The sequence below is a fragment of the Colossoma macropomum genome, unplaced genomic scaffold (genome assembly GCF_904425465.1).
Source record: "Colossoma macropomum unplaced genomic scaffold, Colossoma_macropomum, whole genome shotgun sequence".
Lineage (NCBI taxonomy): Eukaryota > Metazoa > Chordata > Actinopteri > Characiformes > Serrasalmidae > Colossoma > Colossoma macropomum.
The window spans coordinates 1437389-1507500 of NW_023495303.1; the positions used below are offsets into that span (position 1 = coordinate 1437389).

The following is a 70112-nucleotide window of genomic DNA, read 5'->3' on the forward strand; positions in this document are numbered from 1 at the left end:
GCTTCAGATTAATTCAGTTCAATTCCATTCAAATTGCTTCAGATTAATTCAGTTCAAGCCAATCTAATCGGTTCAGATTAATTTGGTTCAGTTCCATTCAAATCGCTTCAGTTTAATTCAGTTCAGTTCAGTTCCATTCTGTTGACTTCATTTGAAATCAGTTCAGTTCTGTTTAGAGGTGTACAAAAGGAATCAGTTTATTTTCGCTCCAAACTTATAATCGGAAATCAGTCATTTTGTTTGTTTTGTGCTGTAATTGTAGGATGTAAATAACATGGGGTAGTTATCATACTGTATTTGAACGCCTATAATCTCATAGCATAATTTGTATGACTAGTTATCCAAATTGCCTCTTATTTACGATGGAGCATTTTATTGATTTATATAATTTAAATAGGCAACTGATTCTGTTTCTTTACAAATAAAAATGACAATTTGACCCATTTTACAGCAATTAATATTATTTATACTGCAATTGTGGCTCATAGAAAGCACTGTAAATGTGCTATTGTGTTTCTAGCCCTGGAAATCTGTAAAGAAGTTGAAATAGGCTACAAAGTTTCACTTCAGTTTAAATCAGTTCAGTTCAGTTTCTTTAAATCACGTTCAGTTCATCTAAATTTACTTCAGTTTGGTTTATTTCACTTACGTTGATTAAATTCAGTTCGGCTGAGTGTGTTAATTCAGTGCGTTGTAATTAAATCCAGTTAAGATGAACTTGCCAATTTTCTGATGTTCCCGGGAACGTAATGAATTTGGGCAAAACTCATTAGCATATTTGGCTTTTGAAGCTGAATTTAAAAAGGAATTTAAGAAACAAGAAACGAAAGCGCAGCTGTTACGGCGTGTTCACACCACACAAATCAATATGGATTATATGAAAATCTCTGAGGCCTCAGTCCTGGGACTGTGTGATTAGTCTCATCGCCACGTAATCCCTGCCATGACAGACACGGTGGACGCCGTTCCCTGTAAGACGCTGATAAAGAGGAAGCTAGCAGGCCGTAGTCCATATCAGAATGCTAATCTCCTGCGCCTCCGCTGATAGGGTGAGATATCTGTGGCTGCTGTCTTCCCCTGTCAGAGCTGTCTCTATTGAACAAAGCCACATAAGCTCAGCTGCTACGTTTCTGTCCGTCAAGCATGTTTTCCTGTGACGGCCGTTTTTCTCACTGATAATTTGATTCGTCTTATCATGTTTCCGCAGCGTTTGAAATGATGAGTGTTAGAGTTAGTAGAAGCAGTGATCAAATCTCCCGAACACAGAGCAGATCAAGGTAAATGCAACATGACTTCATGAACTGTAGTTAGTGAGAGAGTCCGGTGCCACCTTAAATGGGTTTAGCCAAATATGCTAGCATTGGTAACAAGTTTCTCCTTTAGAGGTTCCTCTCAGTGGTTCTTCCTCAAGCTCTTAGGGAGTTTATCATTTTGAGTCTTGGTTCTTCTCAGTGGTTCTTCATCGTGCTTTTCGGTTGTCTTTCTTTTTGAGTTTTGGTTTTCCTCGGGCTCTTAGATATCTCCCTATTTTTGAGTCTCAGTTCCTCTCAGTGTTTTTAACTCATGCTCTTAGCAAGTTTCTCATTTTGAGCCTTGGTTCCCCTCAGTGGCTCTTCCCCACGTTCTTAGTTAACTTCTCCTTTTTCAGTCTCGGTTCTTCTCAGTGGTTCTAGCTCACGCTGTTGGCAAGTTTCTCATTTTGAGTCTCAGTTCCTCTCAGTGGTTCTTCCTCGTGCTTTTATATAGCTTCTCCTATTTGAGTCTTGGTTCTCCTTAGTGGTTCTTCCTCATGCTCTTAGATAGCTTTTTCTTTTTGAGTCTCGGTTCCTCTGAGTGGTTCTTTTTCTTTCTCTTAAGGAGTTTCTCCTTTTAAGTCTCGGTTCCTCTCAGTGGTTCTTTTTCATTCTCTTGAGGAGTTTCTCCTTCTGAGTCTCGGTTCCTCTCAGTGGTTCTTCCTCGTGCTTTTATATAGCTTCTCCTATTTGAGTCTTGGTTCCTTCCTCATGCTCTTAGATAGCTTTTTCTTTTTGAGTCTCGGTTCCTCTCAGTGGTTCTTTTTCATTCTCTTGAGGAGTTTCTCCTTTTGAGTCTTGGTTCCTCTCAGTGGTTCTTCTTCATTCTGTTAGGGAGTTTTTCCTTTTTTAAGTCTTGGTTCCTCTCGATCGCTGCTATTGCGCCCGTCCGAATAGGGCTTTAGATCTTTAATCAAGCTGAGCCGACTGTGTTTGTGACAACAGCACCATAACTGACAACTTTTTTACTATAGGCTGGACACTACAGTGCAGCAGCCCCTTAGAGCTGGAGGGTTGGGCCCGTCTCCATTTCAGCCCATCACCAGTGACGTGTACGTGTGTCTCTCTGTGCAGATCAGGGCGACAGGCACCCAAACAGAAAGGCTCGAGGGCAGCTGAGGACCAAGATTGAGTCAGGAGAGGGGACCATCCCAGTGCGCACCAGCAACACCATCCAGACCTGGGACGGAGTTCTGCAAGGAGAGAGACTACTGACCATGTCCTGCAGCGACAAGATCGCCAGGTATGACCGTTTGTTTGCACTAAAAGGGACTCCCACGCCCTGGCCACTTTATCAGAAACCCCTCTCTTGTAGCTTCACCCTGACCTTGCTGGTGTACAGTTTGTGTTAGCCAGCCTCTAGCCAATCAGATCACTGGCCACTACAACATCACTATGCTTAGAATGGTCCACTGCCCAAATAATCTCTGGTCAACATTAGAAACTGACTAATGATGATCCGTGCAGCAACAGCTGGGGTCTAGTCTGTAGCTGTAGGTGGCCAGCCGGCTAGGGCTTTCCAACAAAGTCACTAGTGAGTATAAATATCTTATCCATGCTTTTTCCAGGTTTATTCTTGGATATAAGCAGCCACTGATTGGAGCCCAGAGTGTTTTTTTCCAAGTGTTTGTCGGGATGTTTTAAAGCTGGCAGGTGGCTCTTTCCTCTAAGACGTGCTTTTGGCATCGTCTAGTCGTGGGCTTTCATCAGCAAGACTGCTGGCAGCTGTTTCTTCACGCACTCTCTCATGGTGATTGGTATTCACAAATTCACTGCTGACTACAGGTGTCCTGCTATTTCTACTCTCCCATTTGATTACACTCATGGGGTGAAGTATGAGCCCCCCCAAAAAACACACAGAGGTTTGTTTTTGTACTTTGGCAGGATAGAGTGTAATACATATGTCCCATATGTAAATATCTATATATAATGATCCCATATGTTTTATATGTAACACATATAATAATGTTTACACACACACACACACACACACACACACATATATAGATATAGATAGATTTCTTGTTCTATTGATGTCCATTACAACTAAAGTATATAATCATGTACATATATATATATATATATATATATATATATATATATATATATTATGCCCAGTATGCTTTATGTGTATATGTATGTAATAATAATATGCCACTTATGCATTGTATATATGTAAGTAATACTAATATACATGATAGGTGTATATATGTATCTATATATGATAATGTGTCCAATATATATTATATAAATGTAAGAATTTAAAAGTAATAATAATATGTCTGATATGCATTACATATATATATATATATATATATATATATATTATTAAATTAATTAAGTCATAATAATAAAATGTTATATATATAAAGATCTATACGTAACAAGAATTTTCTAACTCTAACCTCAGGAACCAACAGTTTTGCTCTTTCTTTTGTTCTGAAAATGTATGTTCTGCGTTCTGCTCCGTTCTCCTCAGAGCCTGTGCTCTAGCACATTCTGAAAACAGCTGATTGGCTCATTGGAAAGATCTAACGGTCCAATCACTGCCCAAAATGCTCGTGTCAGTGCCCGCCCCCCACAGTGCCTCGATTAGGGGCTGATTACAGCTCTGATTACAGCACTTACAGAGGCAGTCAACCTGCTGAGACACCACTCCCTCTCCCACTCACTGAAACACACACACACACACACACACACACACACACACACACACACACACTCATACACATACACACGCACATCTGCCTGCACACATGTTCACACAAACACACACACATACAGCTGTGCACACTTGTATTGTGGTGTATTCTGATGCTTGACAGGCTGATCCTGTAAGGTGACGGTGTAACAAAACCACTTTCACACGTACATTCTTAAAGGGGAATTCCACCATTTTCTTCAAAATTCCTGCACAGTTAAATTGTTGAGATGTAATCAGAGAGATTCAGAGTGGTTTGGTGTGAAATGGTTCAGACGTCTTTACAGTGGTGGTGATAGGAACCAGGGGTCGTCATGACTACAACACAAATATAGACATTTTATTTACTATCCAGAACAACCAGTGGACCTACACGAGTCTTCTGAGTTTATATGGGAATGTTGATGATGGAAAATAGTGAAAATGTCATTGGGGACTATTATGCCATAAAAAATGTACTCCTGGCATAAATGGGTTAAAAAATGGTTTTGAATGACTTTGTGTACATCTTAAGCATTTAACTGTGGGGAAATTTGGAAATATCAGTGGAATTCCCCTTCACGTAGAAGTAAAGGTATCGGTGAAAACAGCTTTCTCTTACAGGAGCTTTTGCTGTTTGTGTTTGTGCTGTATTTTGTAATCAGTCCCTCCACATGACTCTTTAGAGACTAATGAAGCTGAAATAAAGGATAATAATAATTATAGCCTGAATTAATATGATTCTTAAGCATGTGGTGTGATTAGATTTTCTTTTTACCTTTTTCTCTCCTTTTCACTCTCTCTCTCTGTCTGTCTCTCTCTGTCTCTCTCTCTGTCTCTGTCTCTCTGTCTCTCTCTCTCTCTCTGTCTCTCTGTCTCTCTCTCTCTGTCTCTCTCTCTCTCAGGTGGAATGTAGTGGGGGTGCAGGGCTCCCTCATGAGTTATTTTTCAGGACCCATCTATTTCTCCAGTATAATTCTGGGGAGTCTGTATCATGCGGACCACCTGTCTCGCGCCATGTACCAGCGCATTGCAGACATAGAGGAGTTACCCCAGTCTTTTACCCTCAACAGACCACTGCTCAGCGGTGAGACCACCCACAGCCCAGCACATCCATATGGAGTTCTAATAAAATTAACATCCACAATGAAGTTCTAATAAAATAAATATCTAGAATGGAGTTCTGATAAAATTAATATCCAGAATGAAGTTCTAATGAAATTGATATCCAAAAAGAAATTATACCAAAATTCATATCCAGAATGAGGACTAGACTTTATAAGTTATTATTAAATAAAACACATTTATCAATATGATAACTCTGAGTGGTAAAGTCTCTCACTCCCCCTCTCTCTCCCTCTCTCTCTCCCTCTCTCTCTCCCTCTCTCTCTCCCTCTCTCTGTAGGTATCAGTAATGCGGAGGCGAGGCAGCCCGGTAAAGCTCCTAACTTCAGCGTGAACTGGACGGTTGGAGATCAGGGGTTAGAGGTCATTAATGCCACCACGGGGAAAGATGACCTGGGACGACCCTCTCACCTCTGTAAACACGCACTGTACAGCCGCTGGGTCCGCCTACACGCGAAGGTGGGCTTTAATGGCTTTAATGTCTTAATCAGGTGTTAAAATCACTCTTATGAATGACACTGTTTTTATTTATTTATTATTATTATAGTATAGCAAACTAAATCAAATATGAAACAAATTTGTTTTCCTCTAAAAATAACACAAGAAAACAAATGAACCATTTCAACAACTTTAACTGAGGTTCACAGACTCAGTTTTTATCACAATACCTACATTTAGCGTCAGTTATTCATTCAGCCTAATGAGAAACTGTAGAACAAACTCAGTTTATATCACAATACCTACATTTAGAGTCAGTTATTCATTCAGCCTAATGAGAAACTGTAGAACAGACTCAGTTTATATCACAATACCTACATTTAGAGTCGGTTATTCATTCAGCCTAAAGAGAAACTGTAGAACAGACTCAGTTTATATCACAATACCTACATTTAGAGTCGGTTATTCATTCAACCTAATGAGAAACTGTAGAACAGACTCAGTTTATATCACAATACCTACATTTAGAGTCGGTTATTCATTCAACCTAATGAGAAACTGTAGAACAGACTCAGTTTATATCACAATACCTACATTTAGAGTCAGTTATTCATTCAACCTAATGAGAAACTGTAGAACAGAGTCAGTTTATGTCACAATACCTACATTTAGAGTCAGTTATTCATTCAGTCTAATGAGAAACTGTAGAACAGACTCGGTTTATATCACAATACCTACATTTAGAGTCAGTTATTCATTCAGCCTAATGAGAAACTGTAGAACAGACTCAGTTTATATCACAATACCTACATTCTGTGGAATAACTATCTCTCTCTTTCTCTCTCAGCTCTCCCAGACTCTGAGGATCAGAGTGGACCGGCCAGCTACGTACCACGAGGCCAAACAGGGGGCGGCAGAGTACCACACCGCCAAACAGACTCTGATTAAAGCCTTCCAGAAAGCAGGCCTGGGGGCCTGGGTCAAAAAACCCATAGAACAGGACCAGTTCTCCCTCAACCAGTGAGAGAAAAACAAAAAAAAACAAAGAGAAAAGAAAAGGGAAAGAGCATGACGGGACTGTTTTAATTATTTAAAGTACTTTTATGACTCTTTTATGTTGTGTATGCTACTGTTTTTTTAATATGTCGCCTCCATTTTGTGGTTTTCTACTGTAAGTTCCTCCTAACCCTTCTCATATCACAGCTATGTTACTGGAATATTATCAGTGTTATATTTTATGCTGATATGTTATTGAGAAGTTTTATTTTTCCAGTTGTGCTAAGTTTTCAGTTTGCGCTAATGTCCAAAAACAAGGAATTAGCATGTTGCTAACTGGATTTTTTATTCTTGTTGCAAGATTTTTTTGAATTGCTTGACCAGCTTAACAAGATGCTGATTATTATAGTGGCAGCTTTTTGCATAGCATCTTCCTTTTATTGTTATTATTATTATTGTTATTATTATTATTATTATTATTATTATTGCTGCCATTTGTAATGTTATTTTACAATTTACCTCATTATTCGTTGTTATTTGAACACCAAGCTGATTTTTTTTACTGTGGTCCACTTTTCCTGTTTGCAGAAATGAATGTCAAATTCAAACAAAGATTCCCTTTAATATTTAAGATTTTAAAGAAAATCCTTTTTTTTCTTTTCGCATGTGAATGAATGGTAGGTGTGAAAAGCACAATCCAGCCTAATACATGCTCAAAATTTGCTTTTTTTATTTTTAACTGAGTTGAATGTTAGAAATAATACCCAAAATTGTCTACGCTTGTTATTTTTTGTCATTCCAACCAGTTGATGTTCACATAGTTGTAGCTAGATTTTGTTATTAAAGTTGAATTCTGCAAATATGAACAGTTTTGCAGTTAATTTGTGCTAAAATCTTGCTAACATTATGCGTGGCTTCAAATACTGTGTCCCAATTTCACGTTTTTGTTCGTGTTTTCATACTACAATACCCAGCATGCATAGTCCCTGACTGCTAGCCTAGCCACTGGTCTATAAAAGCTGATAAATACAACCAAGCTAGCATTAGTTAAGCTTTTACCTTAATCCTAGAACATTAAATTAGAAATCAGTTATTCTATCCTTATTTAGCACAAAAGGAAAATCAGAGACAAGTTTTTACAGACAGAAAAATGAGCCAAACTGAGGTAACTTATCTAGATGTCCTGACTGCTAGCCTAGCCACTGGTCTCTAAGCTAATAAATACAACCAAGCTAGCATTAGTTTAGCTTTTACCTTATTTCTAGAACTTGTTAAGCTAGAAATCAGTGATTCTATCCTTATTTAGCACAAATTGAAAACCAGAGACAAGTTTAAACAGACAGAAAAATTAGCAAAACTGAGGTAACTAGATGTCCTGACTGCTAGTATTAGCCCCTGGTCTCTAAGCTAATAAATACAACCAAGCCAGCATTAGTTTGGCTTTTACCTTAATCGTAGAACACTCTAAGTTAGAAATCAGTGATTCTGTCTTTATTTAGCGCAAACTGAAAACCAGAGATGAGTTTGTACAGACAGAAAAATTAGCCAAACTGAGGTAACTTATCTAGATAGCCAGCTAGCTTGCTAACTTTAGCCTTTAGCTTGTTGTCCTAATCTTCTTATGTCATTTCTTTCATTCGAGAAGTTCATTCTATCCACTGTTATGATGATTTTAAGAGTCACTACAGTTATAGAAAGATATGACGTTAGCTAATCTCTCTTCATTCCCCCAGTCACCAGCAAACGGCAATAAAAAGACATTTTAAAACAGCCCGGCCTGAAGATTCAGCCCAAAGCAGTTGTTTTTCAAGGGTCCTTTCTACATTCAAGATGCACTATGTGGCCAAAAGTTTGTGGACACCTGCTCATCCAAAGCTAATTCCAAAATGAAAAGAATTAAAAAGGAGTTTGCCCACTTTGCTGCAGTAATAGCCTCTACTCTTCTTGGAAGGCTTTACAGTAGATGTTGGAACATTGCTGTGAGGATTTGATTGCATTCAGCCACAAAAGCATTAGTGAGGTGTTGGATGGTCAGTTCTAGATCACTCCAACTCATCCCGAAGGCACTAGATGGAGTTCCATCATTCCAGATAAAGCAGGTCCACTGCTTCACAGCACAGTGCTGGGGGGCTTTATGTTCCACTAGCCGATGCTTGGCACTGGACATGACCTTAAGCGCATGTGTGGCTGTTCCAGAGCTTCCCATTGTTCCCATTGCAGCTGAATTTCGCTAATAAGAAGGGGTGTCCACAAATTTTTGGACATACAGTGTACCTCATCTGAAGGGGTTTTTCCCAGTGTTTAAACCTGAAAGTCTCACAACAGTGGCACTTCCAGTGTTCTGTCTCCAATAAATTCAAACCTTGAAGAGGATAAAAGATGTAAATGTGATGTTTTAAAATTGTTATATAACTGGTCATCAGCAAAAAACAGCATATGTTGCGTTCATCTCACTATATACATCTCAGCTACAGTGGCATGTTGGTAAAGTTAGTCATGGTTAGTGTAAAAAATCTAATTTACAGTTCCCACTCTTAGCCCAAATTGTCAGTCAGCCAAGACCTGTTCGGTGTCTGAAGTTTACGATGTAAAAAAAAAAGTCAAAACAAAACTAAAGTGCGATAAACTGTGAGTTGTGAATACTTTGAGAGTGCCCTCTGCTGTTTATCAGAGCATTAACGCTCCCCAGTTTCAGTCTCCATTTCCCAAACGTTTTAGCTGAGCGCGCTAACGTTACTCCTCCTAATAAACAGACACACGTTCAGCTCCGTCTCCTCATTATTCAACACCATCACTGTAATATTTCATCATCAACATTAACACACGAAGGTAATCAGAGGGGCGGTGGAGATCGAGTCTGCAGCGTCTGAGATCTTTAAAACGCAGAGTTAGAAAAGAAAATCATCTCACAGTGAAAGCAGCGTTTTTACAGTAGAAATAAATGGAGCTCATTATGCTGGTAGTGAACTATGCTGCTGACACAGCTGCCTAAAAACCATAGAAACGGACCTTAAACAGAAGTGAGGACCCTGTTGGGGTTCATCCTAAAGTTAGGACAGGATTTAGGAGGTTTAGTCTAGTTAGGATGTTTGTGTGATGCTGTTTTCTTATCTGGAGTTCATGATGAGATTATGAAGTTAGGAACTGTTATTCTGTAATAGCTACTGTCTGGAATTCAGCCCGAAGTCGTCATGGAGACTAAACAGATCAGATTTCAGAGTTGGGATGTTGCTGTAATACGGCCCCTGGTTTTGTACAGCTGGAAATAATGATGCAAAGATGGACGCGAGTGAACAGACTTACCTATGAGGACTCAAATCACAGATATCCACACCTAGATGCCACGTTGTCTGTTGTTCTCTATCTGAGGCCTATACGTCTGCACGTCCGCCATGTTGGAGAGGTCAAGATCCGCTTGTGAACAGATTCACTTGTATTGAGAGACGATTAAATCAGCCACAACTTCCTTATTACTCAACCGATTTTCACCAAATCTGCTTAGTTATAATCCTCAAACACAGATTAATCTGGGCTGCACGGATCTGCTCTCGGTAGCTTTTACTACTTTAATAACTGATCGTGCTAATTATCCATCCAGACCAGCAGGAAAGTATTCAGTCTGAACCTGACGATAAAAACCGAGTTTAGCGCGAAACACAATCACACACACATCAGCAGATCCATCAATGAGTGAATCACTTCTAATCTTAATACACATAGAAATAAAATTAACCCCTGAAAATACAGTAAGAAGGATGAAGCTGAAGTTGTCTTCCTATTCGCCAGCTTCTTGTTCGAGTTTTCCCATTCCACCTTAAATGGTGTAGCAGTCACTTTCTGGTGCCTGAAGCTGCACCATTTAAGGTGGAACGGGAAAATTCAAACAAGAAGCTGGCGAATAAGAAGCTGACTTCAGCTTCGTGTAAGAAGGTGCTAAAGTTAATCTGTTATGAACATCTACATGGATTAAGGAATGCTGTAACTTACCCAGCTACAAAGCTTTAAGCATCACTGTAAACAAATAACTACATAAAGTTAAGATCCTGAATAGACTATTAAATGAAACAAGCTTAATATAAAACCAGAGGAAAAACAATCACATCAACAGGTTCTCTGTGCTTCACCAACCACACGGCCACATCTACACAAACATCACACAAACAACACACATCACACAGACATGAGTGTGGATCACTGCGTTCCCTCCGTTACATAATCCTGTCCCACTTTCTGAGTGTAATATTCTTGAAATAGTGTAATTTTGGACAGTATCTTTCTTAAACTGCCGCTCTGTAATGGTACTGAATGCAGTCCAGCAGCGATGTTGACCGCCCCAAAATGGCGGCGCCGTTGACGTGCCTGGCTGGACCCAACGCGGCATCTAGGTATATCTATGAATAAAATCTTTAATAGTCTTACTTATGTGGTTTCTGACACTGTATGATGAACTGTTATCTACAGAAATGGACAAAGTACACACAGAATTCATGCTTCAAGTTAGCCGCTGCTACTGTCTCTTCTCTACTACTGTCTGCTGTTTCAGACAACAAGTTCTGTCTGGATTGAAGCACCACCTCGGTCTGCTAAATGTTAATCTGCGCACAAGAAGGCAACTCAAAAGGCTAAAAGGAAATAAAGTGTTTAAAAAGAAATATGTGAATTTAAACACACTTCAGCTTATCTTATCTGGCCAGCAAAGTTCTGGCTCATCCTTTTTTCCGCATAATCCCTCGGCGTTGTCCTGCTTACTTGTGTAAACTGCAGGAATTTCTGAAATGCCGAAACTTTAAAATAGCAAAACATGTTTAAACTGAGCACATAGATTCAACCACTTTAATTTAGATCGACAACACCAAGAGCGGCCCTTTTTTAAAAGAGTAATTCTGCTGCGTGTGACCTTTTCGTTTACCCACCAAGTGGTGTGGTAGCAGCTAGGCTATTAGCATGGCCTTAATCACCACGACTAGCCTGAAGTGTTGTGTTTATCAGCACCTGCAGGCCTGCTGAGAGCTGTCTGGTCTTACGGCGCTTTCATTTTTCATTTTAAAGTCCCTATGAGGTCTGGAAATCACATTTTCACTGCACTCGCATATGTAGCACATGCAAAGATATATATGTGAGTTGAATAGTCAAAGAAAAACTCCAGTAAAAGAATTGTTACGTCAATGACATTACATAAGTCTACGTCTACTCACCGAAACATGCTTGATTAGGAGTGTCAGTCCTTCAGGAAAGGTCTCAGGTATAATAATAAAGCGCTAAAGCTCAAAGGCTAATGCTAAAGAGGTGTGAGTAGCTGTAAAGCATTTCAGGTGCTAAGCAAACTGAAATTAAACTGAAACTTAGGGACTAAATGTGAATGATTACAGTGGAAATGAGGAAAAAGTAGACACTTTACTCACAAATACTTAGTATAAGCATTTGATACTTATACTCAGAATACTCAGAAAAGTACATATTTCTCAAAATTGTACTTAAAATCAATGTGAATCGGAAAAAAACATCACATTTTCTGTCTGTACCTTGATGTGAAACACGGTATCAGCGAGGGGCTCTTAAAGAGTTAGCTATAATGGCTTTTACGCTGCATGGTACTGGCTCGACTCGACTAGACTCGACTCTAACCGCCTTTTTTGGTTTTCCACTAGGCAAATCTGGTACCTGGTACTGGGTACTATTTTTGGTACCATGTCCGTCGAGGTTCCAGGCGAGCTGAGCTGATACCAAAAGGTGCCGTAAAAACGCTACAGAATGATTAGTCGGAGAAAACTGCTAAACACAACGTGCTAACGTTAGCTACCAGGTTAGCATAGCCTCTTGCGTCGCCTTTGAGCAGCCACAATCGTTTTGTCATCTGAGCTCTGATGGTATTTTTTCCCAAACTCTCCTGGTTTTTTCAGCAGTCTTTTGTCTTGCTTATATCAGCCTCTCCTGAACAAAATTCGTCACGGCAGTTTTATTGGCGTTGCTATGACGACCAGCTGCATTAAGGGGTTGTTCTGTCCCCGCCTGCTCGTGCACGATGATTTAAGGTTGACTTTAAGCAAATGTAAATAGTTACCATCTCTGAGGATGTCTGAGCCCTTTAAAGGCCTCACAATACATTCAAAATGATCAGTATACTTACAGTATACAGGAAGTTTGTTTATCAGTTTTATTTTCTGGCCTACTGAAGTGCAGATGGGCTCTAATGGACACTAAGAGGTCCTTTAGCCACTAAGTAGGTGTCAATTATTACATGAGTCTACTTTGCCTCTAAAGCTGTGCCTGGTATATTCGACATCAGACTCGTCTTAGACTCGTCTTAGACTAGTTGAGATGTGAACAGAGTGGTTTAGAGTGGTTTGGTGTGAAATGGTTCAGATGTCTTTACAGTGGTGGTGACAGGAACCAGGGGTCGCCATGACTACAACACAAATATAGACATTTTATTTACTATCCAGAACCACCAGTGAACCTACACGTGTCTTGATCTTTATATGTAATGTTGATGATGGTGAAATAGTGATAGAATAGTGAAAAAAAGTTTCGTTTGGGTATTATTTTGCTTTGGAACACTCTGCATGTATCCCTCCACCGTGAATGGATTTTAAAAATATGTTTTAGGCCGAAACCTCCTCAAAACATCGTAAAATAATGTGTCAGACGTGAAGCAGTGAATTCATAACCATTTCATGTAGTAACTTTCTGTGAGGGAGCATTTAGAGGTGGACGTCTGGTTCCTATCACCACCACTGTGGACATCAAACCACTCTAAATGACATCTTAACCATTTATGCAAATATTTTGCAAAACCCACGTTGTTCCTCTTGATATCTGAAAATCATTTATAGTTTCAAAAACAGAAAGTGAGCATGTTGACTATTTTGTCAAATCTTACTTAATTTGGCATTTTTGTTTTCAATTGTTTATGCACTAAAATTTGACGGACAGCGCGATTGACAGAGTAAAAGAAAATGTATAGTTATTTATTCTATGTAAATTGGCATTAAGTATTTCCAACTGTTGACTATTCAGTTTGAAATAAAGGTAATTTAGATAACCCCCTCATTTCATATGAAAGAGGCAGTGCTGATGATATTTGAGTGTCTCTCTATCTCTCTCTCTCTCTCTCTCTCCCCAGCCTCCATATCAGTGCCTCACACCTGTGCGACACACGAGAGTGGCCGATAATCTCCGGCCGGATTTTACCTGTCCTTTCTGCTTCAGTTAAACGCAAACAAACCTTATCGGCCATCGCAACTCCAATCCTTCTTCTCCCTCTGCCTCTACCGGATCCAGTCTGCTCGGGTTCAGGAGAATTGCTGTGCCACAGGAAAGAAGTTAAAAAACCCAAAGTTTATATCTTTCCTTCAACCCTCTGAAGAGAAGCCATGAAGGAGATATTTTCTGTTGGGGGAAAAAAGGGCAGATTTGTGACGAAGACTGCTGAGAAGTCGATCCGACTCAAGGTGAGGCAGGATTAAGGCCTTTATCTGCAAATTGCCTTTCAGGAGGTGAAGGAAAAAGAAACATGCTCTCTTTCCCTCACGTTTCGCTCTCACGACTACGTCTCCTTCCTTAAAGCCACTTTTGTGGAGTGCAATTACAAGGCGCCGAGAGCGCCGAGGCTCCAGCTTCCCGTTCCTGGGCTGAAAAGATAAGATCAGGGCCTCGGCAGTAGATGAGGAACAGTGGTTCTCAAACAGAGAGCGCTGATTGTGATTGAAATGACACAACACTCAACATCCTCCCTTCTCAAATTCTCAGTGTCTCAGTGTTGGCGCAGGACTTCACTAATCTCTTTCTGCAGGCCCCCTAGTGGCCCACCTGCAGAATGGAAATCAACCCAGGTATCTTCAACTGATGTAATCAAATAGAATGTTTCTCCCAGTAACCCTGTAATGTTGTGACTCTGTGTTGAGCTGCTAGCGAGCAATGAGAAGCGAAAGGGGAGGAGCGAGAACCCCCTGCTGTGAAAACGTTTGATATTTCTTCACAAAGACGGCGCGCTGAGGTTATTAAATGACAAAATAAACAAACAGCATTTAAAAACAGTTTTGGAAATGCTGATTTGCTTGATCACCTGTGAAGACGAAAAGCCAGTTTGCGCCCAGTTTTGTAAAGCATACATGTTTACCATCCAAATACTGTACAATGCAACAACAAAGGAACCTCCAAAACTAGCAGAAATTGCATATGTTTGTATATATATAATTATATACATATATATATATATGTATATATATATATATATGTATGTATGTATGTATGTATGTATGTATTATAGCTATTAGACACTTCTTCCTCGTCAGTCCACCTTGTAGATGTAAAGTCAGAGACGATAGCTCATCTGCTGCTGCACAGTTTGTGTTGGTCATCCTCTAGTCCTTCATCAGTGGTCACAGGACGCTGCCCACAGGACGCTGTTGGCTGGAAATTTTTGGTTGGTGGACTATTCTCAGTCCAGCCCTCCCATCTCCCCCATCTGTAAGCTGACGTAACAGAATTATCAGTTAACGTTCTCCTCCAAGCGCATTCAGCTGTCCAATGACGTTGCGTGAGCAGCAGTTTGAAAAGACGTGGTGGCTCTTCACAGGTCTTGGAGGAAGCCTGTGTTAGCCTTCGCTCTTCTATAACTGCTGCTATTGTGTGATTGGGGGAGCCTAACTACTGGGTGGAACTGGACATAACCAAGTTGCGGAGAGAATTGGAAAAAATAACAATCAATAACTAAAAAATGATTATAAAATAATCACCATGTCCTGGATTTGATTCCCAGCTGGGGTGGCCAGGGTCCTTTCAGTGTGGAGTTTGTATGTTCTCCCCGTGTCTGTGTGGGTTTCCTTCCACAGTCCAAAGATATGCAGTCAGGCTAATTGGACATGCTAAAATGCCCCTAGGTGTGAGTGTGTATGTCTGTCTGTCTGCCCTGTGATGGACTGGCGACCTGTCCAGGGTGTATCCTGCCTTCCGCCCAATGACAGCTGGGATAGGCTCCAGCTCCAGCACACCCCCGCGACCCAGAAGGATATGCGGTTTAGAGAATGTGTGTGTGTGTGTGTGTGTGTGTGTGTGTGTGTGTATATATATATATGTATACAAGTAATATGTCAATATGAATAATGTTTTCTACATATATATGTGTGTGTGTGTTACACATATATGTTCACATATGTTGATATATGTCTAAAATATATGTCCCATATTTGAAAACGGCCAATTTCCGTTGGCATATATGTCACATATATGTCCATATGTGACAAATATACATTTATCCACATATGCTAGTATATATATATATATATATATATATATATATATATATATATATATATGTCATTCATATGCCATATATCAGATTTCCGTAAAGGAGAGATTACTGACCAACTCCACATGGTTTGAGGCGAGTCAGTGATGATTTAGACATGCTGTTAGCACATTGCTAATCTGTAAGCTTATGGGGCTTCCATTACTTGTTAGCTATTAGCCTTGTGGCTCCAGAGCAAAACTAAAGAAATAATGAACTATATTTGAGGTAAGAAGGAGTGAAAACTGTGTAGATTAGGTTTTAAGAGGATGATTCCTGTCAGTAAACCATCTCGTCCCTTTTCTTTACCTGCTAATTTCTCAGTTTGCTCGTTCGCGTTGCTGCGTCAGTGAGTGTTAGCGGCTTTTCCTTTTCCCTGCTCACAGTGTTGCTCTTTAGTTTTCAATTTCTGTTCACTAAAGAGCAATTTCAGTTGTAAAATGTCAGCCACAGCGCCCCCCCCACCCCGGCTCATATTCAACAGACAAATGGCATTTTGTGAGCAGACAGCTTCACTTGCAGGCCTTCAGTGGCATTTAGCTCCTACATGTTTGCAGCGTCTGGTTAATTGGACTTCTGAAAACTACATTATTGCACCTGCCGAGACTCAATGAATAGTATGACAGGAAAAATACGCAATAAAGCTGCTGGAGGTTTAGCAAGACGTAGCCATTAGTTAAAGGGCCCATATCACGGACAAACAAATTTCCCTTCGTTTTTTTTCATATTAATTGCTAAAGGTTTGAAACATACTTTTCACTCTCAATCTGATTTATTCTATAATTATACTAAGGTTTAAAAATGAGTTGCGAATTCGTCATGGTTGTGATGTCACAGAGAACAGGGTTTGTTAGTTGTAACAGTCTTAAAGGCACAGCTAAATAATGTTTATCAAACAGTTTACACAAATCAGCCGTGGAGCTCCACTTTGCTGCTGTGCGTCTAGAGACGGTCGCCCATCTGTTGATGTACAGTTTGTGTTACATTTCCTCTAGCTCTTTATTAATGGTCAGTTTCTGACCACAAAGCCACTCTTGGCTGGGGGGCGCATCTATATAGGAAGCTATAAGGTGTTTCTAGTAAAGTGACCAGTGAGTTGGCGTACAAGGTAGGTGTCTCCAATGTAATGGCTGCTTAGTGGAAGCACAAGGTAGAGGTTTCCAATAAAGTGGCCGCTTAGTGAAAGTACAAGGTAGGTGTTTCTAATAAAGTGGCCAGTTAGTGGAAGTACAGGGTAGGTGTTTCCAATAAAGTGGCCAGTGAGTGGAAGCACAAGGTAGGTGTTTCTAATAAAGTGGCCAGTGAGTGGAAGCACAAGGTAGGTGTTTCCAATAAAGTGGCCAGTGAGTAGAAGCACAAGGTGGGTGTTTCCAATAAAGTGGTCAGTGAGTAGAAGCACAAGATAGGTGTTTCCAATAAAGTGGTCAGAGAGTAGAAGCACAAGGTGGGTGTTTGTAATAAAGTGGCTGCTTAGTGGAAGTACAAGGTAGGTGTTTCCAATAAAGTGGCCCCTTAGTGGAAGCACAAGGTACTAGTACTGAGTACTTTAGAGGAAGTACCTTCAACAACAACACGTTCTCCATCAATCTGATGAACCATTGCCTTTATAAAAGGTAGGTGTTTCTAATAAAGTGGCCAGTAAGTGGAAGCTCAAGGTAGCTACCAAACACATGTTGGATCGATCACATTGCAGGTTAGAGGGAAATTGTGCAAAGTTTTTTGGGGGCCAAGTTGTTCCTTTAACAGAAAAAGAGGCCAATCAGATTTTAAATAGCAGGTCAACATCTATCTATAGTATCTATATACGAGCAGCGTTTTGGCTGCCCTTGACCTTGATTTATTGTACAGGCTTGTGGTCACTTTTCTCAGAAGGGAACGTCTTTCTCTCTGAGAGTTTCCTAAAACTTTGTTTCTATGCAAAGGAAATATAATTCACCCAAAGAATCACTGCTTGCTTTGCTTTGGGCATTACTTATTCTGGCGGTTCTTTTCTGCCACCTTGTGGATGTTTAACACCACTGCATGCAACTGTATCTCCTGCTTATGATTCTGAGTTACACAGTCATATTCTTTAATAAAGGGAATGGTTTTGAACCAGTTCCTGCTTAAAAGGTTCTTTGCATAGTGAGATGGTTCAGACAGATGAAAAATGTATATGGTTCTATAAAGAATCTTTTTGAAAATGATTTTATATAACACCAAAAAGATTTCTGATATTATTCCTATATTATATGTCAATTTTGTGCACAATAGAAAATTCCCTGTTGGTGCTATATAGAAGCATAACCAGAAATTAGTACGTTTAAAGATAATAAATTGGTCTCCTAATATTTTTTGTTCCTTTAAACCGTTATTTTGTAATTTAAGACAAGCTAGAAATAAGTACAAACCAGGGAATTTGTAAATTAATTTAATGTGCAAATTCTCTGCTTTGTACTTCTTCCTAGCACGTCTTAAATTAAAAAAAAAGTTTAAAGCAAAAAACATTATTAAAACAAAATAATTCATCATGAAATTGATTAAATTAAATTAAAATGTACATCTAAACCGGCTCCTGTACAAACCGCTGTTCAAAATAAAAGCTCCGTGTGACGCGTTGCGTGTAGGGGCGGGATCTCATCGACATACCGATCTGCTATTGGTCAGCTTTGCGGAAGGAAACCTCTGCGTCACTTTTAGCAGTTATTTTGAAAAGCCGAAACAGAAGCTGCGGCTGTTTTATACTCAAAAACAACGATAAGCTTTAGAAATGAGTCGCCTTTGAGGCCGAAAGGTAGGAATAATGTCCGCAGGACAGCGAATGTTGCTAAATGAGCCTTTCGTTCCTCTGACTGTGAGCTGTAAGAGCTGTTAGCCGAGCTGAGCTAACGCGGCTAACCGAGCTGAGTGGAGTCTCGTTGTGTGTCTGTTTACCTGCTGTTCCTGTCAATCATATCAGGCTTTAGGTTTATATATAATCAGCAGCGGACGAAGAACACAAACCCTGTACTTGAGTTAAAGTAGAGACACCAAGGTAAAATATTACTGCAGTAAAAGTAGAAGTTCCTCCCTTTAGACCTCCACTTGAGTAAAAGTACAAAAGTATTTGCCTTCAAATGTACTTAAGTATCAAAAGTAAATGTACTGAAAGATTAATTACGGCTCTGATGTCCTATTATCATTTTTGTAACAAGACTCGCTTCATTAACTCATTTTAGGTGAAAATACTCCAATGTCTCTCTTGGTAAACCAGTCTTTTAATAGAGTCATTAATTAGTGACGCTGATCTATTAAAATTATCATAAACACAAAACACTGAAGGCAAACAGTTTCCATCAGGTAGAACTGAGTGGCTCTGAAATCACTTTTTACAAACAAGCAAAGTTTCAGTTTAAGATTTATTTGCAAGTTTAAGTTTAATAAAAACTTTAAACTCACAAATGAGTTTCCTTTACTAAACTGCGTCTGTAAGTCTCTGTTCATAAACATAAACCAGCCTAAACAAATTTACTATAAAATGAAATGTGTTTGTATAAATTCAGAATAAAGACACGTCAGTCACAACTGCATATGAGTACATATTTCTATATTGTGGTCTGTTTACACAAAGTTAGGTTAGTTCATCATTTATGTTGAACAGACTCTCCCACAATTTTACGCTGCACTGATGTTGAACCGTGTGCTGCACTGGGTCGGTATGACCAACAGGCCAAAACAAGCTCAAAACTAAGTGACCGCTGTGCCCTGATCGGTGTTCTTACTTTGCGTTTCTTTAGTTTTGACATGTTACGTTTTTATACACACATAAACCAAAAGGAACGACAGATTTCTCATAATGTAGTGGAGTAAAAAGTCAGATATTTGACTTTGAAATGTAGTGGGAAAAAATGGAAATATTTCAGTAAAGTACAGATACACAAAAAAAGTACTTAAGTACAGTAACGAATTACATTTAGTCCAACTGGGCTGTTTGGCACCTACTACCGAGGAGCTAACTCCAATAACGTCTTCATTAACTTTCCCAACTCATTACATTTATGTTAATTTAAGTATTAATTACTCTAACTTTATAAACTTATTTAAATTCTCTAATTTTGCTAACATCTCTGACTACGGAGCCTTTTTTATTAAAGTGTGGCCACTATATTACAAATTACTATATTGAGGCCACAAATTACTGAAGTGAAGCCACAATTTACTATATTTTGGCCACGAATTACCATATTATACCACAAATTACTACATTAAAGCCATGAATTACCATGTTGCAGCCTCAAATTAATACATTGAGGCCACAGTTTAGCATACTGAGGCTGCAGTTTACTGCATTTTGGCCACAAATTATGTTTTGAAGCCATGAATTACTATATTGAGGCCACAAAATACTATATTGTGGCCTCAAATCTTTATATGATTAAAAACTCCAGCAGCACTGCTGTGTCTGATCCACTCGTATCAGCGCAACACCACCCAAATAGTACCTGCTCTGTGAGGGTCCATAGGGGTCCTGACCACTGAAGAACAGGGTAAAAGGGGGCTAACAAAGTATCAGAGAAACAGATGGACTACAGTCTGTAACTGTAGAACTACAAAGTGCACCTATACAGTAAGTGGAGCTGATAAAATGGACAATGAGCGTAGAAACAAGGAGGTGGTCATAATGTTATGCCTGATTGGTGTAAGTGAGGTAAAAAAATAAAATACAAGACAAACATATCTCTTTTTAATGAACATGGTGTTAATCAGCCCTGATGCTGAGCTTTTTGTGACGTGATTTATCACGATAACCATAAATATCGTCATATTGTCCACCCCTAATTGTGTGACACTAATACTGACATAGACAGTGTGTTACTCACTATGTTAAAGCATTTTTATGCCTCAGTGATGCTAAAATATCTTTCATTGTGTTTTCAGAAACACAGACGCTCCAGAAAGTGCTCAGATTTTCTAAGCTTGCTGGCGTTTTGGTGAAACCTGCGTACAGAATACATCTTCCCACGGAGGAAAAAGGGCGTCAAGATGGAAAAGGTGAGCTGCAGCATTTTCTAACCCGTCACTGACCAGCCAGGTGAGGTAACCTGATCTCTACCACCGTCCCTGGAGACACACTGTGGATTGGCGCTTCAGGCACAGACCTCAGGCATCCAGCAGATCAGGCTGAGCACCTTGCTGTTCTGTTCTTTTTGCTGTAGAAGGCCTAAGTAGTGTTTAGATCAGATGGACAGGGCAGTTCTGACCGCTCGCTTTCAGTCTAGAGATAAGACATATGTCTTTCTGTGGACCTACAGTCAGTTTCAGGTGTGCAAGTCTGTAACGTGACGTGATGTTTTGTTCAAACTCGCTGAAACTCCGACTGTTTATCCACTCTGGTGTTTAATTCACAGCAGGAGCAGACGGAGTGGGATGCTGTAAACCGGCTGCTGCAGCATCACGGCTTTAAGCCTGTTCGCTTCGCGGATCCGACAGAGAACAAAAACCTGGCAGGTATTTACGTATATTATATACTATTATTAATATTTTTATTATTTTATTCAGTAATGTTATAGATAAAAAAGAGATTTCATTCTGTATTTCTTTTTTTTTGCGGAGGGATCAAGTAATTAGATGGTTTTCAGTCTTTATTAGATTTCAGTAATATACTACATATTTTTTATCATTTTTGTTGAGTTATTTGCCCCAAAATTTACAGTTTGCCATTCTGTACACATTTATTTTTTCCCAATTTTTGAATGGTAGATATGATTGTAATGTTATTGTAATTGATTATAACAATAGTTAATGCAGTGTGAGCTCATTTCATGTTATTGTATTCAATAATATGATTAAGAAGCTTGAGTTGTTGCTTTTATTGTCCTCAGCTGAATGCAAACGCTTGAACACTCCTGGTCAAATTACAGGTTATGTTGGTTTTCTAAGTGAAAGGAAACACATCTTCTACACTCGTATATGACATCTTCTGCACATTTTAGGGCACAATTTGTGTTTATTCATGAAGTTTTAACATACTGGAGAAGAAAAAAAACAAAAAATAATTACTTTTGCACAGGTCAAATTTTTTGTTATATGTTTTTTCACCAATATGTTAAATTCAGCACACAAACAGTAGTTGTGCATTAAAATGTGCAGAACTATGTTCACTGTAGAGTATGTAATCTGGCCAGGGGTGCCAAAACTTTCATTCGACTGCATATTTCACTACCGTGTTCATTTTTCCTCTGGTTACATTTGTGTAGTCAGTCTGTTTTTTAAGAATCCTGAATCAAATTGGAGATTTCATGCATTGAATCATTTCCTGAAGAGCTGTAATTGAACCATAATGTCGAGGCCTAATAATTGTGTCGTTATTGTGTTTAGCAAACTTAGCATTGTGTGTGAAGTTTGTTTCAGACGTGGTTCTACCGTACGCCTTTTTGCTTCAGTGTCATATTGAGTTCCATCAGCTCAAAGCATGTATTGTTTATGGTGTTTGCTGATTGGTTATCTCGTCAGACCTGGTTCTGCTGGAGAGGACGTCTGCGGCTGAAATGCGGAACATGCTGAAGACGATGCTGGCGGATTCGGAGAGGAGGCAGGCCCTGATCCAGGAGCTCATTCAGTCCAATAGCCAGCTGAAGTAAGACCAGCGCGCTTTATTTGAGGGGAAAGTCTGTCTAAAACAAAAAGTCAGACCAGCCTAGAGTTATTATTGTTGTTTTGATGTCCAAAAGTTTGTAGACACCTGCTTGTTGAGCGTTTTTTTCTGAAATCAAGGGTCTTAATAGGGAGTTTATCCCCCTTTACACCGGTAACAGCCTCTACTCTTCTGGGAAGGCTTTACACTAGATGTTGGAACATTGCTGTGAGGATTTGATTGAGCATTAGTGAGGTCAGGTACTGATGTTGGATGGTCAGTTCTGGGTCACTCCAACTCATCCCAAAGGTGTTGGATGGAGCTCCATCGCTCCAGAGAACGCAGTTCCACTGCTCCACAGCCCAATGAAGGGGGGCTTTACAACCCTTTAGCTCACGCCTGGCATTGGGCATGGTGACCTTAGGCTCGTCTGCTATTGGTCAGTGCTTTTCTGTGGAGTTTATTCAAGCTGAATATTCCCTTTAGGGTTGTCTGAGTACTTTGGGCACACAATGTACAATTTAGATATAATTATGAGACATAATTGCTCACATAGATGGGTAATTTAATTACATTTACATTCGGTATTAATAAGTCTGACATTTTTCTCTTTGTTTCACTGTCAACTACTGATAAAACATGGGAACAACGTAAAAGACAGTTTTATTTTCTGCATAACATAATGTAGCATTTTGTCAAATGCATGTTTGGACATATTTCATCATAAATATTCAATTGAATAATTCAATCATTGAATAATTTAACAGTAGTGATCTTCCTCTGGGGAAGGAACAGGTCCTATACAAGTTAATGCTGTCATCCACTTAATAATTTAGACCTGGTGGGTGTGCTGACCACCTGTTGTTATCTGATCTTGCGTAGGCAGAGCCGGTGGGATGGTATGGCCTCCAGGGGGGATTAGGATGTACCACTGCAGACTCCTGCTTACTGAAGCTTAGCTGAAGCAGGAATTAAAGTAGAATATAGATCCAGTCAGTAGGCGTATAAAAAAGCATTGACCTAAAGGTGGTCATTCACCGATAACCAATTTTGGAATGTTATTATAGATTATGATCGATTATAATAGTAATCAATACAGCATATGCTAGTTTTTTAGACAAAATAAGATTCTCAGGCCATTTTCAAACAGGAACAATATACAAAAATCAAAATATAATATTAATAATATATCAAATAAAAAGTAAAAATAATATTATCAGCACTAAACTACTGAAAAGGTCCTCTAGCATATTTTTGCAATCACTGGTCCCCCCAAAACTAAAGTGGAGGGGGCAGTGCCCACCCAATCCTAGCGCTATGCTTGAGGAAAGCCATGGTTGTGACTGTCTTGTTCTTCCCCACATTCAACCATAGCCTGGCACACTGGTCTTAAATGGCAGGCAAAAAAACACCAGTACAGCATGAATATGAGGTTATTTAGTTTAGTCTTTTAATTGAATATAAAACTACTGAAAGTGTGTTCCATGTCTAGAACATCTTTGCTGGCTACATTAGCCGCGTAGTAACAGTGCAGAACTAAGGACTTAAACTTCAGACACATGTCTAAACTGACTACGTTTGGACTGGTGAGGGGGCAGTTACTCCTAGAGACTGTTTGACTGCAGTAAAATGCGTTTAGAAAACTGTGTACAGTTGTGTATGTAGTGCATAATCACAGCAAATATCAAGGCTTACTATCAAACCAGTGTCCTGTGTTGTTTCCTGATGTCCTGTTCCAGAGAGGAAGTGGAGCAGCAGCAGATACGGGCGGCGCGGCAGTCTCAGCGAGCGGAGGAACTGGAGGATGTGCTGGCCAGCGTAAAGGTCAAAGTTCAGGGCCTGGAGGACTCCTTCATCAGTAAAGCGGCCCAGCAGCACGGCCACCTCCAAAACCTGCAGCAGGAGAAGAAGGAGGCAGAGGTGGAACATTGCATTGGTTTTTAGCCCACTAGCTTCCAGACACACAGCATGGTTTAATATAAGCTCTTTTTTGGGGCAGTCAGTGGGGCGGTTTATGCTAGCCTGAGTCATAGCTGGGTTAGCTTGGTCTTACCTGGGTTTGCCTTGGTCACACCTGGGTTTACCACAGTCATAGCATGGTTTGCCTCGGTCATGGTCAAGTTGAGTTCAGTCATAGCCGAGTTTACTTCAGTCATAGCCGAGTTTACTTCAGTCATAGTTGGGCTTATCTCAGACATAGCTGGGATTACCTCAGTCACAGTCGGGCTTAGCTCAGTTATAGCCTTGTTTATCTCAGTTATAGCTGGTCTTATCAGCAACAGTCGGGCTTACCTCAGTCGTAGCCAAGCTGACCTCAGCTGGGCTTAGCTCAGTTGCAGTCGGGCATAGCTCAGTCATAGCCATGTTTTTCTCAGTCATAGTCAGGCTTATCTCAGTCATAGCCTGGGCTTATCTTAGCCACAGTCGGGCTTACTTTAGTTGTTGTCGGGCGTACCTCAGTCATAGCCATATTTATCTCAGTCGTAGTTGGGCTTATCTCAGTCATAGCCCAGCTTACCTCAGTTGTAGTCAGGCTTACCTCAGTTGTAGTCAGGCTTACCTCAGTCGTTGTCAGGCTTACCATAGTCGTAGTCAGGCTTAGCTCAGTTATAGTTGGGCTTACCTCAGTCATAGCCATATTTATGTCAGCCACAATTGGGCTTACCTCAGTCGTAATCGGGCTTACCTCAGTCATAGCTGGGTTTAGCTCAGCCACAGTCAGGATTACTTTAGTTGCAGTCGGGCTTGGCTTGGTTGTAGCCTTGTTTATCTCAGTTATAGCTGGGCTCATATCTCAGCAATAGTCGGGCTTACCTCAGTTGCAATGGGGCGTACCTCAGTTGGACTTAGCTCAGTCATAGCCATGTTTATCTCAGTCGTAGTTGGGATTAGCTCAGTCACAGTCAGGATTAGCTCAGTCACAGTCGGGTTCCAACTCTGCTTGTGTTTGTGTAGAAGCGCTGTCAGGCCCTGCAGCAGCAGCTGAGTGAGCAGAAGGAGCTGGTGTCTGATCTGCAGAGGAAGCTGTCCTATGCCGTGAAGGAGGAGGAGAGACGGGTATCCCGGCAGAATCAGGCTTTCCAGCAGATCCAAAACCGCTCGGTCCGCGCCCACTCCCCCAGCGACCAGCTGTGAGTCCGCACACTTACCGTGAACCTCACAAAGAGGTTCATGAGAATGTTTTTAGGAGTACAAATTCTTTATGGATTAAAACCATCCAATCATCAATAGCAGTGTGTTGATATTTTATGCTGTGTGCTTATTAATCCGTTAATCATTTTAAAGGGCCCGTATCCTGCAATCTTCCTTTTTATCTATATATTTTAAGGTCTGCGTATGAGATTCGTGTATGTTTATGTACCAAAAACATTCTGAATTAATTTTTACATGACCACTTTTCAATCTCTCTTTATTCTTTAGAGTCAAACAGGTTGATTTTTACTGTGTCTTGAAGACTGAGCTCTGTTCTGATTGGCTGCTCTGCATTGTGCCTGATGTGTAAAGTCACTTGACTGTCTCTGTTATGTTCACGCTGGGGCTTCTCCTTTAGACTCTGTTTGTTTTTTGTCCTGCAGGATCCTGGATGTCATTGATGTTTATGAATCCCAGTTGCAGCAGTTACGGGATAAACTCAAGTGAGTATTATCTTTAGTTTGATGTTTAAGCCTCACAGTAAAGAGATATGGTCATGGGTCATTAAAATATTTTCTGTGAATGTCGCACAGAGAAATGTCGTAACTCAGTAGAGACAGTGGTTAGTTAATAGGATAATTATATTCTCTGCAGGAATTAGAAAAATGCTAATATGGCTATTCAGTGAAAGACAGTCAGTTGGACCATTTGGCAATACGCAGAAAGAAATAGCCTTTTTGCTCTATCATGTTTCATTTTATGATGGCATCTATAGCCTTTTGCTCAAATTGTCCCTTTAATCTTATTTATCTTTTCCTGCAGGAGTTGCCAGAAGAACAGCTCACGTGAGAACGATTCGTCAGACTCGCTGACCACAGACAAGACCAGCACAGACATTTCGGCTTTGGCCTCCTCCAATTACAAAGCCTTACTCAAGGTTTTTTCCCCTCTGTCTCTCTCTCTCTCTCTCTCCTTTTATATATATATATACACACACACACATCGATCAGGCATCCTTGTTTCTACGCTCATTGTCCATTTTATCAGCGCCACTTACTATATAGGTGCACTTTGTAGTTCTACAGTTACAGACTGTAGTCCATCTGTTTCTCTGATACTTTGTTAGCCCCTTTTACCCTGTTCTTCAGTGGTCAGGACCCCCATGGACCCTCACAGAGCAGGTACTATTTGGGTGGTGGGTCATTCTCAGCACTGCAGTAACACTGACGTGGTGGTGTGCTAGTGTATGTTGCACTGGTACGAGTGGATCAGACTCAGCAGTGCTGCTGGAGTTTTTAAACACTGTGTCCACTCACTGTCCACTCTATTAGACACTCCTACCTTGTTGGTCCAGCTTGTAGATGTAAAGTCAGAGACGATAGCTCATCTGCTGCTGCACAGTTTGTGTTGGTCATCCTCTAGTCCTTCATCAGTGGTCACAGGACGCTGCCCACAGGATGCTGTTGGCTGGATATTTTTGGTTGGTGGACTATTCTCAGTCCAGCAGTGACACTGAGGTGTTTAAAAACTCCAGCAGCACTGCTGTGTCTGATCCACTCAGACCAGCACAACACACACTAACACACCACCACCATGTCAGTGTTACTGCAGTGCTGAGAATGATCCACCACCCAAATAGTACCTGCTCTGTCAGGGTCCATGGGGGTCCTGACCACTGAAGAACAGGGTAAAAGGGGGCTAACAAAGTATGCAGAGAAACAGATGGACTACAGTCTGTAACTGTAGAACTACAAAGTGCACCTATATAGTAAGTGGAGCTGATAAAATGGACAATGAGTGTAGAAACAAGGAGGTGGTCATATGTTATGCCTGATCGGTGTGTATGGGTCATTCTTCATTTGGAGTGGGAGTTCAGGTGGATACATTTTTTTCATCCTTAAACTAAATAATCTTAATGTGTCCATTAACATCTCCTATTATCATATATGCAGAAAGGAGCTTAATTCCAAACATATGTTACAGTCACTGGTGTTGTATGAATATTGTGTAACACCAGTGATGGTGATTCCAGTGACGTTCTGGTTAAAACTGAGGATTTTCTAAATTGGCTGACTCGTTGTCGGTCAGGTGACCTTGTGCAACTATTTAGAATCAGTAATAAAAATGATATACGGCATTCATTTGACAATTTTGTAATTACCCAGACATTAAAGCACAAAACACCGGTAACACATAGAAGTTATGAGCTGCCTGATAAACAAAATTATTAATAACGTAATGAAATATTGTGTGTATCGCCTTCTCAGGCCTCGAGATGCTTCCTCTCTAATGAGCCTCGACCCCAAGAAGTAGTTTAATAGACCTGAAAATACTGTTAAAATGTAAAATAAGACTCCTGATAGCACCAGCGACTAAAATCTTTGACAAATGAATTTTTAAAATATTTTTTAAATGTAGTTTAACGTTAATGATATAAAAAGTAAACATGAATCTGTTTTATACAAATTCCTGAGTTAAGCCTCTTAAAAATATTGTTTTACATTAAAAATGGTTGAAAATTGGTTTTGTGACAAGCTGTTTTACAGATGCAGAGCGACTATGAAACAGGATAAGGAGGAAAAATCAGAGAAATTATAAAGGAAAAGTATTATTTAATCTTAGGTCAACTGTGTAAATATTCATACTGACTTTTGGAGCTGTGCATAATATTTTAAGCATTTTTTTAACCCCTGCAACTTTTGAGACATGGTTTCATCTCCAAATGGAGAATGACCCATATATATATTCAGGTGAACACTAATCTCTGTGCTTTTAACTCTGTAATGATGCCAGTTCCCCTACTTCTCACCACTCTGCTTGGTCTCTGGTCTCGGTTTCAGTCGTATCAGGAGCAACTGAGGAAGACCAAGGCTCAGCGCGAGGATCTGAAGAATGAAATCCAGCGGCTCAAACAGGACCTGGAGTCCAGGTTCTTTATTCTTTTATTCATTCACTTACATGAATTATCTACTCATCTATACATTGTAATTTTTCCTGGACGGTTCCCCTTTATCGCATGGCAATGCCACTAACCTGGGATAATCCACTACAGACCTCTTTTAATGATGTTTTGGCAAAAAAACATAGTTCCCCTCCCTCTCCCCCACCACGTACCCCAAACGCAATAATCAGTAAGCTCCATGCCTCTTTTATACAGTGATAGGAAACACAGTAGCACTCATAAAGCTCTGATTCTACATGCTGGTACGTTTCACTCCGGCTAACATGGACATGCACGCACTGTAGCTCCTCTGGCAGCAGATTTAAATGAGATTAAGGGGCCATCACCAAGTGCTCAGACTAAACGCTCGGTTCCATAGGGTTTCGTAGTGTTAATGCAAGCTGCTTTTGAATAGACTGTGAAGGGTTGTTAAATAAGAGCAGTTGATATAGTGACATACTCAGAAATGTCATATAATTTCTATGAATGACGTTTATTTTGACTGCTGGATAATGAAAGACATGACAATGTTAGTTCTTTAACCCCTTCGGTTTTTTCCATCTGAATTTACATGGCCAAATCTTAAGGCAAATTATTCAGTAACTGAAAGAAATGTAAATTGTAAAAGCTCCCCCCAAATGAACAGGAAATGTATTTTATGATCATAAATATATTGCAATATGCTTACAATTTACTGCTGAAAGCCAAAAATCTTAGATGCTCTTTGTAATTTTTTACAGAGTAAATCACTGAAGAGACGCCATCTGAGATTCAGTTTGTAGCTCAGATTTGTGGGGGGGGGCAACTTTCAGTAGAAAAAAAAGTTGTGAGCTGTGTTCAGCTTCTTTTATTACGAAGTTTTAAAATTACATTACTATTTGACTGGAGAGAAGACAGTTACAGCTCTCATACGACCCCCACCTTTAGAACGTAGCTTATGAAATATGAAAGTAAAGAATATGACGAAGTGCATTTTGGAACCACTGGTGGTTCCAAGGAGTTAAAAAGCTTAATTGACAGTAGTTTCTGAGTTCATGGATTGTGTGCTGATTTGTGTTCTGTGGGTTAGAGAAATGAAATGGGGGTTAAAGTTGGCTCCAGTATGCAGTTTTTGAAGTGTGATCTTGTGAAACGTGTGTGTTTTAGACCCACTGTGAAGGAGCTGAAGTCATGCAAACAGCAGCTGAGGCGAATGGACCGGATTATCCAGCTGAGCAACATCAAGTATGACACGTAGTGCTTCTAGCACAGTCACATTCATTCTAGCAGACTTTGTTGTTGTTCATTCACTTCTTATCAAATTAAATTTCCTTTTGGCTGAATTTGATGAATTTTAAGCATTGAAGAGGTAAATTTGATAAATCCATGGAATCCTCTGAGGTCTAGCATTCTTGTGCTGTACTGTTTAAGAATTATTTTTTGCTACATTTTGATGTTTTTTCCTTTTTTTGGATGATTTAAAAGTGCTGTTACCTTTTGCATTGTATTAAAATTTCATGATGAATGAAAAAATTGCAAAACAATCTTGTTCCATCAACTTCCATTACAAGTTCTGAATATTTTTCCTTTTTCCGCAAGTCACCGTTGTGGAAAAGGTTGTGTTCCAACATCGACAAATTACATAATTACGTGAATTTTACATAGATATATAGTTAATTGCATTCATATTTGCTTTACATCAACAGACCGAAGACACAACAATAACTAATATACTAATAACTTTCTAATAATTCAGTTAATCATTAAATATCTCCTCTTCTACTGACAGCACAAACGTGGTATAGATTGAAACAGACTTTACACCAAGTTTCTCTGCTTGTTTCAGCTACAAGTCAGAAATAATTAAAAAATAACCTGCTGTTGTTCACTTTGGTGATAAGTGCAGCATATTTAATGCATATGTGTTACATGCTTATCAAGGTTATGATGCCTTTATTCGACGGCATGTTTTCTTTCTTTCTCAGACCAGCGCAGAAAGTGAGAGTGGAGAATCCTGCAGGAACAACCAGCACTGAGAACCAGCAGAACAAACACTGCAAGAGATATCTGGAGGTGGGCAAGATCATATACCTGGGGTGTGGGGACCCCTTGCTTTTAGAACGTTTTAATAAACAAGCAGTTTTCACTGTCCGTTTGCAATAAAGGACCCATATCCTACATTTTATTATATTCATTTATTATTATGTAAAAGAAGATATCGAAGTCATGGTATCTGTGTTGATGTTGGTATCAGTATTGGTTTTTGAACGACATACAGTCTTATTAAAGATTATTTCACAGAGCAGGTTTTCTCATTTAGAATTGTTTTTTTATTTATTGACATTATAAAACAACACTACACAGCTTATACAATATATTAACACATCAGTGTGGGTCCTGTTTGACATTTTGGGGGTGGTTTGTGTTGTAGGAGATCCGCACGGAGCTGAAGGTGCAGGACATGAGTCATGTTGTGTCTGCTGTTAAAGCTCGCTGCAGAGAGGCAGACTCGGCTATCAGACTGGAGAAGGCGAGCGCACTCCATCCTTGTGAAATATGACAATAGCCACGTTTACATGCAGCCTAATAATCCATTAATAATCTGACTAATAGCTCAATCGGAATAGAAAATGTCCAGTTGAGGCCATTCAGAATACAGTTTCTATCCGATTAATTGAGGTGGGTAATCCTGTAAATAATCCGTTAAATAGAAGAATAATATCCGTGTAAACGCCTGAATCTGATTACATTCCCTATCGGAAAGTTTAAGTACGTTCTGCATGTGCGTCACGTCATAGTGAAAGTTTATAACGTTCAACATGGAGGGAGCTGGACCTCATGTGATGTTCGCTGTCATGGTAACGTCTACACTAAGTGGTTCTCCATGCATGCGCGTCATTTTGGATCTGATTACTTGTAGCGAGCATGTTAAAGGAGATTTTTCATCAGATTTTTTAGTAGAGTGAGCATAAACACCTCAGTCTGAATCTATAATCGTTCAATCGGATTGGCAAAAACCTTTGCATGTAAACACAGCCAGTCGTGGCAAACATGGATTCAATTAAGTTGATTTTGTTCTAATAGGAATGAATTCAAATCTAACTGCCACAAATGATGTCACAATGGACATCTCTTACACTGACCATCATAGACACTACATTCAAATTAGCATACTTACAGCAACCACCTAGGATACCCTAGCAACCACCTGGAACAGCATAGCAACCACTTAGCAACCCTCTAGAAACCATAAGAGGAACCATAGTAACCACCTAACAGCACTCTAGCAAATGCCTCTAAAACCATAAGCAACCATACAGCAGCACCCTAGCCACCACCTGGAATAGCATATGAGCAACCTAGTAACAGCCTAGTAGCCACATTGGATACCTTAGCAACCTCTTAGTAACGCCCTATCAACCCCCTTGGATACCTTAGCAGCTGCCTAGCAACACCAACTCGTGCCCTTGGAATTATAAGGTTCTGTTTACGTTCTGAGCAGTTTTGAGATCCTGAGCTTCAAAGATTTTCACATTCCAAATAGCAAAACTGATGCGTGGAAAACGTCTCTTGTTACATGAAGATGACAGACACCCTAAATGTATTCTAAATGTACAAAATCAAAATCCTATCAGATATGTAAATTTTAAATTTTAAAATTTTTTTTTGGAGCAGATCAAATGCAGATAGAACTGGCTTTCTGCTTGAAATTATAAGGTTCTGTCTGACAAAACGCGAAAAGAAGCAACGATTTTTCAAGGAATACAAACAGTTGATCCTCGTAATTTGTTTTTAAACATAAAATTAAATATTTTGTCCAGTGCAGAGGTCAGTTTTGGTCAGAACCATTAGTTCCTTTAGTTAGACACAAACCAGCTGTAATAAACTGTCCCAGCAGGTCAGTGTAGCAGATCAGTATAAAGGCAGCATGAGGTTTTGTTTTATATCAGAAATGTGGCTCCTAATGAGCCAGAATGTCTTATTTTGGGAGAAAGAAGAAAATGAACGGATGAATGAATGAAATTTGTTTTATTTAAGACCCCATTAATTCATATATATATATATATCGCTGCTGTCGGAAGAAAACCTTTTATCTCCATTTTTGTCATTTTTCAGTTTTTAACATAATTTGAAAATGCCTGTTGTCCTATATATTGTGTGTAAATTTCATGATGAATGGACTAAAAGAAACGACCCAAAATGACTTGGAAAAAATTCTGGTTCCATTGACTTCCATTAAAACTAAAGCATGTTTTTTCCTTCTCCTGTAAAGTTACCATTTTGGAGATACAAGGTTTTCTTTCGACAACAGCGCTATGCTATTAAATGACTTGTAAGGCTTAATATTTATGAACTTCAAGCCAGTAAAAGTTTTTAAAGAAATGTAAGAAGACAGGCGGCGTTTCAGCAACATCTCACGATGTGACAAAGAAGCAGAACCTGATTGGTCTTCTTGTATGTATTTGACATGCTGATTGGCTCGCAGATAGAACCTTATAGAACTAAGTCAGTGTTTGACTTTGGAGACAGAACCTTTTTGTTTTCTAGATAAAGAGTCCAAAAGTGCATGTAAATAAAAAAACACCTCACATAATGTTAAGAAATGGTCACAGAATAAGAACGTGAAAAACCCATTTTGACAAAAATGTCACCTGGAACTTTATAATTCCAAGGGGACGAACTATCAATACCATAGCAGTGACCTAGCAACCCCCTAACAACCAGCTGGAATTTGAATGCTTTGTCAAGCCAACTTTTCATTTACGAACTTCCTGTCTGGAGTTTCCATCGCTGTTCTTTAGAGATCTTTATAGATAATCTGTGATATGCATTGATAATCTGGACATTTCTGCTACGTTGTTTTTTCACATTTTTAATTATTGTGTAATGATTGGTTAAATTATGAAGTATTACATAATTGTTGTTATGTGTTTTATTTGTTAGGTAATTAATGAGATCACAGCAGTCCTGACCAGTCCGAGGGCTCCGCTGGGGTTGCTGAAGCAGCCTGCTGATGGACACAGCTTCAGAGAACACAGCCAGCAGGGACAGCTGGAGCTGATCGTCCCCACGCTGGAATTCTGGAGCCAGCAGCTCAGCTCTCTGCCGGTCAGCAACATGTTACGTCTTATAGTGTGTGAATCTGTTTGGCCACAGCATTCATTTTTAAACTATTAGTCATATATATACAGTTGTATGCAAAAGTTTTGGCACCTGCCCGTCATCAAAGTGCATGCACAAGTGAAAACAAGTTTACACATCCTCTACAGAGAACACACTTCTGCAAAATTAATGTTTATTTGCTGTATTTGACATGGGAAAAAAATAGACTTTTTAGATTTTTTTTTCCTTTAAGTATGTTAAACTGATCAAATACTTAGAATTTGTGAACAAAAAGAATTTGTGCTGTAGAGGATTTTTTTGTCCACTTTTTCAGTTCAAACTTTACATAAAACTGTATATCTGATATACGTTGCCTTTTAAAAATATTTTAAATGTAAACTTGTGTTCTGTGTTGCTTTGGAATTAGCATTCAAATTTTTTCTGGTATTTAAACTTTAAAAATTTTAAATGTGTTTTTTTTGGACCAAAAAAGTTTCAATACAAACTTTTTAACATTGGTTCGGAAAAGAAAACTATGAATCTGTAAACTGGAAACTGTGAAGATAAACACACGTAAAGGATTAGGACATGTTTTACGCTGACTAAACCTTTGCAGGTATTTTTGTCTCACTCAGTTCAGACATAACAGAGAAAATCAAACACCTCTTAGAAAATGCTTCATGGACTCTATATATCTACTACATATTGTATATTTGTTTGTTTGATAAGGTGTCACGATTTCAGACCTCTGCTCTGGTAAACGCACATTACAATGATTTATATTCAGCGTTTCACATCTGCACTGCATTAAAAACTAATTAAAAAGGACTGATAATGCTTCTTTTAATGACAAGAGTTGTTCAGGGTTCTCTTAAGTACAGATGATATCCATGATATGCTCAGAAAAGCATATTGTTTATCACGGTAACAAAATTTATTACAGTAGCGATGAAACGTTGTCATCTTTGATATATCATCTTGGAGTTTTTCATTGTTTTCTGTGAACGCTCTAGTTTATTGTCTTTATCGTGCTAAAATTCTCTTTTGCATCTCAGGATCTTCACCGCTCTCTGGGCAGACTGGTGAAGAGGCTGTTGCCGTGGCAGCCAGAGGACAGAGTGGCCTCTCAGTCCGACAGTGTGAAGGTTGAAGACGTGATGCTGTTGGTGGACTTGCTGCTGGATGAAACTTCTCCAGACGACAAGGTGTGTTTATCTTTACACACAGACACACTAACATCCAGACTTTACACATTTACTGATTTTGACCTGTAAAAAGTGAGTTTAGAATCACCTTCACATTTTCCTTGTCTAATTAGTGATCACTGATTAGTCTGCCGCAAGTGCACTACATGGCCAAAAGTATGTGGACACCTAAACATCCATATACATGCTGCATTGTTTCCCACAGGTCTGCAAACAAACCTGGGGGGAGCACCATGTGGAAGGTCATTTAAATGAGCGCATATCCAAACCCATCATTAGTTACTCGGATAAGCCATCGAAGAAGTGAACGTTAAACCTTCCATGTCTTTCATTTTTCGTTTTTTTCATTTTCATTTTGGAGGCCTGAGCTGTTGTTGCTCCTAGACATTTTCACTTCACTTACAGTTGACCAGGGCAGCTCTAACAAGGCAGAAATCTGATGAACGGATTTGTTGGAAAGGTGGTGTTCAGCAAATACGCAATAACCTTACTGAAAAATGACTTTGATAACATGATTGACGGTGAATGAAACCTGAGGGAGTCCAGTTAGTATGATCCAGTTTGCGGTCATACATACCAGTTTTCATTCATTACTAGAAACATCGGGATTGTGAAATATTTCTATAACATTGCTGTTACTTTATTTTTCTATATTTTGTAGATTCTGCGTAGCCCAACCAAACACACTCTGGAGGCCATGGTGGCTCATTTTCAGAAGCTTTTTGACGCCCCCCGCCTGAGCGGTGTTTACCCCCGCATGAACGAGGTCTACTCCAGGCTGGGAGAGATGACCAACGCCATGAGGAACCTCAGGGATGTTCTGGATATGGGTATGTGGCACAGCTCAGGGATAAACAGCTTTAGGCTGGGATTTCTAGACCCAGATTGAACCTGAAATCCTATAACTATTATTATGTTGTAGAGAAACAATAGAAGTCATATCGCCCTCTACACTTCCTGTAGTGTACTGCAGTCTGTCAGAGTGACTGTGTGGATCATATGAACATTATAGAGCTTTTTAAATGAAACAGTAGAAGCCATATCGCCCCCTACACTTCCTGTAGTGTATTACAGTCTGTCAGAGTGACTGTGTGGATCATATGAACATTATAGAGCTTTTTAAATGAAACAGTAGAAGCCATATCGCCCCCTACACTTCCTGTAGTGTATTACAGTCTGTCAGAGTGACTGTGTGGATCATATGAACATCATAGAGCTTTTTAAATGAAACAGTAGAAGCCATATCGCCCCCTACACTTCCTGTAGAGTATTACAGTCTGTCAGAATGACTGTATAATTGATACCAATCCATTTTATACTATTTTATAATCGACTACATTTGCAGCCCTGATATTTTTTATATGTTTGGATTATTAACTATGTTACTTATATAAAGAATAGCACAATTTTCTATCTCTTGATTCTCACCTGAAGCCTCCTTTTCTGTTTAATGCAATATTTATTTGTTGTGTGTTAGACGATAGAGCGCCCCCTAGTGAGGTGGTCAACACAGTGGCTAGAATTGTGTCCTCTCCTGGAAGCTTTTCTGGCCAAGGCCTGCAAGACTTGCTGGGAACCTGTGACATTGACAGGTACACCTGTAGATTATGGAGTTTATATGCATGACTATTTAGGTTTAATGACAGTATAATTTGGTGCAGTATCTGCTTAGGCACCGATTACAATTGCACAGTTTTATTAAATACTTTTCTGTGTGTAATTTTAGTGGACATGCTGTTGTTTTGAATGTATTGCGTAATCAGAAACAGAACATGTTTGTTCACCCAGTACACAGAATAATCAACAAGTAATATGAGGGATATGCATTAGGTGGACAGTTATCAAATACACTCAACAAACACTTTATTAGGAACACTACACTAGTACTGGGTCAGGCGTCCCTTTGCTCTCAAATCAGTTCTCAGTTCAGTTCATGCTGACCTGATCGCATCAGGGAATTCCTGCAGATTTTCCAGGTGCACTTTCATGTTGTGTATCTTCTGTTCTACCACATCCCAAAGGTGTTCTGTTGGATTCAGATCAGTGACTGCGAAGGCCACTGAAGAACACTGCTATCATGTTCATGAAACCACTTTGAGCTGACTTTCCCTTTGTGACATGGTGCATTATCATACTAAAAGTAGCCATTAGAAGATGGTGAATTGTGGCCATGACGGGATGCATATGATCAGCAACAGTAACTAGGCTGTGACATTCAAGCGATGATTGATTGGTATTAACAGACCCAAAGTGTGCTGAGAAAACATTCCCCACACCATTACACCACCTCCACCAGCCTGGACTGTTCACACAAGGTAGGTTAGGTCCATGGATTCCTGCTGTTGGTGCCAAATTCTGACCCATCTGTGGGCATCAGCAGAAAACAGTCAGAGATTCATCAGACCAGGCTACGTTTTTCCAGTCTTCAGCTGTCCAGTTTTGGTGAGCCTGTGCCCACTGCAGCCTCAGCTTTCTTCTCTTGGCTGACAGAGTGGAACCTGACATGGTCTTCTGCTGTTGTAGCCCGTCCACCTCAAGGTTTGATGTGTTGTTCATTCTGAGATGCTTTTCTGCTCAGAGTGGTTATCTGAGTTACCAAAGCCTTTCTGTCAGCCCGAACCAGTCTGGCCATTCTCCGCTGACATCTCTCATCAACAAGGTGTTTCTTCAGAACTGCCACTCACTGGGTGTTTTTTTCTTTATTGCATCTTTCTGAGTAACTCTAGAGACTGATGTATGTGAAAATCCTGGAGATCAGCAGTTACAGAAATACTCAAACTAGCTCGCCTGGCAACAACAATCATGTCACTGTGAAAATCACTGAGATCACATTTCCCCCCCCATTCTGATGGTTGATGAACACTACCTGAAGCTGCTGCCTGTATCTGTATGATGATATGCACTGCACCGCTGCCTCACGATTGGCTTGAAGGAGTAGGTGTACAGGTGTTCCTAATGAAGTGCTTGGTGAGTGTATTTACAATATGTACAGTACAAAGTGCATTGTGTGTGCTGTAGAACAGGGAAGTGCGAGGGGTCCAGCTTTTCAACATATCTGCAAAGTTTAGTGGTTGAGATGTAAACAGATTCAGAGTGGTTTGGAGTGAAATGGTTCAGATGTCTTTACAGTGGTGGTGATAGGAACCAGGGGTCGCCATGACTACAACACAAATATAGACATTTTATTTACTATCCAGAACCACCAGTGAACCGACACAGACCTACAAAAATAACTTTGGGAACTATTTTGCTTTCCAACGTACTGCATCAGGCAGTGAATTCATAACCATTTCATGTAGTAACTTTCTGTGAGGGAGCTTTTAGAGGTGGACGTCTGGTTCCTATCACCACCACTGTGAACAATTCTGACTCAGTAAGTTTCTCTAGAACAGAGCGTTTCACACCAAACCACTCTGAATGACTCTGTTTACATCTCATTTGTTCAAATACATGAAATTCAGTGGAGTTTCTCTTTAAATGAAATTGATTATGGATGTGTTGTTTGTTACAATGTAGGCATAAAAGTGCTTAAGTGCTACTTGTCACAGCAAAGACGCTGGTTTGCTTCTCCAGTACTTCACTGTTGTGCATAATTAAGCGCTTTGTATTTTATTCAGCATTATCATGAAGCTGAAGGAACACGAGGAATTCTTTCCTGCATTTCACTCCTTGGTCCTGGAGCTGCTGCAGGTTCTGGGTAGGCACTGGTCACTTTGTATTTCACATGGGCAATTCTAGTCAGTTCTCTAGAAACATATAAGCAATGTGTACAGGCCAACTCTATATGGACAAACAAAGCAGTTTTAGTCTATTTAATAAGGACAGTTTATCTGCATTAATATACATTACGTGGCCAAAAGTATGTGGACAACTGACCATCACACCCACACGAGCTTGTTGGCCGTCACATTCCAAAACTATGAGGTTTTGATTTTTTTACCCGATTTTCTCCCCAATTTAGTCGTTTCCAATCCCACCCGCTAGTTAGGACTCCCCCAATCACACGATGCTATCAACGCTAGGAGGGTGAAGGCTAACACAGGCTTCCTCCGAGACCTGTGAAGCCAACCACCGCTTCTTTTCGAACTGCCGCTCAAGCAACGTCACTGGACAGCCGAACGCGCTCGGAGGAAAGCGCCAACCGCCAGATCTGTTACGTCAGCTAACAGACGCCTGCGCTGACTAGCATCGCGTTGAGTGATGGGGGGAGGAGGAGGGGCCATCCTACCCACCCAGAGAGAGCGAGGCCAATTGTGCTCTCCTGGACTCCCGGCTACGGACGGCTGTAGCATCACCAGGGATCGAACTCGCGATCTCCTGATGAGGGACAACGCTTAGACGGTTGCGCCACTCGGGAGCCGCAAAACTATGAGTTTTAATATGGAGAGTTGCCCCCTGTAGCATCAACATCACCCTTCACTGGAACTAAGACCCAAACCCTGAAAAACAGCCCCAGCCCATCATCCCTCCTCCACCAAACTGTACTGTTGGCACTGTGCATTCCGGTAGGTAATGTTCTCCTGGCATCCACCAAACCCAGATTTATCCATCAGACTGATAGTGAAGCTGATTCATCACTCTAGACAACACGTTTCCACTGCTCCAGAGTCCAGAGTGCTTTACACCCCTCCAGCCGACACTTGGCATTGAGCATAGCGATCTTAGCTCTACTGCCAGCACTTGTCTACCAAGATTGCACGGCTAAGAGCTTGATTATATATGATTTGTCAACAATTAGGAGTGTTGTCCACATACTTTTGGCCACAGTGTGTATCTGATTTAGCTTAACGACTAATTATTCCAGGTGTTACTCAGTGTCCTGTTGTGTTTTCAGATGCGGAGAGCCTGGATGACATTTTACCAATAGTGCGGTCACTGAAATCAGCAGCAGCATGATACGGTGATGCCTTTAATAAGCTTTCTGTGTGTTTTTATGTGGTTTTTAGTGGTTTTACCATCATGTTTGTAACTGACTGATAGCTTTTACGTAATAAATGCCGGATGGCAGCGTGAATTCTTGTGAAGACAAAATTCTTGCAAATGTACACAAAGTTGAAGTGAGTTGTGAGGTTATGAAATGAACATATACTTTTAAAGCTTTGTGTATTGATCGACAGCCTTTCGGACTCAAACGACGAGCTGTGCTTTTCTAAGAAATTTCATAAAGGTATGATTTTGAAAATTAGTTATTTTGCAGTTTTTGAGAATTTCAGTGACAGGTAAATTTACTTTAGGATGGCTTAAGTTTTCTTCACAGACTTAATAAATATCAGAAATTAATTCACTGTGCACTCTAATATGGTCCTAAGCCATTTAAGTGAATGGCAACAAAAACAAGTACATTTTTAATAATTAATTTGTCTTATTAAATATAATACTCAAATTCCTATGGTTTTTATCAGTAAGAGTTACCCATGCACCAGTCTGGTTATGCCAGAAGAAGTGGAAGTGTAAAACAACATACTCTGAAGCATCTCCAGTATCAGCTTCTCAAAAATAATTTATTACATGGCTCTCATTAGCCTTTCTGTCCGTAACAGACGTTTTATTCCAAACTTTCCCCAAAACTCAAGTATTAAGAAAACAGTACGTCAGCAGTAGCGTTAGTCACGTCTGTGCGTTCGGTCTCAGTCGGCTTCCTCGGAGTCAGCTGACTGTCCTTTGAGCCGCCTCATGATGCGGCTGTGTGAAGGTGCGTTAGTGATCAGTGTTCCCACGAACGTGGGCGTGTCCTTCAGGACGTGCCGGATGACTCTACAAGAAGGCAGGTCCTCGATGTGGAATCCGGAGTGATGACGCTGTTCCGGATGCAGAATAGTGTCGTGCGACTGCGCTCCGAAAAACTAGTGGACCAGAAAAAAAGAAAAGTTACATAAAGCAGAATTAAAAAATAATGAAGCATTAAGATCTCATGTTTCACATGACGCCTGTATAGTCGTCACCATTTTGAGGACCGAATCAGGGAGTGACTCCGCTAGTGCAATGTGCTTTGTGAATGATTCACCTGCAAGACGTGACAGAAGCCGAGAGATGAGAGACACACAGACTTTAATTCAGTGTTTTCACTCCAGGCTTGGAGCCGCTGCACTGTATAGTTCAGTGTTTCTCTGCTGTTCACCTCGTTCAGCTCAAGAAGGGATTAATTAGCTAATAATATCAGGTATTTTAACCAGGAAACCACAGTTATGCAGTGCAGGGGTTTCAGGACTGGAGCTGATCTCTGAACTAACTGCACTAGCAAACTTACAGAGTCACGTCTGTCAAAACATGACGTTACATTTATTATTTATAATAATTGTCAAATTTCAATACTGCCTATTTTGATAAATAGTCTTTATAATTATCATATTTTCTGATAAAAAACTAACAATAAAATGCCCTGTATTTTCCATCATTAACAGAGTGTATCTACAAACAAAATGTAACGCAGTGTCTCACATACGCTGCTATTCTGACCCATCGCAAAAATAATACTGTGGTAATGTCATGCGTCATAAAGGAGACTCATTTCTAGGGGTGGGCGATATAACAACACTGTACAGGATATGACAATATTTTATTTTTCTGGGGTTAGATATATTGGAACAGACAAAAAAAAGAAACCAGTAGTGACACTTTTAAAATAAAAGTCCTGGTATTGACGATATGCACAGGAAAGCATATCGTGATGCAAAACGCAGAAAACACTCATCAAAGTGACGACACTGACGCTACATTTCATAAACACACTGCAAATACCAAAAACACATGCAACTTTCAGAAACGCTGATAAGTCAGTCACAACAGCGAAGGTGTTTCTGGAGGACGGAGCCATTCAGACATTTAAATTCTATGCAGCACAAACAATCACCAGTAAAAGTAAGTAGATCTTTATTTGAGTAATTACGACTATCGCTGTATCGTAATGGGGATCAGCTCTAGAGTGTAGCTGTAACCGTTTAACTAGTAACACCAGATTGACGACCACAGCACAGCTACAACAGTCAGAGAGCAAACTAGCCAGCCAGGCTAACCATGAACTCAGAATGTGAGTGTCTGAGTGTCTGTGGTCTGATCTACATCTGTCAGTGATTTTCAATCATAGACATTTCATCCCCTTTGGGTCCTCCAGAAACATTTCCGTTGTGCTGTGACTGGCTTTGCAGCGTTTCTGAAGTTGCCTGTGTTTCTATATTTGCTGTGCGTTTGGAAAAAAAGTAGCTCTGATGTCGAATAGTGCCCTCCTTCAGTACTTACAGCATTTCCAGATAAAGGATCGATGAAGTCGGCCCAGTATCCTTCCCTCCACAGCATGAAACAGATCTCTTTAGCACCGCTGACAAACTGCAGAAGAAAACAAACACAAATACAAATAAATAAACACAAACCAAAGACAACAACAGTGTTCTGTAGGACGTTAAGTACAGGTTTACATTGAATGTAGTCCTATTCTAGGAGTGGGAGGAAAATAAATAAATAAATGAATAAATAAACAAACAAACACACTGCACTGCAATATTTTATGTTTAAAAATAGTAAACATTAGAGCTGGGCAATATGACATATAGACATATATACATTGGCCGTTGTATCACGACGTGCTTTGAGTATATTGTGGATATTGTGAGTACTTTAAAAACTCGCACACTTGATTAAAAATAGACAAAAATTACTGGATTTACTGCATCACAGTGTGTAAAATGTTGAATATAAATTACTGGATTCGTACTTTGTTAGTAGATTTTGAAAGTATTGTTTAAACGTGGCGCTACTTTGTCTGCTCTAACGTATCAGATGTCAGAAAAGATAAATATTGTGACATCATGTATTGTGAAAACTTCCTGGATTGTTGTGATATCACATTTTTTTCATATTCACCCAACTCTAGTAACAATATAAAGAATATCAATATTTTGTTATTTAATTGTGAATAGTTTAACGTGTATTGCGTCCACTGTTAGACTAATAGATCACCAACATTTTTATTGTAAGGACTGGTTCGATGCCCCGGTCAGGCAGGAGTCAGAAACACGGCTGTAACACTCAGATAAGGCAAGTCTCCTAACAAAACATACATTTAACATAAAAATATAAAACATTAAATATAAAAATGTGCCATAACTTTTGCACAGGCCCCATTTTATGTCTTATTTTTCCAATATCTAAAATTGTTCATTGGAATGTACAGAAGTGTGTTCTCAGTCGAGGACGTGTTCATTTATGTTGACCAGGGGTGCACTTTTGTATACAACTGTATATGGTACAACAAATCTTATCCTACATTATGTCGAACTGCAGTTTTTAGCATTATTATAAAAAAATCTGATAGAATCACGGGGCCTCTGAATCATGTGATTTCCACCTCATTCATATTCCATATTAATATTATAATAATTATAGACTATTACAGGCTTAGAGGTTCTCAACAATATTTAGAAAATACCATGTGGTTGTGGTTTATTCACCACAAAAACAAAACATCTCACGATCGTTTATATTTTTTCAGTTAGATTCTAAGGAAATGATTATTTTTTATTTTGCAAATTCGTTTTTTTCTTTAATACTAAAGATTTTACTTTATTGTAATGAGCCCAATCCACCCACTTTGCATAGACAATATCCTGAAAATTCTCCATCACTGAGTTCATCTCACATATTGGTTGACAGTAAAGACGCTTTGCAGTGAGAAGCACTTCTTTTGAATGCTGTAAATGAGTAATGGGGCCTAATTAACGTGGTGGAATATTACTCACTTTATCTAGCAGCTGTTCTCTGTCCAGCTCTTCCGTTTCGCTCACTGTTGTTTTCTGCGTTACTGTGACGACAGTAATGCCGCTGGCAGGGAGCGATGGGAAAAACGATTCTAGTTCTGTACAAAAATACATTAAAATTATAATTCATCATCATCATGGTGATCACAAAACTTTACATATAAAATCATAACTCGCCAAACATCACTGCACCAGCATTAGTGCAGAGTTCACTGAGAGAGAGAGCTAAATTAATACTCAGAATTAAGTACCGATAAAATTAATATCCAGTATGAATATCTAAAAGAAATGAATGTCCAGAATGAAGTTCTAAGAAAAAAAATGTCAAGAATGAAACTTTTATTAAATTAATATCCAAAATACAAGTTCTAATAAAACTAACAGAATGAAGTTCTAATAGAATAAATATCCAGAATAAAGTTCTAATAATTTAATATCCAGAATAAAGTTCTAATAAAATAAAGATCCAGAATAAAGTTCTAATAAAATTAATATCCAGAATAAAGTTCTAATAAAATAAAGATCCAGAATGAAGTTAATAAAATTAATATCCAGAATAAAGTTCTAATAAAATTAATATCCAGAATAAAGTTCTAATAAAATAAAGATCCAGAATGAAGTTAATAAAATTAATATCCAGAATAAAGTTCTAATAAAATTAATATCCAGAATAAAGTTCTAATAAAATAAAGATCCAGAATAAAGTTCTAATAAAATTAATATCCAGAATAAAGTTCTAATAAAATAAAGATCCAGAATAAAGTTCTAATAAAATAAAGATCCAGAATAAAGTTCTAATAAAATTAATATCCAGAATAAAGTTCTAATAAAATAAAGATCCAGAATGAAGTTAATAAAATTAATATCCAGAATGAAGTTCTAATAAAATTAACATCCAGAATGAAGTTCTACGAAGCTCCTCCTGCCTGGAGCTCTGAGTGTATTTTAATAGTGAATCATGCTGTAGTAGCTGACCTTGCTTCAGCAGCTCGGGGCAGGAATGCATGGAGCACTCCACGTCAGAGTGACGGAAATATTTCTCCGCTCTTCCGACTCTCTGAATCCATAAAGAAACTTCTTTACTCTGGAAAAACAAACATCCAGAACGACGATCAACAGCCGTGTCTGTTCAGCAGGGCCAGGATTTTCTCCTGCGTTTTATTACTGTCTTGCTTTTCCATTTAAATGTTTTTACATTTTTAAATAATTTCTTACCAATTCTATAATGAATTACACTTATTTTGATACTTTTGATTTGTGTTCTACATGTTTGTGTCTGCCAGGACTTTTTCCATGTTTGTTTTGTGTCAAAAATGACAAAAACAGCAAAAATGAAAGGTGGTTTGTCTTTCTGCAAAACAGGACAGTCAGTGGAGAATAATTTGATCAACTTAAAGTTTAAAATACTGGAAATATAAAACCCAAAATATGAAATGTAACTTTTGCACAACCCATATTTTACACTGTTTATGTAAAATTCAGCAACACAACAGGAATTGTGTATTAAATTGTGCAGAAGTGTGTCTCTGTAGAGGATGGGTAACTTATTTACACTTTGAAAATCAACAACAAAGGCTATAATTTGACTGGGGGTGAAAACTTTTGCAACAAGACTATCAAAAATTGGTTATCAGTTCTTGAACACATTGAATCCAAACAGTAGTGTAGGTTATTAGATTAAAATAATTATTATGTAAATGAGAGAAGCCACCCAAACCCACCTGATACTCATTAATAAACTGTGCCAGGATGAATTCATGTCTGTCGCTGCTGGACGGAGCCGAGAGGACGTCGGGAACCACGCGGTGTCTCAGTCCCCTCATCTGATCCCCCACACCCCCGAGGTGGCAGTCAAAACCCACGTTGCCTGGCAACTGGAATCGCTTGTCCTGGGGGCCAAACGGGCCCATGGTCTCATCAGGCCACACAGTTCTAGGACCTAATAAACACAAACAACCACCACACACATCACTATTCAGATGGGCTTCGGTCTGGACTGTACACTGGGGTAGTGGACATAGGTGTTTCTAATAAAGTGGCCAGTTAGTGGAAGCACAAAGTGGGTGTTTCTAATAAAGTGGCCATTTAGTGGAAGGGCAAAGTGGGTGTTTCTAATAAAGTGGCCACCGTGTGGAGACGCAAGATGGGTGTTTCTAATAAAGTGGCCAGTTAGTGGAAGCACAAGGTGGGTGTTTCTAATAAAGTGGCCAGTGAGTGGAAGCACATGAGTGGGTGTTTCTAATAAAGTGGCCAGTTAGTGGAAGCATAAAGTGGGTGTTTCTAACAAAGTCGCCAGTTAGTGGAAGCACAAGGTGAGTGTTTCTTATAAAGTGGCCAGTGAGTGGAGGCACAGGGTATCTGTTCCTGATACAGTGGACGGTGAGGGTAAACTAAGGCTGTGTTCAGGCTGCAGGCAAATCGGATTTGTTTATCAAATCAGATCTTTTGAGATGACAATGTTATTTGCAAGTGATCAAATCAGATTTGTGTCCAGACATCAACCTATCTGCATCTGTTGCCGTGGTAACATCGAAGGTGTAAGTAACTACGTAGCTACGCTTGTGGATGCAGGAGAGACAAAGGTGCATCATTTGCCTTGAATCTGTAATCCTGTACCTGAATCGTGAGATGAAACCGCTACATAAGGCTCATCTGATCCTGACGATCCGGCTGTGCTGAAAGCTTTAAGCGATGCCGCCCTCTGAGCTACAGCCCGGACATCAGACAAACGCCTGGCTCTTCTGCAGAGCACCTGCGGAGAACGGCACAGGAGACACTTACCACACACTCACAACGCTGCACACAGTACAGCCACTACAGGACCACATGTTTGGAAGTGACAGTAAAAAAGCATTTAAATGTAAAACTGTATCAGCAGCACTCCCACCACTCTCTCCTGAGAGCTTCTCACTCGCCATCTTTCATATAAACCACCATTAAACTAGCCATCTGGGTGCAGCCTATCAGAGTTAAGTGGTCAGGGAGGGGGTGGGGCTTACGCTATGGATACACCGGCACCAGAACGACTGTTTTTCTGAAGAGCAATTTGAAAAATTCTATATTTAAATCAAAACTGCAATAGTAACTCTATGGTGCGGTTAATCAGAGGGTCACTCTTCCAGATACAAAAGAATTTGGTTGAAAAATCCTTGTTGGTGGTCTAACTTCACCTGTGTCCACCATACACGTAATATCTAGTCAACATCAGTCCTGTGGTCAGAAACTGACCAAAGAGAAATGATGAAGATAAACTGTGCAACAGGACACAAGGCTACAGTCCATAACTGTACACCTACATAGTGGACATGTGAAGAAGGTCTTTCTAATAAAGTGGCCAGGGAGTTGAAGCACATGGTGGGTGTTTCTAATAAAGTGGCCAGTTAGTAGAGATGCAAGGTGGGTGTTTCTAATAAAGTGGCCAGTGAGTGGAAGCGCAAGGTGGGTGTTTCTAATAAAGTGGGCAGTTAGTGGAAGCGCAAGGTGGGTGTTTCTAATAAAGTGGCCAGTTAGTGGAAGCACAGGGTATGTGTTTCTGATGAATACTGACTATACAGTAAACGAAACACTCACACTCGCCATGTCCGGGGCCGTGACCCCCGTCTGCTGGACCCTGCAGAAACACAACGCACACGTCAGACTCTTCTCTTCTGAGATATAAAACCACTGTGACTAATTCAGGAAACAACAAGAACAAATCACAGTGACTACAAACACAGTAACAGCTGTCTTAACTGGTTTTAACTGCAGTGAAACACTGTCAGAGACTGAAAAGGTTCACAGAAACATCTAACATCCTTCATTTACCCCAAGTGTAGTTAATCAGACAAGACACACTTAGCCATATTAATTATGCTTTTGAGTAAACATAATATGCTGATAATACTTCATAGGCAATAATCGCCATGAAGGGAAAAAGAACTAACTAATTTAATACAGACTGTTTTAATTTTACCCAAACTGCTAAATTATATGAAATGGTAAAAGCTGCATAATTATGAAAAATAATGCTTGTTTGTTTCCTAAAGGCATCTAGAGCTGAACTCCACTTTAAGACTGAAGGGAGGGGTGTAGGTTTAGCTGTCGCAAATCACTTCTGGGCCTTTAAATGTGGCATCCAGCCCCGCCCTCGATCGGTATTGGCCACATGCTGAAAGCCAATCAGTGATCGGCATCGGCCCCAAAAACACTGACCAGTCCAAAACGTCCTTTTTCTCTTTTGGCTAAAAACTGAAAGGAACAAAAATATAAGTGGGCAAAATTTTGGTGCATCTCTAGTTGGATTCTTTAGTTTTATACCAGAGCTTTAAAGCTAATATAACAGTAAGGCTGATATAAAAGTCTGTCTCAACAAAAATACACATGTTAACAAAACTTAAGACGCAAAGTTCAGACGCTGAACCTGTCTTGGTTGATCAGCTTTGCTGAATGTAAGGGGTAAAATAAGAAAATCAGACTTTCCAGTGAACCGATCCTTTAAAGCCGCTGTTTACATGAGTCGTGTGTATCTGTACTTGAAGAAATATGATGATATTGTGACCAATAAAAAGCAGATAAAGGTTTAACGTTTCTGACACATTACATACAGTCTACACACTTAAAACGGTTCTCCAAGGGTTCTTTAGTAAAGACAATGGTTCTGTCTAGAACTATGACATCTATCCAGAACCATATTCTTGCTCAAACGGTTCTTTGCATGGTGAAACTGTTCTCCAGCTAGATGGAGAATGTGTTGGTTCTATATAGAACCTTTTTAAAAATGGCTCTACATAGCCCCAAAAAGGGTTCTGCTATTGTCAAGCTTGGTCCTATACCGAACCCTACACAACACATTCTCCATCCGTCTGAAGAACCATTCCACCATGCAAAGAACCGCTTAAACATGCAGATGGTTTAATACAGAAATCATGGTTCTACTAGAACCGTCAGCATTACTAAGGAACCCTTAAGGAACCATCTTTTTAAGAGCGTATTTGTGATATACAGAAGTCCGGAGAGGCCATGAGCTGTTGCTATAATTTTGTGGATTGTTTTCTTGAGAATAACAAGATATGTAACTCGTTATTTCAAGATAACGAGATAATTAACTCGTTATCTCAAAATATCTCGAAAATTGTAACTACCTCGTGGCCTCTCTGGACTTCTGCAGTAATATGAGTGTATATTACACATCAGAAGGTCACAGATAAACCATGTGTAGAAGATTCAGGTACAGTTTTTTAATATATGTAAATGTCGATGTTCTTTTATATTATCTGTACATTTCTTTACCAGCTCAAACCAGATTATACTGGTTATATAACTCATATCGAGGCTTCAGTAGCACATTTAGGATCATCTGCTGAGGTTACAGCACTTTATCTCATTATAGAGGCATAAAAACCTCTGTTTAAAGAATAAAAGGCTGTGAAAAGTGAAGTTAATGTTCGTCTCGCTGACAAACACAGATCATATCACGAGCTGAGCGGAACCCGCCGTTTGTTTTTGCTTTTCCTCGCTTCCTCTTTTCGCTTCAGCGTAAAAACCGCTTCAGTAAAACTTCAGCGAAGGTGTTAAACTGTTACCTGAGCTCTTCACCGTGCCGACAGTTCGGGACTTAAAACACTTTTAAAGCATTTTGAAGGCCAAAGTACAAAATGTTCTCCGCTGCTGTCGCCTTGTTTTCGCCAGGCAGCCTCCGCTACTCAACACCGCAGCACGTCCGCAGAACTGAGTGTCAAAATAAAAGCCTGGGGTTAATCGAGCTAAGAGTAAAATAAAAGCCTGGGGTTTCCAGAACAACGAGTAACATCGCATAGATAAACATACCTGTGCCGTGTGTTTTTTTATTTTTTTTTATTTCCAGCATATAGCCATATATATATATATATACACAAACAATTATAACAATAGGATGCCTTACGGCCTTCACATCCCAGAATAAACAAAATAAAAAATAAAGAGGAAAGAAGAAAGAAAAACAGAAACACAAAAAAAAATACCACTGGGATTTAAATAAAACTGAAAAGCTTTAACGCAGCAACGGATTTACAATATTTCTTATTTTGCTGCTGGCGCCAATTCACTAATGTAGAAATGTCATTACGTTGATCTGTGCGTACAAACGTGATGTATGGAGGTATTTTTCTGGCAAATTTCACCTTAAAAGGATATAAAATGTAGCTATTGTTATGATCAGGTTTATTATAAAACATTCATTTGGGTTAAACAAAAGGTCATCGAAAAGATATAAAACATAGTGGCTTTTGAGGGGTTGTCTGTTGTTCTCTATCTCAGGCGAAACGTCTGAGCGTCCGCCATGTTGGAGATGGTCAAGATCCGCTTGTGAACAGATTCACTTCTATTGAGAGACGAAGAGTCTCAGGATTAAATCAGCCACAACTTCCTTATTACTCAACCGGTTTTCACCAAATCTGTTTAGTTATAATCCTCAGACACAGATTAATCCAGGCTGCACGGATCTGCTCTCGGCAGCTTTTATTACTTTAATAACTGATCGCGATAATTAGCCGTCCGGACCAGCAGGAAAGTATTCAGTCCCTATTAACCTGACGTTAAAACCGAGTTAAGCGTGAGAAACACAATCAGACACATCAGCAAATCCATCAATGAATGAATCACTTCTGATATTAACACACAGAAGGACAAAGCTATCGTTGTCTTCCTATTCGCCAGCTTCTTGTTTGAGTTTTCCCGTTCCACCTTAAATGGTGTAGCAGTCACTTTCTGGTGCCTAAGGCTGCACCATTTAAGGTGGAACTGGAAAATTCGAACAAGAAACTGGCTGATGCACCATTTAAGGTGGAACTGGAAAATTCAAACAAGATGCTGACTGATGCACCATTTAAGGTGGAACGGGAAAATGTGAACAAGAAGCTGGCGAATAAGAACCTAACTTCAGGTTTGTATAATAAGGTGCTAATCTATTATAAATATGTACACGTATTAAGGAGTGTAAGGACTATTAAGTGAAATAAGCTTAATATAAAACCAGAGGAAAAACAGTCACATCAACAGGTTCTCTGTGCTTCACCAACCACACGACCATATCTACATAAAACACCACACAAACAATACGCATCACACAGACATGAGTGTGGATCACTGCGTTCCCTCCGTTATATAATCCTATCCCACTTTCTGAGTGTGATATTCCTGAAATTGTGTAATTTTGGACAGTATCTTTCTTAAACTGCTGCTCTGTAATGGTACTGAATGCAGTCCAGCAGTGATGTTGACCGCCCCAAAATGGCGGCGCCGTTGACGTGTCTGGCTGGACCCAACGCGGCATCTAGGTATGGATATCTATGTAGCATCAGAGCCGGTTTATGAGGAGTCTGGCCTCTTCTTATTTCCCCCGTTGTGTCAAAAACAGGACTGCTAAACAGCAGAGGGCGCCCGTGAGCCAGTCATCAATTAATAGGAATAAATGGAGCTAAATGGCTAAAAACGAAAAGTTAAAATAGTTTCTAATCACTGAACCAGAACTTTCCTTTAATTTTAGAAAGTAGAAGGATGGATTTCACTAAAAAAAAAACAAAGAAATCTCACCCATATATATCCTTTTTTATACAGTAAATGGATTTTGGGCAGCAGGACGCTAACATTACTGCTACATGAGTGCTGATTGATTGGCGAGCGGAGCAGCTCATTGGCTGTTCGCGCTCACTGACGTTATGAACGTACATGAGGCGCCGTTTTAATCTCCCATGACTCGAGTTTAAAAGCTCTTAAAAATATAACAGCAGTGTTAAAATGTTTTATGCTGCTCTGTGTTCAGGATATTTAATGTATTCTTTTACATTAAAACTGTTTAAACATTTATAAACTATGATTTTGCTCAAATGCTCCATAGCAACCCATTCATTTTGGACTCAGGAGCGCCCTCTAGTGTCTGAGAAACCCGGAAGACATTACAGAGAGGAAATTCTCCTCTCTACAAGTTCTCTGGTAAAGTCCTGCCAAAATAAAAGCCTGGGGTTACAAGAACCATGTTCTCTGGTAAAGTCCTGCCAAAATAAAAGCCTGGGGTTACAAGAACCACGTTCTCTGGTAAAATCCTGTCAAAATAAAAGCCTGGGGTTACAAGAACCACGTTCTCTGGTAATATCCTGTCAAAATAAAAGCCTGGGGTTACAAGAACCATGTTCTCTGGTAATATCCTGTCAAAAGCCTGGGGTTACTGAGACCAAGGGTAAAATCCAGTCAAAATAAAAGCCTTGGGTTACTAGAACCAATTGTAAAATCCTGTCAAAATAAAAGCCTAGGGTTATCATAACCACGGGTAAAATCTGGTCAGAATAAAAGCCTGGGATTACTAGTACCAGAGGTGAAGTCCTGTCAAAATAAAAGCCTAAAGTTACCAAGACCAGGGACAAAATCACGTAAAAATATACTTTGAGGTTAAACAAGGTAAAACAAGCAATTAAATAAACAAACAAACAAATAAATAAATAAATAATGTTAATTGGGAATGCATATAAAGGTCTGGGCAGTCACAGGCACCAAGACAGAGTTCCTCCTGAGATCTAGTGTCACATTCCAGTTGTTTAAAACATTAATTAGTTCATTCATTTATTGATTAAGACGAACACATCCAACTTTTTGTTTCTGACTTATTCCTTTTAAATCACGTTAGACTGTTTTAATGTATTAATTAATCTGTCATTAATTTTAACACTTCACTATTAAAACTTAAAACTAAGTAAGTTGTGAAAATGCCACATGGCAAAACCTATCCAGCTCAAAATGATACAAAAAAAGCTTCATCTGTTTCGACAAAAACCTTTATTTTTTTCTAATTCTTACTTTTTAAAAAATCATTCATATTTACTAAGCATTCAGATTGATTCATTGATTTGACTAAGGATGGACGCCTTATTTTGTACTGCACTTAAGTACCTTCTTGAGTATTTAAAATGTATAATTATTTCACTTCTGAGAAATTTAATTACCAAACAGAGTTGTCCCACATTTTACTTTACTTTTTGGATTTGTGGACAGAAAATGGACATGTGGACATTCATATTGATTCAAATGTCTCATGCCAAGGTCACTTTTGCACATGGAACATTATTTATTGCATATACACCTATAGTGTAGATTCTACATGGGATATTTAACAAATTACCTTAAAGAAGATGTATGGATGCTGGACCATTTTTGTATTGCATTCATATTATTATTATTATTATTATTATTATTATTATTAAATTGTTTATAACTTTTATTTCAATTATCAAGCTATTTCTATCAGTACCCAAGCAAGGAGATATTCATATGTCTTTCATTACTGGTTACAGTCCTGATCTGAGAATGGTGTATTGATTATAGCTGATATGTGGCTTCCGTGATTGTTAATCAGAAAGTGAGGCAGCAAAATAAACGCAATGCAAACACTGGTGATATAATATGGCACTTTAGCTGGTCTTTTATTTTGACATTTTGCAAACATACACACAGATGTTACAGAGACGGAGGATGTTTAGTTATTCACACCATTAAATTCACACTCGTCTCTTCATCAGACACTTAAAGTCGAACTGTTGTTGTTTGTGGACAGAGATGGTCGCACGGTGTTGGGTAGCAGGACTGCGGCCTTTTCTTATTTCTTCAGGACCTCAACGTCCACGTCCTCAGTGCGGGAGACCACCTTTCCATCAACCACTTCCTCCACCACGGTCCGCACACGCTTGGTCACCACGGGCTCAGCTACAGTGGACAGAAGAAAAAGAGGGAAGACGTCAGGAACCACATCACCGTTCAAGAGTCTGGAGTTCATGATTTTAATAATATGAAAATTATTTGGTTTCAAATAAATGCAAAAAAATGATTATAATATGCTAATAATCTAAGATTTCATAGATTTGAAATCAATACTTGTGTGATTCTAGAATGGTTTTTCATAATATAACAATTTTCATAATATTCAGTAATTCCTAATATTCATAATACAATAAATTACAGAATGCCCTGTTGTGTGGTGACTAATTCTAACGTAGAAAAAATAAATAGTAAATAAATAAAATGAATCAAAGATGATATAAACAGAATACTGTATTATTGCTACACTTTAGTGATATAATATACAGTAAAGTAACTTACGTTTGGGAGGAGGAGCAGCGACCTCGATGACCTTTGTCACTGTCGTCTTCCTGCAGAGAAAAAAAATAAGCATTTTAAAATGCCACTAAAATAAAAAATAAAAAAATCTGCAGATGATTTCTGTCCACTAGAGGGCACCACATCACCCCCCCCCAGTATATATGATATTAAAGTTACGCAAAAAAATTTTCACATATTTTTCAAAACGTGTCAAATTTCTAATACATTTTACAAATATTTTTGAAATATGTTTTGAAAAATTGACTATAATACATGTGCATACATTTTAATACATTGACATGCATACATCGGCACATATTGAAATATTTGAAAATCGCACATTTAAATATATTTAGCATACAAGCATAACATATATTGCATATTATGTAAATCAGTGTCAGTGTTTGTCATGTTATAGGTAATAATAACTTACAGTGTAGTTATAAATCTTATAGACAAGACAGCAAAACGTATTTAGATGTTCTTTTAATATACAGTCTGTCTGTATTAATTATTAATTAATCATAATGCCGACTTACTTGACTTCCTCTCCGTCCAGCAGCCTCCTGTACTCGGCGATTTCCAGCTCCAGCCTAGTTTTAATGTCCAGCAGCAACTTGTACTCGCTGGCCTGCCTCTCGATGTCCATGCGCATCTGGGTCAGCTCGACCTCCAGGCTGTTGATCAGGTTCTGCAGCTGACCCAGCTGGAGGCTGTAGCGCGATTCTGTTTCGTGCAGGGTTCCATCCAGAGCCGCTTTCTGACCACACAGAGAGAGAGGGAGGACGAGTGAGAAGGGGCACGGTGGGCTCGCATGAGATCACAAATTAATGTGATGAGCAGAATGGAAGAAGTGAATAACAGAAAGATGTTAAAAAGAGGTAAAAGAGATGTAGAGAGGTAAACAGAGATAGAGAGATAGAGAGATAGAGAGAGAGAGAGAGAGAGAGAATGTAAAGAGGTAGAGAGACATAGAGGTAAAGAGAGAAATGGACAGAGAGAGAAAAAAAAGGTGAAATTAGCAAGATTGAAAGTGAGAGAGAGAAAAGACATTTTGAAGGAGAGAGAATTAAAATATAAAGATGTATAGAGATAAAGAATAAAGAGAGATCTGCATGTACGATGTGTTCTTTTAATGATTTGAATCGAAGCAATAAAATAACAAAGACTTAATTTGTCATTAATGCAAAGCACCACTATTATGAAGGCCTAAAAGCTATTTGAGTGATAATGTCGCCCCCTTGTGGTGAATCAACAGACTGCTAAACATGAGTGAGTGAGCTGAAAGCCAGGCCTTAGCACTTCATTTCACTGGTGGCAGATTATGTCTTTTAGCTGATCCGATTGATGGTCTGTGTGTATGTGTGTGGGCGTGTGTGTGTGTGTGTGTGTGTGTGTGTGTGTGTGAGCGTACCAGGCTGAGCTGAGACTGCAGCTCGATCTGCAGGGACTGTAGGGTTCTCTTCAGTTCAGTGAGCTCGCTGCGTGATGTCTGGATGCTCTCTGTGCTCGTCTTCACCTGCTTATTCAGCTCATCGAACTGACAGAGAGAGAGAGAGAGAGGTCAAATGTCAGAATATGTGCTTGTGATGGACTTTAACATGATGATGACACCTGGATCCCCAGGATGTGACACTGACAGCTCATATTCTATATCGTCTACTAAAATATATGTATATTTTTGGTCATAATTCATTTACATGACCATATTCCAACCTCATTTTGTCCCATTAATTAAACAGGCTGTTTGTGTTACCGTGCCTTTAAGACTAATATATGTAAATGCGCTATATCCTGATTGGCTGTCCTGTATTGCACCTTGCTCAAAAATCAGACTGAAACATTCCTTATAACATCAGTTGACTTCAGCATTAGTGGGCAGAGCTAAACTGCTGTTGGCTGAATAGGCAGATGTATGTAAATGCACTGGTTTTTGTGACATCACAAAGGTTGTGAATTCAAAATGAGGCTTTCCATAAAAGATATAAGCCCTTTAAAGAATCTCAGTCATCTGTCCAGTTTTAATTTTGTACATTTCTTCTGCCGGAAAAAGTAGTTCCAGCGGCTTCCAGTAAAGCTACCCTTGTTGTTGCTTAGCAACCAGTGGTCAGTGGAATGTCCACTGAACATGGGGTGAAAAAACATCAGATAAAACAACACGTCTAGAACTTATTTCAGTCATGATTGTTTGGCTGGAACTGTTCATTTTAATAATGTTTCCATAAGCAAATAGCTGCTAACTAGCCAGAAGAACAGCTTTGAATGTAGCGTTCACAGGGGGTCTAATATTTTTGCACAGAGCGCAGGTGAACACGTATGTGGCGGCCCTCACCTTGACCTTGTACCATGCCTCCATTTCCTTGCGGTTCTTCTCGGCGATGCCCTCGTACTGTGAACGGATCTCCTGCAGGATGTGCGTCAGGTCCTGCTGAGGAGCAGCGTCCACCTCCACGTTCACCGAGCTGCTGGACATGTGGCTGCGCAGAGCTGCCATTTCCTGCAGGGTCAAAGAACAGCAGGCTGAAATTTATCTGTGTGTAAATGACTGACTCGCAATGTAATCGCGTTACAGAGGCAGCACTAGGGTCTTGCCCAGGGATGCGTATTAGTATTAGCATGGTTCACCTACCCAGGCGGGGAATCGAACCCCCTCCTGAACTGTGGAGGACAGTCCCCTCTACCTGCTATCCTAACTGCTCTAAATCTTAGCATATTTATATGTTGTAATCTCCTGTTAACTAAATATTACCTCTGAATATGTTGGCTAACATGCCTGTGAATGGAAGCTAACCTCCACTAGCCTCACGTTATGTTAGCATCTTTGTCAAACTAGGCTATTCTTTTAACTGAATCATCATTCTATGTTTAACTGCTCACTGATTGTGCTGGTCAGGCCCATGGGAGTGTTGTGGACTATGAAATGTGGAATATTGACTTTGGACACTGAGCTCCAGTGCCAACACAGCCTCCCGCTAATGCAGCTAAAGGCAGTATCTCCATTAGCCTAGCATCTAGCATGGCTTTCCTGAACTGTAACTGAAAATCAATGTAAATATAGTCTGAGAGTGTTCCAAATGATTTCTTAACACATTTGTGCACTAAATAATGAAAAAAACGCGATGAGGTTAGTTAGCTAGCTAGCTTTTACCCATTGGCTGCGTCCCAATTGCGCACTTAATACTAATACTAACTAGTGTTTGAGTATGTAGTGTGTAGTATAGTCACAAGTGTCAAAGTTGAGTATACTCAAAAATCCACATTGAATACTTAGGTTACGATTTTTGAGCATAGTAATGATGGACACTATTGTCCCACACTCCAACGGGAAACGGAAAAGGAGGAGCTTCTCGCGTCTGGAAAATTCGGAAAAAATGCTGGACGGCGACGAGACAGCAGCTGCGGTGGTAGCGGGACCAGAAATGGTGTATAAATGAGATGTTCAGAAATGAGAAATTCATCCCAAATTTGTAAAATATTCTGCAAAAAAACGAACGTGTTACACTAATGTTTTCATTCGTTAGCGTTTGTTTGTGAACGCATGTTAATTTGTTAGCTAGCCTTCAGAGTCTAGCTTGCTATGATGTACGTTGGCATGGCAACTGTTCGTCACTTCCTGTTAGTAAGAACGGTGTAGTATGTTAATATTTTGTGTACTAACCTGTCGAGCTGTAAGTAATGCCAACTTGGAAGATTGTGGCTGCGCCCCAATTGTGTACTACGCACTAATACTATACAGTATATACTGCGTAGCACACAATTGGGACGCAGCCACAATCCTCCAAGTTAGCATTATTTACAAGTGATGCTCGGCAGTGTAGGAAGGATTTGTTGAGCTCTTACCTCCTCGTGGTTCTTCTTCAAGTAGACGAGCTCCTCCCTGAGGCCTTCGATCTGCATCTCCAGGTCAGAGCGGGTCATGGTCAGCTCATCCAGGACGCGGCGCAGGCCGGCGATGTCGGCCTCCACGGACTGACGCATGGCCAACTCGTTCTCATACCTAAACAGAGGACAAACAGGAGCGGTCAGCATCTCGGATTACTGCTTGTGACTTAATATGTGGTTAAACTGACCAAAGCACAAACATGTATACTCAGCATTCAGGCTACAAGATGGCTAGTGCTGCTTGTGCTTTTTAGCTATGCTAAAATATTTTTGTCCATGTTTATCAATAATAGTGGGTTTCAGAAAACTAATAACGAATAATCAAATCTATTAGATATTAATGAGCAACTCCACACAGTTTGAGGCGAGGGCGGATGCTTAGCTGTGACGTTAGCACCATGCTAATTTGTGTGGTATAAGCTTCTGTTAGCTACATTAGCCTCATAGCTCAAGTGCAAAACCAAAGAACCGTGTAAATTTAATTGTTTTAAATGGTTCTATGCTGTCCAAAGTTCTCTGCCCAGGTCAGAGAAACGTTCCGTCCATTTCCACTCTGATAAAAAATCAGGTTTAACTGAATTTCGTTCAGATTTTAGCTACTTTTTTCTGCCACTGACAACCCAGTATTTATACACTTTCTCAACTTTTATTATATAATGAAACTGTAATATGAACGTTATGAGTCCCCAAGAGTCTAACCTGGCGTATAAGTACAGTCGTATGCAAAAGTTTGGGCGCCCCTGGTTGACTGGCATGTTTTTGTTGATTTCTTAAATGTAAATAAGTGAACACGTCCGCTACAGACAACACACTTCTGCACTGTTTATTTACCAAATTTAACATATTGGAAACATAAAACATACTTCGGCCTGTGCGAAAGTAATGGCACATTTTATATGCATTTCATGTTTTAGTTTGTAAAATATGTTAAACTTAGCAAATAGTTAGAAATTATGAACGAAAATTGGCAGATAAATGACATATTTCTGTTCCCTGTAGAGGATGTGTTACTGGAGTGTTGAAGCTTAGAACTGGAATCGTAATTTATGCATGAAAAACTCAAATTCCACTGATTTGCCTAGGCATAAAAGTCATTTCCATTTGAGAAATTCAAATTCTACTCACTTGACTCTGAAGTCTTCTGCTGCGAGTTTGGCGTTGTCGATTTGAAGGACGATCCTGGCGTTGTCCAGGCTGGCTACGCTGATCTGAAGAAGAGAGGACACAGTGGGTAAGATTAGCCAGAATAGAGGTGACTTTTATTTTGAAGGGGCTATATGATCTAAACTGGATGGAACAAATTGATCATAGCAGAAAACTGTGGCTCGAAACTAAGGATTTCTGGATCTTCAGGGCTGGAAATGTTGAACTTAGAATCAAATTTTTTAATGTCATCTAATTTTACAGCATTTGTGAAATTAACGGCTACATTTACAAACACAATTTGAATCCAGGATTGAAATCTGAACTGAATTATGTTTGATAAGAAGACATTAAAGTTGATCTGAGAGGAGGTTAAACTAGTTGATCTACTAGAAGGATGTGAACGTGGATGTCTTTGTTAATAACACTGTGAAAAGAACTTATAAATAGTAATAGAAAATTAACACTTAATTTACAACTAGATTTATAGTATACCTACATTCATATCAACTTAATTTATATAGCATTTTATAACTAAAATAAAACTTAAATAAAACATGTATACGGTCATGTGCAAAAGTTTTGGCACCCCTGGTCAAATGACATCTTTGCTGATTTTTAATGGACAGTTACTGTTTAATTGCTGACTTTAACCAAAAAATAAATAAATAAATAAAATTAAATGTAAAACTTAATTTTTTTGTTTTAATTTTTTTTCCAACCTGCTAAGCGAATAAATATAAACTGTGCACTAAAATTAGCAGAAAAAACTTGTCACTAAGTCCAGATGTGTCCTCTCACCTTCTTGCGCAGATCTGCGATGGTGCTGTGGTAGTGGCTGTAGTCGCGCGTGGTGGGCGCCCTTTTGTCGTACCACTCGCGGATCTGGCGCTCGAGCTGCGCGTTCGCCTTCTCCAGCGCGCGCACCTTCTCCAGGTAGCTGGCCAGGCGGTCGTTGAGGTTCTGCATGGTGGCCTTCTCGCTGTAGCCCGCGCCGAAGCCGCCGTCCAGCGCGCTGCTCAGGTCCAGCCCGCCCCCGAACCCGGAGCCCACCCCGGAGCCCACACTGGACGCGTAGGACACGCGGACGCTGCTACCGCCGGCGCCGCCGTACACGCTGGGTGAGCGCCCCATGGAGACGCGCTTGGTCATCCCCCCCGTGAGGGAGAGCGAGGAGAGCTGGCGGGAGCTCGAGAGGCTGAGGACTGACGCGCTGCTCATGGCTGCTGGAGATGTTCCTCTGGACTGGAGGGAGATGAAGCCAAGGTGAAGCACACCTGCTACTGATGCTCTCCAGCCAGAGAAGGGCTATATATACCCCGGGGAGGGGTGGGGCATCCAGACAGGGGGGTGGAACATCCATAGGACCTTCACACACACTGGGCGGAGGTGGAGTGTCCAAATAATGGCTGCAGTATCAGTCCAGAGAGAAGGTGAGGAACCTGAAAAGCGAAGGTGTGGCATCCAAACAGGGAAACACACCAACCACCAAGACGGGCCACGACATCCACACCATCATTAGACAACACTATACAGAACCGCTTTACTAAAGAACCCTTGAAGAACCATCTTTTTTGAAGTGTGTATGTTCTCCATTAGTCTGAAGAATCATCTCACCATGCAAAGAAGGTTCTTCAGATTGGTGGAGAATGTGTTGTATGTGGTTCTATATAGAACCTTTTTGAAAAGGGTTCTATGTAAAGCACCAAAAATGGTTCTTCTGTTGCAACAAGTTCAACATCATAACAATAGCAGAACCATTTTTGGTGCCATTTTCAAAGGGTTTCTATATAGAACCATGAACACTCAAAGAACCGTTTGCATGCTTAAATTGTTCTGTGCATGGTGAAATGGTTCTTCAGACTGATGGAGAATGTGTTGTATATGGTTCTATATGGAACCTTTTTGACAAGGGTTCTATATAGCAGCAAAAAAGTTAATTTGTTTTAACAAGCTGAACATTATAAGTATAGCAGAACCCTACAGAACCATTTTCAAAAAGGTTCTATATAGAAGCATACATTTTTAAAATGGTTCTTCAAGGGGTCTTTAGTAAAGAAAATGGTTCTATATATAACCATGACCACTGAAAGAACTCTTTGCATGCTTAAATGGTTCTTTGCGTGGTGAAATCGTTCTTCAGACTGATGGAGAATGTGTTGTATATGATTCTGTACAGAACCTTTTTGATAAGGGATTTATATAGCACCATATTAAAAAGGTTCTTTATAGAACCATACACCCTTAAAAAGATGGTTCCTCAAGGGTTCTTTAGTAAAAACAATGGTTCTATGTAGAACAATGAACACTGAAAGAACTCTTTGCATGGTGAAATGGTTCTTCAGATTGATGAAAAATGTGCTGTATATGGTTCTATATAGAACCTTTTTGAAAAATATAGCACCAAAAAGGGGTCTTCTATTGTAACAAGTTTGACATGGTAACAATAGCAGAACCCTGGTTCTATAAAGGTTCTTTAGTAAAGACAATGGTTCTATATAGAACAATGAACACTCAAAGCACAATCTGCATGCTTAAATTATTCTTTGTGTGGTGAAATGGTTCTTTAGGCTGATGAAAAATGTGTTATATATGATTCCATACAGAACATTTTTGAAAAGGGTTCTATATAGCACCAAAAAGGGGTCTTCTATTGCAACAAGTTTGACATCATAACAATAGCAGAACCCTTTTTGGTGCTATATAGAACCATTGCCTTTACTAAGGAACCCTTGAAGAACCATCCTTTTTAAGAGTGTACTTGTATACATTTCTTACTTGTTTAAAGTAATTTTGTCAACACTCTCAAAAGGTAAAGGTGGGACAAAGGGTTTAATCATGAATGCAGTAGAAGAACCACTTTTGGTTCCCTGAAGAATCTTTCAATGGATGGTTCTTTGGAGAATCAGGAGATGTGTAAAGAACCTTTTAAGCTTTAAAGAACCGCCAACCTCCTTAGTGTATTTAATGTGAAGATTCATTAAGCCTTTAAAAAGTTCTTTACATTCATAAATCTCTTTTTCAAACATGGTTCTTTAGGGAAACAAGAGTGGTTCTTCTGTGGCAGCTTGAGTCTATCGAAGTGATGTACAATTGGACAAGATTGGAATCTGCAATTATTTGCTCCCAACATGCAATTGGCAATCAGACAGTGTATTGTTTATATTTTGGCCAATCTTTGTTTATGATCTAAATAACGTGAGACCGGTCAGTGCACTCTGGGTTTGAACGCTTCACCTATACCAAAATATTGTTGTACAAACACATGACTCATTGTGCTGAATAAGCCACTTTCGATATATAGTACGTTTTGATTCATTATTTAAATAAGCATCTGATTTTTCATTTACCAATTTTATCTATTCAAGTTTTGCCCAGCAAAACAGCAAATTTAATGTTATTTATATTGTGAAATATATAAATATAAATACATCAAATATATCTGGTGAAAATAAATTTCTGGAAACGTGCTAGCATGTTTCAGATGTTCATTTAGCCCATGCAGTGTGAGCTTTGGGTAAAATAAAAAGTACAAAAAAATGGGCCACTAAAAACAAAAACTGACTGCAATTTGACTGTATTTGAGTTGCAATCAGCTATGAAATACTTGACTATCTATTTTAATGTAATGGTCAGCTTTTTTAAAGCTTTCCCCAGAGAGAGGGAGGGGTAATAAAAAAAAAAAGAGTTCGGTATCTGTATAACCTCTAGGAGAGGGTGGGGTATCCATTTACATCCCAAGAGAGGGTGGGCTATCTGTATATTCCTACAGGGCTTCTCGGTATTTCTCAAAGAGAAGGTGGGATGCCCTTGTATTCCCTGAAGATGGGTAACTATTTCCCAGAAAAAAGGTGAGGTATCTGTATATTTCCTCAAGACATGGTGGGGTATCCTTCTATTCCTCAAAGAGAAGGTGGAGTATCTGTAAATTCCCCCAAGAGAGGGTGGGGTATCCTTGGATTCCCTGAAGAGAGGGTGGGGTATCCTCGTATTCCCTGCAGAGAGGGTGGGGTATCCTCGGATTCCCTGAAGAGAGGGTGGAGTATCCTCGTATTCCCTGCAGAGAGGGTGGGGTATCCTCAGATTCCCTGAAGAAAGGGTGGGGTATCCTCAGATTCCCTGAAGAAAGGGTGGGGTATCCTTGTATTCCCTGCAGAGAGGGTGGGGTATCCTTGTATTCCCTGCAGAAAGGGTGGGGTATCCTTGTATTCCCTGCAGAGAGGGTGGGGCATCCTCATATTCCCTGAAGAGAGGGTGGGGTATCTGTACATTCCCGCAAGAGAGGGTGGGGTGCCTGTACATTCCCCCAAGAGAGGGTGGGGTAGCTGAACATTCCCCCAAGAGCGAGTGGGGTATTTGTATATTCCCTCAAGGAAAGGTGGAGTATTCTTGCATTTCCTGAAGGGAAGGTGGTATTCCCCGAAGAAAGGTTCGGGCATCTTTGTTTTCCCCCAGGAGAAGGCGCGGTATCAGTGCATTGCCCAAAGACAGGGTGAAGCATCCTCATATTTCCCCGAGAGACGTCTGGGTATTTGAAAAAAATACCCAAGACAGGGTGGGGTATATATTATTTAAGTGTCTGTGTCTGGCGCCATCCAGGTGTGTCCAGGGCGTGGCGAACCGAAGGTCGTCAAGCATGTGCCACTCCCTGTGCTCTGAAGGGTGCCAGAAAACGATTTTACGACCTACATTTCTACTGATAACTGCCTTAGCATCATGAAAGAAGAAGACAGGAAGATAATATGACACGTTTGGACTGACTGAGTGCATCTATGCGACTGAAACCTATGCTATGCGAGGCCCTGGGAAGCCTTGACTTTCACCTTTGATCAATTTGCTTATAGCTCAGCTTTGATTAGATTACTGCATGGTAGATCACTGATGGTAGGTAGATAGATGGTCTGTCCACATTCCGGACCTTATATTACCCACTGTTGTTGAGATTACATCACAGTCTATAGTTCAGTACCTAGAAAGCATAGGCAGTGTCTCAAGAAGGTGCCTCAGTTCTTAGATATTTTAAATGTGCTTCCTACCGATTCTAGGCCATATTTTAGGCTGGAATTATGTAGCCTTATATTAGCTACGTATCCCAGAATGGTAGCTAGTTAGAGCCAGGTTGTTATGATATTTAATTGTCACTCTATTAGCTACTATCACATATGTAATGACAGCTAATCATAGTCCCAGCTCTGTGGGATAGTATTGAGCAATTACCCAGACGCAATTAGCGGTAAAGGGATGTTATCATGGTTACAGGGTGTTGAAGTGAAATAAATGCATGGCCTCAAGTAGCTTATTATTTTCACAAAACAGTGACAAAACACAATATGATGACATACACCAGTGCCAAGCTATGTAATTCATGAATGCTGGCAAGCAACACAGCGGCCCAAATTATTCCAAGAATTGTATGTTGGTTTTAATAACTTGCCTGGTAAATAAAGCCTGAGATTATAGGGGGTTAAAAGTTAATAAATACATTGATACAGGACTGACCAATCCATGCTCCACCCAAGAATGTATTCTTTTGTAGAAATTGTTGTGAGGCAGGACATGCTTTACAGAACCTGGGGAAAAATCCTACTCATTTTATACTGCTAGCTAGCTAGTTTTGTTTCAATGTGAACTGAAGTCTTTCACTTTGCTGTTGCTTTACTTTTCTTCTACTGTCCAGAGTTGTCTGTCAAATTACTTATTTTTCCGGCATCAGCTCTGTGGAAATAACTTTGACACGTTAACTCTGACACCACTAGTATTTTAACAACAATTAAATCATTAATTGTCTTATTAAGTAGAGCCCAAAAGTCAGTGGTGTTTTGTTTTGTGTAAATAGAGGTTCATGGAGGTTCATGGTATTATACAAGTAAAGTAAATGTCATGTGATGGTAGACTGCTGACTTCATGGTGGTGAAATACTATCACTCAGTTTTTGATAATGCCTTATACTGTACTTGTCTTCATGTATTAACTTGTACATGTAATGTCTGAGGTTTCAGCCCATTTGCATGCAGAAACCATGAAAGCTAATATGCCGACATCCAGTTTCTGCCCAAACAAGCGTCCTAAAATAACACCCCCCCCTCCACACCAAACCAACAAACACATATGCACGCACACACACACACACACACACACACACATTAACACATTTAGAAAGGTCACAAATCTGTCTCTGTTTCTTCAGAAATCAGGTAAATCTAGCTTAAACCCAGACACCAATATTCAGAAAGGTCACATATTTGTCTTTGACTCTTCCGAAATAAGGACATAAGTCTATTTTGCCATCACCTTGGGAGGGACTCGGACTGCCAGGGTGCCTCGAGGGCCTCTGAGTGTGTCTCCCACTGCTCCAGTTGCTCAAGGTGTTCCCCAAGGTTCTGTTCTGGGCCGTCTTTTCTTCATAATTTATGTGCTATACCTGTTTATCTATAGATATCATTGCTGTACAAAAAAAAGTGTCTCCATTTTATTTTTCTACATCATGTGAACACAGCAGCTGCCCTGTACACTGTGTGAAACTTGGACCAATAGACCAATAGAAATGCTCCAAAATTGCTCAGAATAAAGTGTCTTTTCTTTAACTTACATGAAAAGTGAAGAATATTTTTGCATTCTCCTGTAAACGTACTATTTCGAAGACACTCGTTTTTCTTTGGAGTTATATATAAATATACATATTCATTGTCTTAATTGTCATTAATTGTCTTATTGAGTAGACCCCGAATGTCAGTGGTGTTTTGTTTTGTGCAAATAGAGGTTCATGGAGTGGTATTATACAAGTAAAGTAAATGTCATGTGATGGTAGACTGCTGACTTCATGGTGGTGAAATACTATCACTCCACTTTTGATAATGCCTTATACTGTACTTGTCTTCATGTATTAACTTGTACATGTAATTTCTTAGGTTTCAGCCCATTTGCATGCAGAAACCATGAAAACTAATATGCCTACATCCAGTTTCTGCCCAAACAAGCGTCCTAAAATAAGCCACCCTCCCCGTTCATACAGTTTGCAAAGTGACCTTGAGTTTCAGAAATGAGTTGTGAATAAAGCTTCTTCTTCTTTTTCTTCTTCTTATTATGAGGCTAATTCTGTTCATTTTTAAAACAAAAAGATCTTACATGCACATAAGCACAAAGTGAACTTTTGTTTAATCTCACTTTTCAGGTATTATTTATTTGTTCATTCGTGTAGATAATCCATAATCCGTCACCACATGCACACGAATTCATTTAAAAGGTCACATATTAGTTGCTCACTCTCCCAAAATCAAGTATGTCTCGCTTACACAAACACAAATACCGTCTTTTTCCCACAGCAGAATCAGACTGTAAAGGTCAGGCCACTCCCTGAACCACAAGCTCACTTCACCTTTAGTCTCTGGACTATAATCCCTGCTCTGCTCTGAAAGAAGGCATCATCCTCCAGCCTAATCTGTTACAGTTATGTTCCTTCAAGGCATGGTCTTGTTTGTGATTGTAAATTAGATTATGTAGTGAAAGATAAGGGTTCCCACAGAGGCAGAGCGATTGCCAAAGACACCGCAGAGATACATACAGTGTGAACTGATCGGGTTGCCCAACAAGCCTCCAGAAAATGCGATTGCCCTGTGGGGGATGATTGTGGTTTGAGTGAGTTGATGAGCCGAGACAGAATTCAGGTCTTTTTATCAGTTTCTGAATCACAAGACTAATGAACTCAGTGAGCAATTCAAACAAGTGCAACGAGAACTGCTTGTCGCGGTGGTTGAATTAGCCCGACGGGTGAAGCTGACACATTCTCAGGCTAACAAAGGATGCAATTAAGTGCTGAATACCAATAACACTTATTAAACTAAACTGGCCTATCCATGTTGCACTCACAGAGACGTTGGTTTGTAGCACAGAGACGTTTTTTGAGGGATTGGAGTTGAGTTTTACAGTTCAAGACAAGAAAATTCAAAGGTTTAGAAATTCATTTATAGTAAAAGCTGTAAGATATTCAAGGGTATAGTACAGTGAGGTGAAACATGCATTCAGACACTACTGTTTTCATTAGTTAATATACTTCTAATGCACTTCTAATTTACACACATTCTATATTTTGACTTTGTACTCATAAATATGAACACCACAAATTACCACAAATTAATAATGTCAGGACTTGCAAAGCCACTGTTGGCAAAAGGGTCATTCTACAGAAACATCCACTTTTCTATATATACATAGGGGTCACTGGTGTTACCAATCCTCATTGGTGCTACCTATAAGAAAGGTAACACCAGAGACATTTTTAATGAACAATGCATTTTACACAATAACTGCTATAGAACATCAAACTAAATGTTGTCAATCATGGAATATCCACTAAAATATGGAATTTAATCCATTTGTATTCTATTTTTTCACAATTACCTCAGAATAAAGTCGGGTCACACCAGTGACTTCAGCTAAAAGCTTCATATGAAATCATGAGCTAAATGAGAAAATCTCTGATAACTGAAAGACACAGTGGACTCACCATGAGCTCTTCTTCATAGATCCTCAGAAAACAGGTAAAAGGAAGTCAAGTGATGTCATCAGTGTGATTTTTATTTCAAAATACGAGATTTTTTTGTTATGCGGTAACACCAGTGACACGACTCCTGGGGACAACAACTTTCAGTATATATTTTATAATATTTATTTGGCATTTGTTTTCTTTATGTCATTTAAATGTTGTTTAAATGCATTTATGTCATATATTTCATAGTCATGTATAGATTCTAGATAACTGATTTAAAAGCCAATATATAAAGCTCAAGAAGGTGTAATTATTAAAACAACTAGTTTTATTTTAAATATTAATAAATTGTAACCCTAACATGTTTTTCAAGTGTAATATATCTGTAAACGCTAGGGACACAAAAATGAACATTTCTGTAGAATGACCCAATTACAGTTTCAAGAAGTCGATGGTAAGAACGAACTTTTTGCAGAATTGTGGCTTAATTTTGGTCCATTCATCTCTGCAAACTGTCTTCAATTCACCAAGGTTATGAAGGACTCGCGATTTTCAAAATCCACCATAAATTTTCAATGGGATTCAAGGGAGGAGACTCGCTAGGCTTCACCTTCTTTAGGAACCAGTCTTGAGTTATTTTGGCTGTATGTTTCAGGTCATTTATGTTGAAACATCTCCCCTCTCTTAGCCAATGAGATTAAATTCTTCTCTAATATGTCCCAGTACATCAAGTTTCCTTCAATGACATATAACGCCCCAGTACCATGTACAGAGAAGCAGCACCATATCATGATGCTCCCACCCTCATACTTCACTGTGTTCAGTACTTCACTGGGATCATCTGCGCAATGGTTCTTTCTCCAAACATGTCGAACTGAATACTGCCAAATAGTTCTATTGTTGTTTTGTCTGACCAGAGCACATAGTTTCAAAACAGTCCTGACCTGTCTAAACTGTGTGCTCAGTCTAGACACACATCTCTGTGTTGGAACAGACACAAGTGTCTCTGTGTAACTGCTGCCTTCAGGACATCCTGCAACTCTTTTCAAGTGACGGCTGGCCTCGTTCTTAGCTTCCTAATGATTTGTCTGACAGATATATTGCATGGTGCACCTGTCCTGAGACCATAAATTATGGTTCCATGAGTTCTCCAATTGTGTATTGTAAAGCCAGTTGTACTTACAGGGATTCAAGGTCTTTTAAGGTCGTTGCTAGGGCTCTGTAGCTTGTTGCCCCTGAGAACTCGAGGAAGCTCCTCTACCGTCACCACACTTCTTGTGTGAAACCTTACCAACAAATTTCAACGTCTTTTGTAATGACAGCAGGGACCCCAAACAGAAATTGAATTTGTCCTAAAGAGATAACAAGCACCTACAGGTTCTTTAGAGTTGTGAAGTGGAAGGTTTAGCAATAGCTATAAAAAGATTGGCTATGGTAGCATGTTTAGCCAAGGCCAGCCGCAGTGGAGAAGTTTATTTTTTGCCCTGTAAGTCAAATAACAATTGTTAATTATAAACATTAGCAATCTAGGATTATACAAATGCAATGTACATTGATTATGTCTGGTAAATACTTGTGGTAGATCACTACAAACGGTCAAAATGTGATGTTAGTTTATGATATCGGTTAATTTTTTCAATTAATTCTTAAGCCTGGCATGTGAGGACTAAGCTGACATTGTGCCCATTGTAGAAACATCATAAAGACCTTTGATTTTGGTTGCAACTAAGATTAAAGGGTGGTAGAACTAAGGGCAAGGTTGGGCCCAACTGTTGTGGTCATACCTTATTCAATGACAAAGTCTGTTGAAAGGAGAAAGTATTTAAACCTGCTAGACTCTCTATTATAAAGGGACGTACATCAGTGATGTTTCTGTTATTAGCATTATTAGCATTCATAGGTTCTCATCTATTAAAAATCTACTAAAAACTACTAGCAATATTTTGTGAAAAACTACTTTTCCACACCTTTACCCCAATCAAGTACTGTGACTTCTTCTTTGGCATTGGAACAACTAGGCTAACAAGTAAACGTTCATTGTTTATTAGTGTTAGCGTACATGCCTGAATCACATACATGCCTCAAACTGAATCAAGTTGTTAAGTAACGCCAAATAGATTTGTTTATGTGGTTTCTGACACTCATGACATACTGCTGTCTATAATAACTGACAACAACCTGAGGTACAAGCTTGCATTACTAGCCTGTTAGCTCCGGTGCCAAATTTAAGACGTAGACACCAAACATGTCTTGACTGATCGACTACAGTTGAAAATTGTGTAAACTAGGCTTTTTCCCCTTAACTGCTACATTAAGGAACCATTCAGTGGTTCCAGGTAGTCCAGGCATATGCAAAGCTCCAGCCTAAAGAGTCTAAATTTAGCAGACTATAATCAAATAATCATTCAACACTTGTGCAGCCTAACTGACCTACACTTGAACCTCCGCTGCTGGAGTGAACTGGCTTGAATTCAGATTCGAATCAGTTGAAAACCGTCTACAGTGTCTGTTGTTCTCTCTGTACTGGGGAATACGCCATGCACGGCCACCTGTGCTAGCAGTGTAAACAGTTATCTCTCCATCTGCCTGTCAACCCTTCAGCTTTGTTTCCCGCCGAGCTGTCACAGTCGAATGCCGTGGATGTGTACGCCACCCTCATAGGTAACCTGGCCAACTCTTCCTTTCCAACAGCTGCTGTGACAAGCCTGATGCCTCAAGTATGTGCCCAACCTTGTTCCTTTAGAAAACCATCGCTGCCACTCCCTGGTGTAATTATTTTCTGAGAACAGCGGCCTATTCTCTCGCCCGAGGCGATCGGTGTCAAAGCAGATCAAAGTCGTCTAATGGTTTCTCTGGCTCTTCAAAACCTGTGTTTTATTCTCTTTACATGCGAAATCCTCAGCGATTTGAGTTAATGCGATACCTAATCATACGACTTAGCGGCATTCTCGGCTTGTCAGAGGCTGCGTGGATAAACGC

At 39.6% G+C, this 70112-nt stretch overlaps 4 protein-coding genes across 5 annotated transcripts in view; 2 read left to right on the plus strand and 2 right to left on the minus strand.

Annotated features, from left to right (window-relative positions):
- Window positions 1–7397, plus strand: part of adarb1a (adenosine deaminase RNA specific B1a) — a 56704-nt gene extending 49307 nt beyond the window's left edge. Inside the window, exons 9-12 of the mRNA XM_036562056.1 lie at window positions 2367–2535; window positions 4878–5059; window positions 5378–5556; window positions 6383–7397. Coding sequence (XP_036417949.1) covers window positions 2367–2535; window positions 4878–5059; window positions 5378–5556; window positions 6383–6559 — 707 coding nt within the window. The 3' untranslated portion in view covers window positions 6560–7397. The remainder of the gene's footprint in view (window positions 1–2366; window positions 2536–4877; window positions 5060–5377; window positions 5557–6382) is intronic.
- An 11084-nt stretch (window positions 7398–18481) lies between these two features.
- cep70 (centrosomal protein 70) lies at window positions 18482–39952 on the plus strand. Of its 2 annotated transcripts, none has more exons than XM_036562039.1 (18): window positions 18482–18593; window positions 20717–20830; window positions 21187–21286; window positions 22292–22415; window positions 24152–24332; window positions 25368–25543; window positions 25988–26047; window positions 26367–26481; window positions 28385–28473; window positions 29632–29709; window positions 30450–30537; window positions 30896–30994; window positions 33409–33573; window positions 34623–34772; window positions 35434–35602; window positions 36250–36364; window positions 38390–38469; window positions 39607–39952. In XM_036562039.1, the coding sequence occupies exons 2-18, from the start codon at window positions 20822–20824 to the stop codon at window positions 39666–39668; spliced, it is 1860 nt and encodes a 619-aa protein (XP_036417932.1). In that variant the 5' UTR covers window positions 18482–18593; window positions 20717–20821; the 3' UTR covers window positions 39669–39952. The 2 variants fall into 2 exon arrangements, with proteins under 2 accessions (XP_036417932.1, XP_036417933.1); XM_036562040.1 differs by lacking the exon at window positions 18482–18593 and adding an exon at window positions 18601–18833.
- A 302-nt stretch (window positions 39953–40254) lies between these two features.
- Window positions 40255–49240, minus strand: mmadhca (metabolism of cobalamin associated Da). The gene is made up of 8 exons (XM_036562041.1): window positions 49084–49240; window positions 47093–47132; window positions 46139–46274; window positions 45244–45461; window positions 44498–44606; window positions 43505–43620; window positions 42009–42095; window positions 40255–40615 (listed from the first exon to the last, which is right to left on the minus strand). Exons 2-8 carry the CDS (start codon window positions 47099–47101, stop codon window positions 40400–40402), a joined length of 891 nt encoding a protein of 296 aa, XP_036417934.1. The 5' UTR covers window positions 47102–47132; window positions 49084–49240; the 3' UTR covers window positions 40255–40399.
- A 3684-nt stretch (window positions 49241–52924) lies between these two features.
- On the minus strand, window positions 52925–59942 carry krt97 (keratin 97). The gene is made up of 8 exons (XM_036562042.1): window positions 59450–59942; window positions 58631–58713; window positions 57464–57620; window positions 55956–56120; window positions 55038–55163; window positions 54163–54383; window positions 53624–53673; window positions 52925–53230 (listed from the first exon to the last, which is right to left on the minus strand). Exons 1-8 carry the CDS (start codon window positions 59867–59869, stop codon window positions 53124–53126), a joined length of 1329 nt encoding a protein of 442 aa, XP_036417935.1. The 5' UTR covers window positions 59870–59942; the 3' UTR covers window positions 52925–53123.
- Between the last annotated feature and the right edge of the window lie 10170 nt (window positions 59943–70112).

What these genes read in the sequence shown, in the direction of transcription:
- cep70 (XM_036562039.1), top strand. An exon ending in AGGAGAAGAAGGAGGCAGAG is followed by an intron (nt 24,333 to 25,367) that starts GTGGAACATTGC and finishes GTGTTTGTGTAG; the next exon opens with AAGCGCTGTCAGGCCCTGCA. An exon ending in AAACTTCTCCAGACGACAAG is followed by an intron (nt 34,773 to 35,433) that starts GTGTGTTTATCT and finishes TATATTTTGTAG; the next exon opens with ATTCTGCGTAGCCCAACCAA.
- mmadhca (XM_036562041.1), bottom strand. An exon ending in AGTTTATTAATGAGTATCAG is followed by an intron (nt 44,607 to 45,243) that starts GTGGGTTTGGGT and finishes TTGTTTTTCCAG; the next exon opens with AGTAAAGAAGTTTCTTTATG. An exon ending in ATCCTTTATCTGGAAATGCT is followed by an intron (nt 40,616 to 42,008) that starts GTAAGTACTGAA and finishes CTGGTCCACTAG; the next exon opens with TTTTTCGGAGCGCAGTCGCA.
- krt97 (XM_036562042.1), bottom strand. Translation starts at nt 59,869, where the DNA reads ATGAGCAGCGCGTCAGTCCTCAGCCTCTCGAGCTCCCGCCAGCTCTCC. An exon ending in AGGCATGGTACAAGGTCAAG is followed by an intron (nt 55,164 to 55,955) that starts GTGAGGGCCGCC and finishes TCTCTCTGTCAG; the next exon opens with TTCGATGAGCTGAATAAGCA. An exon ending in TGCAGTCTCAGCTCAGCCTG is followed by an intron (nt 54,384 to 55,037) that starts GTACGCTCACAC and finishes CTGTGTGGTCAG; the next exon opens with AAAGCGGCTCTGGATGGAAC.